Source organism: Chenopodium quinoa, unplaced genomic scaffold (genome assembly GCF_001683475.1).
Source record: "Chenopodium quinoa cultivar QQ74 unplaced genomic scaffold, ASM168347v1, whole genome shotgun sequence".
Classification (NCBI taxonomy): domain Eukaryota; kingdom Viridiplantae; phylum Streptophyta; class Magnoliopsida; order Caryophyllales; family Amaranthaceae; genus Chenopodium; species Chenopodium quinoa.
This window is the reverse complement of record NW_018743448.1, coordinates 978534-1050622: the sequence shown is the minus strand read 5'-3', so window position 1 is coordinate 1050622 and position 72089 is coordinate 978534. Positions and strand designations below refer to the sequence as shown.

At 39.4% G+C, this 72089-nt stretch overlaps 1 protein-coding gene and 1 pseudogene across 2 annotated transcripts; one reads left to right on the top strand and one right to left on the bottom strand.

Annotated features, from left to right (window-relative positions):
* The first annotated feature begins 12231 nt into the window (after positions 1 to 12231).
* LOC110739324 lies at positions 12232 to 54909 on the top strand (annotated as a pseudogene).
* A 6364-nt stretch (positions 54910 to 61273) lies between these two features.
* On the bottom strand, positions 61274 to 65973 carry LOC110739249 (ubiquitin-conjugating enzyme E2 8-like). 2 transcript variants are annotated; one of them, XM_021919712.1, is made up of 5 exons: positions 65739 to 65973; positions 65283 to 65406; positions 63619 to 63746; positions 62144 to 62248; positions 61551 to 61694 (listed from the first exon to the last, which is right to left on the bottom strand). In XM_021919712.1, exons 2-5 carry the CDS (start codon positions 65350 to 65352, stop codon positions 61551 to 61553), a joined length of 447 nt encoding a protein of 148 aa, XP_021775404.1. In that variant the 5' UTR covers positions 65353 to 65406; positions 65739 to 65973. The 2 variants fall into 2 exon arrangements, with proteins under 2 accessions (XP_021775405.1, XP_021775404.1); XM_021919713.1 differs by lacking the exon at positions 65739 to 65973 and having other exon boundaries at positions 61274 to 61694; positions 65283 to 65412.
* Between the last annotated feature and the right edge of the window lie 6116 nt (positions 65974 to 72089).

Genomic DNA, 72089 nt, shown 5'->3' with positions numbered 1-72089 from the left:
ATATATATGAGTTTTAAGTAATTTGTTAATTCACGAATAAGTTTTACGTAATCTGTTAATTGACGAATAAGTTTTACGTAATTTGTTCTAGAAGTTTCTAATTTATCCTATTTTTGAAAAGATAATGGTTAAAGATTTTATTTCGGATAGAACAAGTGTTTTTAATAGATTTAATTCTGATTTAATAAGGATAATTACGGATATTTGACTAACCCAATTTGATTGGAAGTCAGATTACGTACGAATCTTATCTTTCAAAAATCATCGCGCAGTGATGGATTCATCGCATAGCGATAGGAGTATCACGACGCGATGAAACCTGTTTTATTCCGGATGGAATTCTAACTCGTTTTCTGATCTTTTCAGTCGTTTTTCCCTATTAAGGGGGCCGATTTCCTCCGTTTTCATTCACCGACAATCACGTCTATTTCTCTCGCTAAGCTAAAGCTTATTCTTTCTTTCTCCCTCTTGATTTTCTAAACCTCTTTCTAAACCCTTTTTATAAACATACACCATACGTCCTTTGCGAGACCCTAATACACCTAGCCAAGCTCGAAGTTGCCTTCACCCTCGACGTGAAAGGTTTATAGCTCTGAGGGTTTGGTCCCTAATCCATATTTCAATTCTTATTTTATTTTATTAGTTTAATTATTCCTTGCTTTGATATAGAAATCATGCTTAGGATGCTTTTTTAATTCCTAGTATCATGTTAGGATGTGTTTATGATTCCTAGTATCATGTTAGGATGTCTTTATGATTTCTAGTATCATGTTAGGATGCTTAATTAATATTTCTAATATTGTTTTGATTCCTAGTATCATTTTAGGATGCTTAATTAATATTCCTAATATCATGCTTTCTAGTATCATGTTTAGGCTAAAGCTTTGATCTTTATTATTTAGTGACATGCTAGGGTTTGTTATTAATCCGTTTAGTATCATGCCTTGGGGATCTTGCTATTTATTATTATTGATTATTGTGATGATGATATGTTGTGTCATTAATTTTTACATTGCTTGATTGTTTATGATTTATTGTTATTTCTTGATCACGCCCTTTCTTGTAGGTTTAAGGGGAATTTGTACTTGAATCACGCCTAATAAGATAATTAATAATTTGATCTAGGTTTAATATGATTTTAATTCAAATGATCACCAATAATAGATTTATTTGTGCATTAATAATCAACCAACATAGATTAAATATGCTTAGGATTAATATAATGGTTGTATGTTGATCGAAAAGCGCACATGAATATCATAAGAATAAAGTAAAGTCCTATTTAGGGTGGGTTCAATCTCTTTTAGGTTTGATTCGTACTACATCCCCGAATATCCAGTCATGGTTCAGAACCACTATGGAGTTAGCGATCTTTGTGATCGTGAATGGGGTGTAACCGTCACACCCGTGGACGGTTTACAAGTTCCTAAAACTTGTTGGCGACTCTTTTGCTCTAGCTCCCTTCCCTTTGGACGCCACCATGCTTAAGTGCATGATCACAGTGGGGCTTAAAGTTGAGTGTTGAAATATTCCCTACAATAGTCCATATGTATTTTCTAGCCTGAGAACATTTTTAGGGAACTTATTAGTAGAGTATTTGCCCTTTCTTAATCTGAAATTGGCAAAATAGTTTTGAATCTAAATTCTTACATAATTAATTGGTAAAATTGTTGTTTTGAGTTTGGTATGTTGACTTCATTTCTTGAAATACTAGGTTTCTCAACAACTACTAACTCAAGTACAATCTTCTCTATCATTTTATACTAATGATTCAATAATAAAATTAAAAAAAAAAAAAATACTCAAAATTCTTGCATATTGAAATTTATGAAAGAGTTATATATGTTGTGTTTTGCTGATTAGGCATTGTTGCTGTTAGTTGGCTGTAGAAACCCGTTCTCTATTATGTTATATGTTTTATTATTCATATAAGGGGATTGATTTGTCTCTGCTTTGTGTGGTAACTCCACTCCCTCATCTTTAATTCTCTAACAATGAGAAAAATGTTACATACACTTGACACTTGACACATAAATGTGGCGTTCCTAGGTGCTAATAAACTTTTACTGTACTCCATATTTCAAATTATGTCAAGAGGTGAATATGTACTTAGGTAATTTGTAAATGAATTTAATGATGTCTTAATAATTTTTACATACTGATGTAATGCATATTTGATGTGTTGATGTTGGAATGCTTAATTTTGTTTTATTCAATTGGAAGATCTTTACTTGCATAGATAAGAACTTGAGACTACAATACACTATTTGGCAAAAATCATTAATCATCTGAAATAAAATACGTATGTCACATTCTGATTTTGTGCTTTAACAAAAATCAATTATATGTTATTTGCAGGTAATGCATCAAAGTTACAGGCAAGTTGTTCCATCAACTCTAAGGTGTCTAACTCACATTGGAAAAAAGCTTCAAAATGTATTACTGTAAAAGATAGTCTTCTATTTTTTTTTTAAATAAAAACATGTTATAGTAGATATATTATTTGTAATTTTGATTTGTTTATGCATGTGGCTAAAACATCAATTAGATAATTTGATTATAATAGTAAATTAGTATAATGTATGTTAATGGTCGTACTTAACTGTGAACAAATAACTTGATTTTGTTATCATCTTTTATCTTAATATTAGTATATATACCTATATCTTAATGATATAATTATTTCAATATTTATATTTTTTTAATTTACAGAGAATAATCTCAACGATTTTCTATGTCAATGTGCATTCCCGCAAATTTAAATTTTTATACTGCAAAAAAATATATCGACGCCATTAAGTGTCGTAATTCTCCTAAATGACGTCATAATGTGTCAAGATTCTCGGCCCTTAAAAGCATCGCATATTGATACTGGACGCTAAAAAGCGTCGAGGTTCTCGACGCTTATAAGTGTCGGAAATTCTCGACGGACAAATTCTCGACGCTTTACCAAAGTGTTGAGAAATTATTTTTCGACGCTTTTTAGCGTCGAAAATGCAACAAAAAGTGTCGAAAAACAGCGGTATTTGTAGTAGTGATGAACGAACCTACACCAAGTACACATATAAGACATACACCTTACCAGGTACTCATGTCATTATCCATTCCGACCATTCACATAAGAACCTTACCTACCAGGTGCAAAATTATCCATTCAAATACATGACTGCTCAAAAACACATAAGACTTAAACCAGGTGTGCATGATTGTTCAAAAACACAAAATTTCATATATGCAGAGCAAAGTATGAGGTTTGAGAAACTTCTTAAGCTCAAAATAACTGCTACTCTATAAACCAGTCTTTCACAGATGTGTTCATCAGAAATTCTTCGCACGATACTTGAGCATCGGTTGCAACCCTCCGAAACTTAGCATATGGGTTCTGACCTTTTTTACGCTTCACCTGTATTGACAGAATTTTAATAGCATATATAGTAATGTCCAGGTTATAGAATTTACACTATGAACAAAAATATACCGGCAACTTCATAGGGTGGCTTGACCTAGGGGGATCAGTTGGTTGATCCTGACTGACATATCCCTATAATCAAAGCAGAGGTTTATATAATACTAAAGCTAAGAAAAATTACAAAGAAAATAGTTGTTTGAAATGTCACAAAAGGTAATACCTTTGTTGTTTTTAACTTGCTGGTGTTGTACCCTAACTTAGAGAGGGTTTTGTTCCTAGACCCCTTTGGTCGGCCTCAAGGCTTCTTTTTAATTATCAGATCTTCAATTCCATCATTGTTGCAAGTAGAGCTAACGGGCTGAGTGCTTTTGGGGTTAGTTTGGTGTGGTTGAGGTGTGGCACGACACCATAGTTTGGTGTGGTTGCTGGTTGAGGAGGAGTGGATATTGTTGTGGTTGTTGGTTGAGGAGGAGTTTATATCGGTGTGCTGGCTGGTTGAGGAGTACATGAACCAATTTCTGAACTCGGTAATACTAAATTTTCCATCAATTTTGCACGTCGTTCTTTGACATCTCCACGGCGCTTCGAAATTGCTTCGTGGACATCCTCAATTGTACCATCATCTACTGCAGACGCTTCGTCACACAAAGAATCAAGATCAGGAATCAAGGTGTTGTACCATTTGCATTCCTTAGTTTGTGTCGAATCATGGTATGCGACTTTTACACGGGTGTGCCTTTTAAGCACATCTTTCCGCCACCGAACAAGTACATATTTGGGGGGGGGGGGGAATATCTATGACCATATTTTGATCCCACACTCTTATGATGTGCCTACAGAGAATGCCATCCTTCTCGAACTTGCGACAGTCATAACTAGTGTCTTTTGTAACAGGATTGAATGTAACTGAGTAAAACCTTTTGACGTCAGTCAGTTTATCTTCATTTGATCCACTTTTTCTAATCCAAACTCAATCTTCGAGTAGGTACTGAATTGCTTCTTCACTTATAATTTGCTCCACCTCGGGAATGACGTACATCATCCGAGCACATTCTTTTTGGACTTATTGAAATTTGGCATCAGTGTAAATTTTTTTTGAAAATATCTCTCGACTTTAAATCCACTAACAAGCCGCCTGATGTATTTGGAATCCCTATCATCATCATCTATCTCATCAGTCACCCTTTTCTCATTACTTGGCAATATTTTTCAGGGAATTCGTGAAGTTTAGTGTGCCTATTAACAAAACCATCGAAGAACCTGTTTATGCTCTCTACCCTTTGCGTTGTTTTCATCCCCGCCCAAAAGTACTTTTTCATGTAAGCCGACACCCACATGTGCCTCTTTACAAACAACTCTTACAGCCATTCATTATCCTCTAACTCATACAACTCCATTGCTTCACACCACTGTCTTTGGAATTCATCAATAGTGAAGTTGTCGCATATCACATTCTTCAAAGGATTCTTGAAGTTGTTATACCGTGACCAATTATTAAGGGAAAAAAACTGAAACACATCTAACAGATACATTGATGGGGAAAAGGAAACTAATCAGATAGAACCAATGACATATACAATTATATAGATCAGACAAACTCATGACATAAATAATTTAGATAATAGCAAAACATACACTTTGTAAATAATAAATAAGAAAGAACCCATGACATATATATACCAGCAACAAATTTAGTTTGTAAAAAAATTGGCATTACGAAAAAATTAGGCAATTGGTAGGCGACAAACAACTTACATGGCACACTTCCCAAGTTTCTTAGGAAATTTCCTCGAGATATGCCAAATGCACCATCGATGTCGTGTGTTGGGCATAACTTCATCTAATGACTTCCTCATTGCAGGGGCTTAATATGTTAGGATGGCACCTAGAGCTTTGTTGCCCATACAAGACAACCATACATTGTTGGAAAATCCAACGAAATATGTCACAGTCTTCAATTCGCGTGAAACAAGAGCACAACCGAAAAAGGGCGATCAACCATGATGATTAACTCTTAAGAAATTAGCAAACGGGAGCTCGTACTCATTAGTGAGATATGTCGCATCGAAACAAACGACATCTCTAAAATCTTCATAGGCTACTATACTCCGCGCATCAACCCAAAGTACATCCTACAAATGATATTCTTCATCCAACCTATGGGCATGGAAAATTTCTGGTTGTCAGCTTGCATGTAGTCAAAGTATGCCATCATGGCTTTTGCATCTCCACCTTCCATCTTCAAGCGTCTTTCCTTACAGACCTCATGCTGCATATCCTTTACATTAGGCAAGTTTTCATTCTCCGTCCCCAAACATCCACGGATTTGTGACACCGGTACTCCCACCTCAAAATAATTAAGCAATCTCTTACGAACGGTTGACGTCATTTTTTTCATACGATACTCTTTAACTAATTTAGCCATACCTAGGTTGAAAGTATGAGTATGCTCCAACTCCATCGTTTTCAGAACCCAAAGCCCTTCACCATTAACACTACCATAAATCCTAGCTTAGCACTCACATTTTTTTGATTTTCTTTTGCCCTGTGCAAGCTCATCCTCCCCTATATCACCATTCAGATTCCCAACACATCCACCAACTTCCATTAACTTAGCCCTTTTCTTTGCCTCCTGCTTCGCCCTAATATTTGGTGCACCCCAACATTCACACTTCCACTTCTCTCTTACTTACTAGTAAATGCACCTTGAACCTTACTAACTCCAAACCCACATTGCTCTGCATAAAATTTATAGTACACCTCAATTTCCTCCTAACCTTTGAAGAGCATCCCAACTTTTTAAGGTTTAACAGAGGTCATAACAGTGACCTTATTTGTTAAAACAGTTGTTTCAATGGTCTGCATAGTCTGAATTGGGGAAGAGGTCTGCATTGGTGTACCCCTTATATCATTATTTTCCACTGTTGTGTAAGGGAAATATTGTCCAACTGCTTTATATTCATATACTCATCATCATTACCATTACAATCAATTTCCATCAATGTACCTACCTAATCACACCCCCCTATTACCTCTGCATCCCTTCCTAGAAACTCATCCATCTCAGCCAAATCACACCCCCTTCCTAAATTACTCATCCCTCTGCATACCTATCCCAATTTGTGATCCATAAGTTATAACTATCAAATAAAACCAACAACAGATTAACTAACTACAGAGTATAAAATATTAACACCCAGATCACTAATAATTAAGATCATTGCACTATTTATGCCAACCAAATTACACATGTTACACAAAAAAAATGTAGCCCTGTTATAGACACCTAATTGTGTCTCCCTAAACACCAAACCTAGTGATGAATGCCTTTCACATTTTTATTGACGAGTTTGGCAAAGAATCGAAAGGTCGCACAAAGTTTCCCTAAGCCTTGACAATTTTTAACCTTACCCAAAATGTCTTTAAATCCAAAAAGATCCATTTTGTTTCCTTAAACCCAAAAAGATCCATTTCGTGCCTTTTAGCCCAAAAATGTCATTTTCGTGCCTATAACCATAATAACGTCCAATATGATTATTTTGGTCCATTTTCTCAATACAATAATTGTTTGGATAGATGGGGCTCAAAAAGAGCTTTCCAACGATATATTATAAACCCAAATCCGACTTAAAACGAATAAGTTATCGCCAAAATACTAAACCAAACCCAAACCGAGCCTAGGCCCACCTTATTACGACCCAATGATTATATGGAGTCCAAATATTTCATTTAGGCCCCATATGATCATATTCCTAACCCAATTCAGCTAGAATCTTCTAGAAGGTTCTAATTTGTCCTTCCCGAAAAGATAAAGATCAAGAGTTTGAAATTAAATAAAACTCTTTTAATAATCCTTAATTTTCCAGAAGACGCTTAGATATATTTTGAAGAGATAAACCATCATAAAACAAACTCTGTACGAACTTTGCTATCTTATGAACCATCGCGCAGCGACAGGTTCATCGCGCCGCGACAACCCTGTCGCGGCGAGACAAAGAGTTTTATCGCAATCAGAACTTCTGATCTTTTTCCGATCGTTCGACTCTCATTTTTCCCTATAAATAGAGGTCGTTTTCCTCGATTCCATAACACACACACACAAAAAAAAAAAAAAAGCATCAACAACACACAACAAGAATTCGAGAGAGAATTCAATAAACCCAAAATTCCCAAAACCCATGTTCTTAGCCTAAACACATCCTAGATACATCTCAATCATTCACCATACTTCCTTTACGTGATTCGAATACTCCAAGTCATACTCGACATTGTCTTCGACCTCGATGTGAAAGGTTGATATCTGAGGGTTTGGATCTAAATCCATATTTCTATCTCTAATTTAATTCATTATTTACTTTATCGATTTTACTTTCTTGAAGTTTACTAATGTATTATTTTTGTAGCAAGAAAGTCGAAGTATCAAAGTAAGTAATTTAATTACTTTTTGGAATAGAAATCATGTTTAGGATAACGCATTGGTTTTGTTATTTGGTAACATGCTAGGATTGTTATTAATCTGTTTAGTATCATGCCTAGGATCTTACTACTAACGATATTTTCATGATGATGATTATTATGATAATTATTTGTTGCGTGCTTGATTATCAATGATTTGTTGCTATTTCTTGATCATGCCCCTTTTTGCATGTTTAAAGGGAACTTGTAATTGAAATCACGCCTAATAAGATAATTAACATTTGCATTTAGGTTTAACATGATTTTAATTCAAGTGATCACAAGTATTAGATTTAATTGTGCATTAATAATCAACCAACATAGATTAAACAGGTTTAGGATTAATTTGATGCATGTATGTTGATCGAAAAAACGCGTATGAACATCAATAAGGATTAAGTAGAGGCCTATTTTAGGGCAGGTTTGACCTCTTTGAAATTCAAGTTCGTACCATCATCCCCGTATATCCAGTCATGGTCTAGACCACTATGGAGTTAGCAATCTTATTGATAGTGAATGGGGTGTAACCTTCACAATCGTGAACAGTTTACAAGTTCCTAAAACTTGTTGGCGACTCTCTTTATCTAGCTTTTTTCCTAGGATCGCCGGCATGCCTAAAAACATGATCCACGGTAGGGCGAGGAAAAATTCCTACACCTGTCTGAAAATTAGTTACATAAGTGAATAACTTCACTTACTTAACAGAACCACCTAGCTAGGTGCCTATAGAGGAATAATAACAATGAAAATTATTTTATGAACATAGTTCTACAAGGTGCAATTGTGTAATTAATAAATCCAATTACAATAACCAGATAACAGCAAGCATAAATTATCCACGCGTTCAATTACTTAAAAAACCAATTAACAGCACAACAACAGATTATGCACGCCTTACAAACCAATAACATTCATTAAATCAAGAACATTACCATAGTTCTAATGGACTCAGAAAATTGAAACACAAATGAAGCCAACCAAATTAGCAAAAAAATGCAATTACAACAATTTTTAAAGATCTTCATGCATAAGTGGGTAGCAAAACCCTATTACAAATAATACTAACCAAATCTAACAGTTTAAGATAATTTTAAAGTAAAATACGAGATAATTTCATCTAACCTTTAACATGGGCGACCATTAACACCCCACCAAAGGATCGCAAGAAGGGCATATCTAGGGATAAATCCACCCCCACGTAACCTTTTAGATTCAAATAAACGGCAAATCTAGGTGCACCATAAACTTAAAAGTACCATATTTGCATATTTGCGAGTGCAAATGGCGATACTCAAAAGGGGGAAAGAACTCAAGAAAAAGGGAAAAGAATTGAAGAAAGGGGGAAAAGAACAAGAACAACGTGAAGGAGAATTAACGTCTTTACACTGTCAAAATTAATGGAAACGGCGTGAATTAACGACTACTGGGTCCCAATTTTTCATAATATATTATAATACAAAGTGGTCCAACGTGGCATATGAGATAAACAGCCAAAAAAATCACTGAGAGTAACAGCTGGGTGTACTCTGGAATTTATGTATTGTATTTTCTAATGAATAACTTGCTATATGAACTAAATTATGTCATGTTAGGGGAAGTCAATATGCATTCATGCTTATCGAAGTAGGAAATGAGAGTCGTATTTTCTGTTAATCTTAAAATGCATGAGCCTAAAGAGTCAAGGCTTCAACCCTAGCTGCTAGATAGTAAGGAGTTGCAGGCTTTAATACTAATTTGCATCATGTGCTCGTAAAAAATTGCGTGATTTGAGCTACTTTTTTTAATTTAAGATGCCAAAAACAGGTGCAATTATAAAGGCTTGAGCTGTGACAAACTATGTTTGAGTCATTTTAAAGTTATTAGATGAATATATTGCTTTAGGCTCATTGTCTAATGATATATAACTTCACTTGCTTTATCTGATTATTGATCGATGGTGATGTTATACACTTTGGTGTATGTGATTCATAGTTGTTGTTCTTGTTTCTGTTTCTTACATAGGAAATCTTGTAGTATTTGGTTCTGATTAATTATTGTTGAAAATAAAGCGAAATCCATAATTAAAAGTGTAGGGCAAGGCCGTATTAGACAAGCTTAGACCCATGTCGTTAAATGCTTGCCTCAAGCCAATCCAAGCTCAGCCAGTTTTGTTGTGGACCAGCCACCCCTAACCCATCCCTTTAGGCAGATTTATTAGGTCTATGTCATACCAGAAATAAAATACCTTGTTTTTTGTTTTTAGCATCTATGCTTTCAATAGATTTAAGTATATTACACATTAATTTTTAGTCATTAGTGTTAAAAAATTTGCGTTTTGATTTGGTGGTAATATTTCTTTTGTTAAGCACCCAATTCACCTAGGGAAGATGGGTGATACAGATATGGATGTGGATTGTGTAATAAGTGATGAATGCATGCTGGTAAAACCTGTAAGAAATTTAATGAAAATTTGTTTTGTGTCAGTCTATCTATTTGTATATTCTAAATCGTATTTTTTTTTTAACTAATGCTAGTAAAATAATCATATATTGTAGAGGATGTTCCCTTTCTTGCACTAGTGGAAAAAACGCTATTAGCAACTAGCAAAAAGTGACTTTTAGAAACTGCAACATGGGGTTGCTATTGCAAGGGCTGCGATTGGAAATATTATTAGCTATTGGCACTTGCCAGCTGCTAATAGTAATCATTTGTTGCTTGCGTATTTATTGGTCAGTTGCAAATAATTTGCAACTGGCATATCATTAGGTAGGGGTGTGCAAAAAAACAGTAATCATTTTCTGTAACCGTTAACCGCTATAACCGACTCATTTTATAGGTTAATTAACCGTACTGTTAAAAATAAATGGTTACGGTTAACCGAACCGTTAAATATAGTAGTTACGGTTACGATTACACTTTTGAGTAAACTTTATTTGTGAGGAAAAGAGAAGTATAATTAAGTTAACCCTAAAAGAATCTTTATTGATTTGTAATCAACTTATTGGAGCTTATTCTTGTTTATATCAAAATTGTATTAGAGTTGAAACTCTTATATGGGCAAAAAAAGGATTGATTAAAATTTATTTGTTGGTTAGCGGTTAACCGGTAACTGTACCGCTAAGAAATAGTTAACCATTGCGGTTAACTGTTCCTTAACGGTACGGTTACGGTTCGTGTTTATAAGTAACTGGTCTAACGGTCAACCGTACCGTCAAGGCTTAACGGTACAGTTAACTTAATCTGAACAACTCTATTATTAGGCCTGCTGCTAATAATACTTATTTGCAGCTGGCATACAAATATGCTCGCTGCTAATAGTAGTTATTTGCAGCTGGCATATAATTAGGCCGGTTGCAAATAGTATTTTTTTTTTTAATACTTAATAAGGTATTATTCACAACTGGCCAAAAACTAGGCCCGCTGCTAATAGTACGTATTTGGATTGGCATATAATTCGGCCGGTTGCGAATAGTAATTTTTTAAAATATTAAAAAAAAAATTGCAATTTTTTAGCTAAATTGATTTACGAATTATATCATTACAGAAGTTACTATATAACAAAATTTTTGTTAATTTTGCAATATACATTAATTAGAATTTTTTTTACAAAAAATTACAATCCTAACAATCTGTGATATGAACAAAAGAAACATAACAGCAACAACGTCTCGAACGATGGCATTTATGAGAAGCAGCAAATCAAATCGACTAAATTAGCCATGGATTTTCCTGCTAAACATAAAAACAACAATAAGCAAACTAAGAAACAACCTGCTGAATGCTCAAGGATCGAGTTTTAATGAGGGAAATACACATACACACTGATTTTTGCTATGCTATTCAACAACACACCAACAATACATACACCCACAACACATACAATACTAATGTTCACTCTTGAAATTTTTTTTCACTACTATGTTTTATCTAGATTGTGGCCCGAATATTATCTTTGTTTCTTCTGGTCAAAATGTGAGCATAATCTAATTAGTATCACTAAATAATTTTCCCCCATCCCGTGTTTGTTTGAATTTCAGGCCTCAACCTTTTTGTGCATTTGGTTGAATATGATTGTTATTGAAGTGGTATCTCATCAGATGTCTTCCTCATGCTCTTTTTGTCAGTTATCGGACTCCATGTACTTTTAACTTCCACCTCCTATTCGAAATTAAAGATGGTCCTGCTACCTTCAGCACTGCCTCCTTAGTGTTTATTCTAGTCAGGGATTTTCCCCTTATTTTTAATGGAAATTGCATGTTTGCTATGTGTGTATTTTGTTTCTGATCTTACTCTTTTCGCTTTCATGCACATGCTTATATTTTTTGTGAATTGGAATTATATAAGTTTGATTAGTTAGCTTACTATTGATAGGAAAACCTTGGCAAGTTATGATTGGATATGCACATTTAGTCATTAGTCCTACAGGAAGTGGGAAGTCAACATACTGCTCTAGTTTGTATCGACACTATAAAACCATGTGTCGAACAATAAACATCATAAACCTCTTGATCCTGCTGCTGAAAACTTTGACTATCTTGTTGTTGTGGATATCAGGGAACGTATTAACTTGGAGGAGGTTATGGAAGAACTGGGATTGGGTCCTAATGGGGGTTTGATTTACTGCATGGAGGAACTTGAAGATAATCTCAATAACTGGCTTACTGAAAAGATAGATGATTTCTTAGATGATGATTATTTGGTTTTCGGTTGTCCTGGGCAAATCAAACTCTTCTCTCACATTCCAGTTCTTAAAAACTTTGTGGAACACTTGCAACGTAAGAGCTTCAATGTTTGTGTAGTTTATTTTCTTGACTGACAGTTCATGATAGATATTATCAAATTAATCAGTGGTTGCTTGTTGTCTCTCTTAGCAATGGTTTAGCTTGAATTGCCCTACGTTAATATCTAGTCAAAAATGAACCTCGTGAAGAACAAGAAATATCTTGATGATTTCTTCAACCCCGAGCCACAGATGTTACTGTCACAATTAAATCGTCACATGGCTCCACAGTTTTAGAAGTTGAACAAAGCCTTGATTGATCTGGTAGATGAATACAGCATGGTTAGTTTCATCCCTCTTGACTTAAGTGTTAGATTTTGTGAAACTCCTCAGTTTAGAGTGTATTCCATTGATTCATATATATAGGGTTACTGATATACGTGTTTTATACAATGGTTTTCCCCGGTTTTATTGCATGATTTTGTATGGTTTTGAGCTCTACGGAGCTATTTCTTGCTAACAATCTCTTCTTTAGTGTATTCGATTGTTTTAGTAAGCTTTTCAGGAATATGAAGCGTTTCTAGGCAATTGGACGTGTTTTTAGTAGATTCGGAAGAGTTGATAGCCAAGAACTGAAATTTATGTGGAATGCCCGATCGGGCAGGCTTCGCCCGGTCAGACCGGGCGATGAAGAAATCAAGTTATGAGATGCAATTTTGGAAACGTGTTACGCGCGCCCGACCGGGCGAGGTTCGCCCGGTCAGACCGGGCAAAGAAGGAAAACTGTCGTATTTTACGCAGCCTTCCTCCGCCCGATCGGGCGAGGTCCGCCCGGTCAGACCGGGCAAAGCTCAAGAACGCGTATTTTCTTATTTTTCCGAAATATTATCTTTTGGGGGTATAAATACCCTTTTGTAATTAACTTTTAGACAGTTAGTTTTTCATTAGTTTTCTCCTTAAGCCCTAGAAAACTCTCAAGAACCCTAGTTTTATTTTCTTAAGCAATTTCAATCTTTAATCCTAGTTTTATTAATTGTTCCTCAAGAATTCAAGATCATCAATTGAAGTATTTGGTATTTCTTACTTTCCATCTCTTTTATTTATTTTATAGTTCTTTAATTATGTGTTCTCTATTAGATCTTGTTTTTGATTTAATTATGATTTGTGAGTAGTTTCCTTAATCCGGGATCTTGCTAAGCCCGATTATGATTGATGTATAAAGTAGATCTTTAAATTCCCCAATAATAATCCCAATTGACATGCTTAATTGATTGTGTTTATGCCAATACTAGATTAGGGATAATTAGTATTGTTATCATCCCTTTGTTCTTATTGCAACGGAAGTTGGGTATTAACGGGATTAGGTTATTTCAATTAAGGGTTTGAAGATCATCACGGAAGTAGATGATTGAATAATTAGGAATCTAGGCATGGTGTTTAATGTCCCTTATTCGCTTGATTCCACGGAAGTAGGCTTGATAGTTAATTTGGGAAGCCATTGATAACTCGGAAGAGACCTTTGGTATTATTATTAGGGATTGCTTTTCTTCTTGTCAATTGATTTATATATTGGGGGTAGATTTATTAGTTTATCAATCATAATCGTGGTGATGCTTGATCTTGGATGCTTTAGTTTATTGATTAATATTTCCTCTAGTTAATTGTGTTATTTAATAAATTAGTTGATTATTATCATCCATTATTGATTGGTCACGTGCTTAGTGATTAATTGAGTCTGATTAATTGAATGAACCATAGTCTCTTGGGATTCGATCCTTACTTGCCCTACTACACAGTTAGAAGGAATAGTTAGGTTATTTTTGTTAGGTACGCGATAAGCCTATCAAATTTTGGCGCCGTTGCCGGGGACTAACGGTTTTCATCTAATTATTTGTGATTCGTTTTTTTTGCTAAGATTTTGGTTTGTTGCTTTGGCTATTATTAACTTCTTTTTCTCTTATGAGTTGATGATATACATGCCTTGGAGATGGATGATTTATTGTCACGTCTTGCATCTGGCCATTGTTCTTGTTATTATCTTTATCATGAAAACCCTGATTGCCCTTATAGTGAGTATTTTGTTCGAGCTCCGGATGATTTTAGAATCTTTCCATTCATATATGATTATTCTAAAAAACGGTTTGTTCTAAATGAAATTTATTGGAGGATTCATGATGAATATTATCATAATTTGTATAATACGTCGGAGGAAGAATCATTTGTTGAAGAACCGATGGTTAAAGAGTCATTGGTTATAGAATCAGTGGTTGAGGTATCATTGGTTCCAATAGAAGAAGAATCATTAGTTGTAGAACCATTGGTTGAAAAGTCATTGGTTGTAGAACCAATGGTTGAAAATTCTTTTTCCTTTGGTAATGAACTTATTCGTGAGCGTAAAATAATAGAGTCGTTATTGGGTGATGATACAGAACAAGACTACCTCCATGTTCGTTCTATTAATTCTAAATTTTTAGCGGAGGAAGCAGAAGGTTGTGGTGTATCTTCATCTTTTTCTTTTGATTTTTCTTTTTACCTTGAGTTTTCTTTGTGTGCTCCTAATCTTTTCTATGTAAGGATTACTGTGCTTGCAATTGAGCCCTATATAGTGCTTAATGAAATGTTTGCAGGAGCGTATGATAAGTTACTCAAGGCGTTAAGTTCTTCTGATGGAAGGAGAATGGTCAAGCTTAAGACCTTGATAAACTAGCGCTTTACGGGAGGCAACCCGTATTTCATTATTTTTATTTTAGTCTTTTCTAATTTTTGTGTTTTCGTTTGTTTTATTTTAGAGAGGTAAGGAGAGGATATTTTATTCTTGTGGGAGTTTCTATATGTGTAGGTTTTGATCTAGAAAGGTTTCGATTTTAAAGGAGAAGAAAGCTGGATTGTACTCGGGTTCGCTCGGGCAGAGCTCGCCCGATCGGGCGCGCGTACGGATCAGCAAAACTGCTCAAGTTCAACAGGCCGTAACTTTTACGTTTCTTATCGGATTTTTGCGTGTGACCTATCGTTGGAAAGCTCTTCAAGTCTACTTTCCAACACAATTAGAATCACTGCATTATAATTTATACAAAAAAAGTTATGATCAGAATAGTACGCATAACTCAATTTTTATATTTTTCCCACTAACACTTTGTTTCATTCTTGCCCAAATTTGTTCCAAAGAGATGCATTGAAATCCTCGAGGCTTTGGTGACATTGTTGTGGTGATGATGATAAGTAGTAGTCGCCTTGACTACTAGCTTCCCTTTAAGACAATGAGGACATTGTCTGATTTTGGCTTGGGGGAGATTTTTGGATTAAGGTATCTTTCTTTTCTCTCTCTTTTTGTTTTTTGACGTATTCAGTTTAGTTTTATTTCTTTCATAGTCTAGATTTTATTGCTTTCTAGGTTAGATTTTATTGCTTTGAAAAAGAAAAAAAACATACAAAAAATACGATCCAATGAATAATAAATCATGCTTCCCTGTGCCCCATTCATGAAAATTGTTTTAATTCTTGGTATATGATGACGAGTATTGTGGATAGGTTAGCCATGATTTGATGTTTGATTGCTTGGATGTCTTAACATGAGTCAATTTTGCCCAACTACTTGTGAATATAGTGCTTGACTAGTTGATTTGGTTAGGAATGTGTGTTAGTTCCTGGTATGTCAATGAAGTTGAGTATTGGTTTATAACTTTGAGTAACGTTTGCATGACTCATTAATATGCACATTGAGGAGGACGAAGGCATTTGTTCCTCTAGGTGGCCTTCAGACGATATTAGATACATTTGTTCCCTTCTTGCTACCCATGTTGTTGCTTGTGCCCTTTTATTGTTTATTTTGCCACATTACAAGCCTATTTAAGCCCCATTGGTTACTAGTCCCAAGCTTGGCTTGGGGGAGCTAATAGTGAGTGAGGTGAGGGAGTTGTAGTGTGCATGTAATTTGCACAATTTTGGGTGGATTTGAGAAGTTTTTTATTTGTTCTTATTGTTGTGGATTGAAAAAAAATTGAAAATTTATTGTGCAAAGAAAAAAAAATTCCAATGTGAGATAAAAAAAAGAAAAAGAAAGAGCAAAAGAAAAAAAATTGTTTCAATGTTCAAGTGTTCTAATTGAAGGCTGCTCAAGAAAAAAAAAAAAGAGAGTTCAAAGTTTGTTTGTTCACTCAAGTTCTATAATTTTATATTTTGTATATATGAGTGAAATTTTAAGTGTTGGAAATTTTTAATATAATTGGATGTTTGGTGAATTTTTGGTAGAGTTGAGTTGTGTTGGAGATGATTTGGTCATTAATTTATTTTGACCTTGGTTTTATTTATTAGGATTTTGGCTCCCTTAAGCATAGCTTTACTCTTACATTTTCCCAAATATTTCCTACCTTTTACCCTAGCCTTACATTACAAGCTTTGAAGACCTTCTGACCTTTGTGCATAGAGTTGTGTGAATGTGAAATTAGTTGTTTTCCAATGCAAAGAATGATTTGATATATTTCGAGTCGACTGCTAGGTTGAGTGCTTGTTTTCTTAAAACACACGAGTGCGTGAGCTTGGGAGGGCATTGTTCACATTTAAAGGAGTTGGATGGAGAGCGACCGAGTATATCTTTTACTCGCCACATAAATGAGAGTTGAGTGTGTGAACACTAGTCTTGAATTCTATATGCTCTTGTGGTTTGCTCTATTTGACCATTGTCAGACAGGATGAGTAGTTAGATGGATTTGATTGGTTGACTTTGATGCATAACTGTCGAGTTTACCTTTAATCGTATTTATTGATTTGAGTTACTTTTGGGGTGAAGTATTGATTTATTTATTCATTGCTTTGCTTAGGGACAAGCAAAGGTTTAGCTTGGGGAATTTGATATACGTGTTTTATACAATGGTTTTCCCCGGTTTTATTGCATGATTTTGTATGGTTTTGAGCTCTACGGAGCTATTTCTTGCTAACAATCTCTTCTTTAGTGTATTCGATTGTTTTAGTAAGCTTTTCAGGAATATGAAGCGTTTCTAGGCAATTGGACGTGTTTTTAGTAGATTCGGAAGAGTTGATAGCCAAGAACTGAAATTTATGTGGAATGCCCGATCGGGCAGGCTTCGCCCGGTCAGACCGGGCGATGAAGAAATCAAGTTATGAGATGCAATTTTGGAAACGTGTTACGCGCGCCCGACCGGGCGAGGTTCGCCCGGTCAGACCGGGCAAAGAAGGAAAACTGTCGTATTTTACGCAGCCTTCCTCCGCCCGATCGGGCGAGGTCCGCCCGGTCAGACCGGGCAAAGCTCAAGAACGCGTATTTTCTTATTTTTCCGAAATATTATCTTTTGGGGGTATAAATACCCTTTTGTAATTAACTTTTAGACAGTTAGTTTTTCATTAGTTTTCTCCTTAAGCCCTAGAAAACTCTCAAGAACCCTAGTTTTATTTTCTTAAGCAATTTCAATCTTTAATCCTAGTTTTATTAATTGTTCCTCAAGAATTCAAGATCATCAATTGAAGTATTTGGTATTTCTTACTTTCCATCTCTTTTATTTATTTTATAGTTCTTTAATTATGTGTTCTCTATTAGATCTTGTTTTTGATTTAATTATGATTTGTGAGTAGTTTCCTTAATCCGGGATCTTGCTAAGCCCGATTATGATTGATGTATAAAGTAGATCTTTAAATTCCCCAATAATAATCCCAATTGACATGCTTAATTGATTGTGTTTATGCCAATACTAGATTAGGGATAATTAGTATTGTTATCATCCCTTTGTTCTTATTGCAACGGAAGTTGGGTATTAACGGGATTAGGTTATTTCAATTAAGGGTTTGAAGATCATCACGGAAGTAGATGATTGAATAATTAGGAATCTAGGCATGGTGTTTAATGTCCCTTATTCGCTTGATTCCACGGAAGTAGGCTTGATAGTTAATTTGGGAAGCCATTGATAACTCGGAAGAGACCTTTGGTATTATTATTAGGGATTGCTTTTCTTCTTGTCAATTGATTTATATATTGGGGGTAGATTTATTAGTTTATCAATCATAATCGTGGTGATGCTTGATCTTGGATGCTTTAGTTTATTGATTAATATTTCCTCTAGTTAATTGTGTTATTTAATAAATTAGTTGATTATTATCATCCATTATTGATTGGTCACGTGCTTAGTGATTAATTGAGTCTGATTAATTGAATGAACCATAGTCTCTTGGGATTCGATCCTTACTTGCCCTACTACACAGTTAGAAGGAATAGTTAGGTTATTTTTGTTAGGTACGCGATAAGCCTATCAGTTACAAATATGAGTCCTAATCATGTTAGGAAATCTCGAAAGATATTTACAAATATTCACAAACTATATCCTTCTATAACAAAATATCTAGAATATTATTCCTAAATTCTATCACACCCCCGCAGTCATAGAAGGAGGAGGGCGGACGCTAAAACTGGATTTGAAGTCCAAGAATAGTTGTCGCGGTAGGCCTTTCGTGAAGATGTCTGCAAACTGATATCGAGTAAGAACGTGTAGGACCCGTACATGCCCTAACGCCACCTTTTCTCGGACGAATGAATATCCATTTCGACGTGCTTAGTGCGTTGGTGCTGTACGGGATTATGAGATAAATAAATTGCAGTGACATTATCACAATAAACAATGGTAGCATGTCGGAGAGGGCAGTGTAACTCTAAAAGAAGATTACGAAGCTAGCAAGCCTCGGCAAAAACGTTAGCAACGCCCCTGTATTCTGCCTCTGCACTTAATCTAGAGAGACTAGCATGACGCTTAGAAGACTAAGAAATGATATTGTCTCCTAGAAAGCAACAACATCCTGAAGTCGAACGACAAGTGTCAGGATACCCACCCCAATTTGCATTAGTATAAGTGATCAAGTTTATAGGTGATGAAGGATATAAATGTAACCCGTGATCAATGGAGCACTTAATGTAGCGTATGATGATGCATTTCAATGCATCATAATGAGCCTCTCTGGGGTCATGCATGAATAAACAAACCTGCTGAACTGCATAGGCTATATCAGGGAGAGTAAAAGTGAGGTATTGTAAGGCACCTGCAAGATTACGATATGGTGTTTGATCATGAAACTTAGGTCTTGACTCTGCACTAAGCTTGGATTGAGTATCCACTTGAGTCATCGTAGGTTTACAACTGCTCATACCTACGCGCTCTAAGATTTCCTATGCATATTTTTGCTGAGATAAAAACAGATATGATGGAGTACGAGTGACAACAATGCCCGGATATAATTGAGAGGACCTAAATCAGTCATTGGAAATCCTATACGCAAGTGAGTGATGATGCGCTCACGTAAAAGATCTGAGGATGTAATTAACATAATATCATCAACATATAACAAAAAATATGCCATACCATTCCCATGTTGGTAAATGAATAGTGAATTGTCACTCTTAACAATGACAATCCCCATCTGCAAAAGATAGTTAGCAAAACGCTCATACCAAGCCCTTGGAGCCTATTTTAGACCATATAGAACCTTCCAGAGCCTACAAACATAGCCTTAGAACCTCTTGTCAACAAACCTAGGGGTTTGATGCATATAAACACATTCATTCAGATCACCATGTAAAAAGGCAATTCTAACATCAAGTTGGTGAATAGACCACTTCTAAGCCATAGCCAAACTCAACACCGTGCGAATGGTAGCCAGTTTAACAACCAGACTAAAGGTTTCGTCACAATCAACATCTTCAACCTGCGATTTTCCATCACAAACAAGACGAGCTTTGTGTCGTTCAAGATCACCATTAGAATTTAATTTATGACGAAAAAGCCACATACAATTAACAATATTCACCCCCGTGGGCCTAGTAATTGTTGGGTTTTGCGGTGTCCGACACCGCGCGGAAACAAAACCCGATAACCGAATCGCATGTATAATAATTACAACATAAACAAAAGCTTGCAAATAAACAAAACACAAGAGAAGAGAGAGAAAGAATACTCACCCTAGAAGCGTGCTTCGCTCAACCGATGAGCTCAAACTTGAAAGCTTCATGTTCCGCAAGTGCGAAAACCTCTGACGGCTCACATCCTCGCTACCAAACCGTAACTGACCCCTACCCCGTAGTTTAGACAGAGCTAGACCAAAATAACTTAGAGTTTATGAACAAAGGTTTTCTCACTTTTGGAGATCCCTTAGAGTTCACCAACTCAAGTGAATTTCCTAATACCCAATGATGGTATTTATAGGGAAATGTCCCCATGAATTCCCATCATCTTTCAATGTGGGATAGTTGGTAAAAAGGCAAAAGTAAGATTTAATTTAATTCTTAATTAAATTAAAAAGCCATGAACAATAATCAAATGACAAGTGGCATCACACAAGAAAGGGAGTAGGTGGGAAGACCACCTTGGCCTTAGAGAGCAAGGCAAGGGGCTCCCCCACACCTACCCAGTCAGCAAGGGCAGCTGCCCGGCCTTGGGCAGCAAGGCCAACCACGCTGCCAGCCTTCCGCCACAAGGCTAGGCCTGCTGGCCGCTTGCCGCAAGCCCACAACAGCTGTTGCTGGCCCACGCGTACACGCAGGCCCACAGCAGCACCCGCAAGCGCCAGCCTTTCTATTGGCCTTGCTAGGTAGGCCCAGCTAGGCTTGCCTTGATGCGCAGGCTACTAGGCAGCCCCAGCCAGCCCGCAAGCAACGACAAGCCTAGATGGGCCTTCCGATGGTTGCGGTGGTTGGTGGTTTGGTGCTTGCGACCCTTAGTCATTTGCCTTCAATTCGATGCATGGCTAGGGCTCGTGCTATGCTTGTAATATTAGCACAATACGTCATTTGATTATTTTCTCGTCTTTCTCGATTCCTAAAATCGACTCAACGCTCGGCTTCGACGCTCTAAGCTCGGAATCCAACGTCTTAGTTTGTAAAATCTCTATCGGCTCATTTAATCCTTCGGTTTAATTCGTCGCTTCGGTTCGGTTACACGATTGGGTGTGACCCGAAGGGTTCAGTCAAGAGTGTAATATTAATTTTACATTAATATTAATGATCGAAAGTGGCCTCTAGTTAGGCATTCCAATTACTTGACCTCGCTGAATAATTAGCTTTCCTAATTAATTCCGAACCCTGTATCGGAATAATACACTTGTTCTAAGGACACCATTGCTTTCAATCTCCCACTTGTCCTTCCGGACAAATGTGCTGTTTGTGTATAGCCTATTTCCTATGTCACTTTATGTCTCTTCATGAACTATAAGGTAAGATTCATCGTCATCCTTATTACGTCCAGAAGTGTTTCTCGATTTCCGAGTTCAATAGTCAATAAGCAGATGATTTCTAAAATCCATCTAAGCATGGCCATACATTTTCACAGTCTCGCTCTTCGACAGGCCTTGTAAACAACAAAGACATGTTCCCTAATGTTAATAGGGGGACATTCTCAGTCTTGCATTGTTAGCTTCCCTTACTAAGAGGCCCTAGCCGCCCAGTGTTGCCTTTATAATCCCCTTGTACGGCAGACGTTTGACAACATCAAAACAAACTAGTACTCAAACAAGAGAACTTACAATACTCATGGTTGAGGAAAGTGGTTGCGATAGCCATAATGAGTACTATATTTATGACGATTGTTAAATCTCTTAAAGTATTCTCATAGGTCAATCCGGTATAGTTCCAAACCAATACCTGTGTAAATGATTTATGACATTCTTGTTCTTGTAGCATAAGAAACAGTGCTATAAATCATACTACACATTAATCTCGCGTGGTCATTAGTCGTCCAACTTCCAAATGACCTTGATTAGGGATAATTTTGATATGATATTCAACGTTCACTTAATAGGTGTTTCTTTATCCAAGACACTGTCTTGATACCCTATTTTGAATATTCTCAAATCGAATGGACTCATTATTTAATTCTAAACCACAATTAAATAGAAATGGAATAATAATTTGTGAAAAATTAATTACTCCATCAATGAATGGTTTCAACATAGTGTTTTACATTAAAGTCTCCAAAACTTAATTAAAACACATAAGCAGGGAAGACAATTTCCAATATGTCTGATTCCCATTTCCTCAACGGGCTTGTTGTGTTTCACTTGAGGCAAATGTTTAGTGAGTGGATTGGCTAGATTGTCGTCCGTTCCAATCTTACAAATTCTGATTTCACCCTCGGACTTCCATTCCCTTATCATGTGAAATCGCCTCATGACATGTTTGACTTTCTGATGCTCCCTTGGCTCTCTCGCTTGAGCAATAGCCACACTATTATCACAATAGAGGTCTATTGGTCCCTTTATTGAGGGTACAACACCAAGTTCACCAACGAACTTACGAATCCAAATTGCCTCCTTAGCTGCCTCAGAAGGTGCTAAGTATTCGGCTTCAATTGTAGAATCTGCAGTCGTGCTTTGCTTAGCACTCTTCCAACTGAACGCTCCTCCATTTAGATAAAATATGTACCCTGATTGCGACTTGAAGTCTTCTTTGTCAGTCAAGAAGCTTGCGTCGGTATAACCTTCAACAACCAAATCCTTACTCCCACCATAGACCAGATATTTATCCTTGTTCCTTTTCAGGTACTTTAGGATATTCTTTGCCGCAGTCCAATGCGCCTCACCTGGGTCTGATTGGTATCGGCTCATAGCACTCAAGGCATACGATACATCCGGCCTAGTACATATCATGGCATATATGATCGATCCAATAAGCGAAGCATATGGAATCTGACCTCATTCTCTCTCGCTCATCAGGTGTCTTTGGACACTGTTTCTTGCTAAGAGTTATGCAATGAGATATGGGTAGGTGGCCTCTCTTGGCTTCCATCATGTTGAATCGTGCCAATACCTTATCAATATAAGTACTTTGGCTCAATCCAATCATCCTCTTAGATCTATCCCTATAGATCTTGATGCCCAATATGTACCGTGCCTCTCCCAAGTCCTTCATTGAGAAACACTTTCCAAGCCAAGTCTTTACAGACTCCAACATTGGAATGCTGTTTCTAATGAGAAATATGTCATCGACATATAGGATAAGGAATGCGATGTCACTCCCACTGACCTTCTTTTAAACACAAGACTCATCTGGATTCTTGATAAAACCAAACTTGCTAATGGCTTCATTGAATCGCAGATTCCAACTTCTGCTTACCTGCTTTAATCCATAAATGGACTTCTTAAGCTTGCATACCTTCCCAGCATTGCTTGGATCAACAAAACCTTTCGGCTGTGTCATGTACACAGTTTCTTCCAAAATCCATTAAGGAAGGCGATTTTGACGTCCATTTGCCAAATCTCATAATCATAATATGCGGCAATTTCTAGGATAATCCGGACGGATTTAAGCATGGCAACTGGCGAAAAAGTTTCATCATAATCAACCCCGTGAATTTGCTTGCAACCTTTTTCCACCAGTCTAGCTTTGTATACATATACAACTCCATCTTTGTCGGTTTTCAACTTGAAAATCCATTTGCAATAGGTGTGTAACCTTCGAGCAAATCAACCAAGTCCCAGACTTGATTTTCAAACATGGAGTCCATCTCGGATTTCATGGCTTCTTGCCATTTTGCAAAGTCAGGACTCGTCATAGCTTGTTTGTATGTCGCTGGCTCATCTTCATCCATAACTTGGATGTCTTGATTCTCGGTTAAGACAATACTGAGGTATCTGTCTAGTTGAGATCTTGGCCTTTGCAACCTACGCAGGGTAATAGATTGAGCATTTGCTTTGTCATTTTGACTTTGAACATTGTCGGTTTGACTCTGACCATTTTAAACAGTTGCTTCCAAAGAACTTTGATTGTTAGTTTTGTCAGGTTGACTTTGTTGCTCACCTTCTCGAACTTTATCAAGTTCGATTTTCCTCCCACTTGTCATTTTGGAAAGATGCTCCTTTTCCAAAAAGACACCATCTCGAGCAACAAATACTTTGTTCTCAGATTGGTTGTAGAAGTAATACCCCTTTGTTTCTTTTGAATATCCCACAAAGAAACATTTGTCAGATTTTGGTGCAAGCTTGTCAGACATGAGTCTTTTGACATATGCTTCGCAACCCCAAATCTTAAGAAAAGACAACTGTGGAGGTTTCTTCGTCCATAATTCATATGGAGTCTTTTTGACAGAGCGCGGTTCAGTGTAAGTGCCGCGGTTAGAAGTGCGTGTCCCCAGAAAGAGATAGGAAGATCACTAAGACCCATCATTGATCGAACCATGCCTAACAGAGTTCGATTTCTCCTCTCGGACACTCCATTCCATTGTGGAGTTCCGGGAGGTGTCAATTCTAAGAGAATACCATGTTCTTTCAGATGGTCGTCGAATTCGTAGCTCAAATACTTGCCACCTCGATCCGATCGAAGTGCTTTGGATTTCTTGCCAAGCTGATTTTCCACTTCACTCTGAAATTCTTTGAATTTCTCAAAAGGTTTAGATTTATGCGACATAAGGTAGACATAGCCATATCTACTAAAGTCGTCCGTGAATGTGATAAAATAGCGATAACCATTTCTTGTGGTTGTGCTCATTGGTCCACATACATCCGTGTGTATAAGACCCAATAAGTCCCTAGCCCTTTCTCCCAACTTGGAGAATGGCTTCTTTATCATCTTGCCAAGTAGACATCCTTCGTAGTTTTCAAACGACTCTAAGTCGAATGAATCAAGAATCCCTTCATGAAGAAGCTTCTTAATGTGTTTGATGTTAATATGGCTAAGTCGAGAATGCCGCAAGTAGATTTGATTCAACACCACGATCTTAGCCCTTTTGGTTGTATCATTAACATTATAAACCTGTTTGTCTAATGAAAGCACATAAAGACTATTTTTTGAATGTAACACCCTAGAAATTCCTTTCCTTTTAAATACCTATTTTGCCCTTTTTGAAATACGAAATAGGAAAATCTATGACATTACCGCCACCGTGAAAACGGCTAAGGCAAATATCAAAGACACACAGCGGAAGACTTTCTTTAAAACCATTTAAAACAAGTCAAATTAAAAGTTAAACCAAACGAAAGTAAAGTCAAACAAAGTCAACCTACAACTTGGAACCATTGTAGGCCCTTAAAACCCAACAATACTGAAAACCTTTACGTTAGTCTCATGAGCATAATAAAATAAATAATATTCAAAGCAAATAAAACACATCATATTCCTATGGAAACTAAGCATGATTCGCTCTTCACTCATGCCCATCATGAAAATGCTTCATCACCTGAAAAACTTCTCTCTACTTGTCCCCACTACTCGCCATTAGAAATGGGTCGTCGTAGGGCCAAGGTAAAGACAAGGCCAAACAAACATACCACACACAATCAGCAATATTGAGTACATAAGCGTAATAAAACACACTATCATGCTTTCATCCTATCATCACACAACTTACCTTGTTGCACCTGTAAACAAGCATATAAGACATTCAACACTTAACTAGACAAATACCAATGTCCATTTAATTTGATTACGCATCGAACGGGTTTCTCCCTAATCTGCCCTAATAAAGGGGTACTAACACGAGAGCTAACTGTGCCAGTATAAAAGAACCACTCGTAAGTGGTGGAATTCCTGCCCATAATTATACAAAAAAAAAAGGAATATACAGCGTCCTGTACTCCCAGTAGAAGTTATGGTCAAATATAAAGTCGCATAACTCCCCCCATATGTTCATACTCAAGGCATATACGTTCCAAGAGTTTTGGTGCGTAATCTCTTTCACTTTACGTTGCTTTACATATTATTATACTTGGTGATGACTCTCAAACCATAACACAATCAAACATTATAATTCATTCAAGCAATCAAACATACCAATTTAATTCTTGAAAAATTAGTGACCACATAAATTAAATGTTGAATCCTCTTTAAACTACCTCGGTGTTAAATAACACCTTAAGCGCATAAAGCACCACAAATCCTATCCCTCGGTGTTTAGAACACCTTAAGTGCACTTAGGCAGCAAAATATAATTTAATCCTCGTGTACATAGACACTTAAATAGCTCCTTCCTTATGCTTATAGCATCAATAAAAATTATATGAACCATAATTATCAATATTCCAAACTCAATTAAACATTTAGTTTAATTAAACATGCTCTCTATCATGCCAACAATAAAAGTGTGGTTAATAATCAACATGCCAACATAATTAATTCCAATCACCAATTCATCATAAATAATTCATACATCACAAATCATTCACCAACATCAATCATACAACAAATTCCAACCAAAACCTATCATGATACTACTTGGAATTAATTTATCAAAGCCTAGCATGCTTATACATATTCAAATAATTCCCAAGTACGCGAACGTACCTTGAATATGATCTCAAAATCGCCACGACTAAATAAAATCACTCACTTGGAAACCTCCTACAAACCAAAATTATAAAGAGGCGTTAATACCTATTCCACACAAATTTCCAGCAATATACACACTCTTTAAATCACTCATAAACCCTTTAAAATAAGCTAAAATTTAATTTAAAACCCTTACTTTTATTCCCAATTAATGGGTAATTAAAAATCCTTTCAAGAAACTTAATTATAGCTTATATACAAAAATTCTAGCTTTATTAAATCATCTAAAATTGTTGTATTTGTGTTTTAAAGCACTTATTTCAATAATTTAAATCACCCATAACAATTTCCATCAATATACATAAACTTAGAAACCTAAGGTTTATAATTTGGGGCTTTTTAATTCAAAACCAAATCTGAAAATTTATATACATCATACTTAAAATCAAACATCATAAAAATCATCACAAAACCCAAAATCAACAATTAGATCAAGTGTGGATTAAATTAAAAATCAAAAGAAGAATTATTTTTTTATTTTTTGTTTTTACAAAACACACGCATGCACAAAGGGAAAGGGAGGGTGGCTGGCGCCACCTCCCACGGCTGCTACTGCTGCCGGCCCTGTGCTGGCGGCGGCGACCAGTTGTGGTGGTGGTGGCAGCCAGCCACCGTGGTGTGTGTGGTGGTGGTGGTGAAACAATATAAAAATAAAATAAAGGGGAAAAGGAAAAATTAAGGGGAAAGAAAATAAGAGGATAGAGAGAGAATTTACCTTTGGTTATTCTCCACCTTGGGCAAAGTTTGATTTTGCTCATATGATGGGTATTTATATCCTCTCTCAATAACCCTCCTAATTAAAATTCCTTTACAACCCTTAATGATCCATTTTCTATTCAAACTAATATTTTGACTTTTCTTAAATACCATTGACCTTAAAATTTCCTTTTATAAAATAATATGCCCCAAAGTTTCCGAATCATGAAATAAAATATTTTCAAGATTGTTAAATAATTAAAAATAACTTTTAATTAAAATAATTCTTTTTAAATTAATGAAACACCATAAATAATTCATTTCGAATTATTTAAATACTTTAAGAAATACTTATTCAAATTAAAATACGTATAAAATTACGGGGTATTACACTGAATGTGCCGTACCATATAAAACATTATCAAGATAAAATGAACAACTATTGTCTTTTATCCAAAATTCAAAACCCTTGGCGTCCAACGCTGAAATTGAAATAGTGGTTTTGGTAATGTTTGGAACATGATAACAATCTTCAAGTTCTAAAACAAGCCCAGAGGGAAAAGACAAACTTAGTGTCCCAACGGACACTGCCGCAATCTTTACTCCATTGCCGACCCGGAGTTCCACTTCTCCCTTCACTATCCTTCTACTTTTCCTTAGTCCCTGAGCATTGAAACAAAGGTGTGGGCCACATCCGGTATCTAATACCCATGAAGCTTTGCTAGTAAAGTTAAGGTCTATAACATATATACCTGATTCAGAAGTAATGGTGTCGTTCTTCTTATCACTAGGCGAAAAACACAAATGGGCACCGGTTCAAAACCACCATTTCGCACCGGTTCTTGCTGTGAACCGGTGCGAAAAATGGCCCAAAAAAATTAAAAAAAAAAAACTTTTAACACCGGTTTTTGCTGTGAACGGTGCAAAAATGGCCCAAAAAATTTAAAAACAAAATTTTAGCACCGGTTCGGGTTCAAAACCGGTGCTAAAAATACCCCAAAAAAATAAAATAAAAATTATTTTTTTTTGCATTTTTTTCACTTAAATTGATATAGAAACACTAACATATATATATAAAGTTACATATTTTCATTAAAAAAGGCTGTAATATTACAATTTTCGTCCAAAAAAAGTATATAAAATAAAATACAAGGTCACAAACAAATCTGTTTCTAAAGTTGGTTCTGATTGGCGATGATCTTTTGTTAGAGGAGTAAGCTTGGCATGATCAGGCCGGAAGGACTCTTTAATCAATAAAAGATGACCTGCAAGAGGGAAAATAATCCAAAGAGGCAAGTATAGGAAATATAACAACCCCTGGACTGCAGATAACCAATAGGCAACAGGTATGACTACCACTGAACAACAGAACAAGCAAAACAGAAATGAATTAGAAAGCAGAAATTATATCAATGTAATCAGGATACATAAATAAAAAATAAATAAAATGCAAAACGCTGATTATTAAGAAACACCCTGCTCAAAGACTATTGATCATTGAATGGAGCAGACTTCTAAGATGCATTTCTTGGAGCATGCATCTCTCAATTAGAAGATATCCTAAATCCCCCTATGCCTCTATTACTTCCAACTTTAATCTTCTTTACTAAAAGTCAATCAGACAAGCAAAAATAATAAATTCCCTAACACAACTCACCACAAGCAGAAGTTTTCACTGCCCAAAACATTGTTTAAATGCTGTTGGGTTGCCAGTGTACCATCAACACACTAAAGAGTTACTGATATCTTAACAGTCTTCCCCTGCTCCCTATCTACAGATCTTCTTAGAATTTGCAACATAACTCATCTTTTAATAGCCTTTCCTAGTAAGTTGTGTCTACCAAAACATTTTTAAACAACATAGTAATAGACTAATAGTTGAAAATTGACATGCACAAGATAGACAAATAGCCGATTTCTTCAGTAGATTAGGGTTTGTTTAAGGAGAGAGAAGAGAGAGATAAGAAGGAAGAGGGGAAACAGAAAGAAAAAAGAGGGGAAATAGAAAGAAGGAAAAAGGGCTAGAACCAGAGAGCAGAGCAGAACTAGAGATGAGAGAGAAGAAGAGTAGAGCAGAACCAAAGATGAGAACCAGAGAGGGAGAGAATGAAATAGAGAGGCGGATGAGAGAGAGAGAGGGTATGTAAAGGGTTTATAAAATGGAAATTGGCACCGGTAAACCGGTGCTATTTCTTTTTATTTTTTTTGGTTTTTCATTTTCTAAAACAAATAGCATCGGTTAACCGGTGCCATTTGTATTTTTTCCCACCGGTTTTTAATAACCGGTGCTATTTCTTTGGTGCTAATTTCTATTTTTCTACTAGGGGCACCATGACTTGATGCTTTGCAGTCTCCTTTTACCTACAAGAATGAAAAACAAAAAGAATTAGTTACAAAAATTATTATAAAAGCCTAATAAACTATAAATTAAAAAAAAATATATATAACCAACATAGCCCAGCTATAATCAACCTTGCACAAGAAAGAAATGCACATTTGACTCATAAATAGGAACTAAACAATGTAAATTACACGACAAACTGATAAAATAAACACATATAATATGCATCAAAACTTTTGAAGTACAAATTGTGCATAAAACTTCTCAAATAAAGCATGAAAATAATTCCTAATGAGTCCTCTGATTCTAGCAACCTTGACCCTCTTAAGTAGTTAAGCATACACTTCATTTCAATAAATATAGAAAATGAAAGTTGAAAATGCACTGGCAAGGTGAAAAAGATTTTGATCGACCCTAATGTCCTCCTACCCCAAAATTGCACATGAAATACCTCCAAGTTCCTAGTCCACCACCCAGTCTGCGAGGTCGCCAGCTAGAAACAGTTCAAACATATGCACAGGTATAAAGCTGCCAAATTCAAACATATTTACATAGAGCAACCTGTCTAGGTGTAGAGTGTGTGCATTGAACTAGCATGTCCCATAAACTATCAAATTTTCAGTCATGCATAGTACCTGATCAAGTGTGTTTCGCAGCTTACCTTCCAATTCTTCAATAATTTTTCCTCATTGCCTGCTTGCACACTGCTCCCCTCCTCGCCTGCCCCATTACTTGCACACTGCCCCCTCCTCGCCTGCCCCATTACTTGCACACTGCCCCCTCCCCTTGTGGCACACCTGCCCTCTCCCTGCCTACACACCTTTCCCCTGCTTGCACACTTAACTTATCCCCAAACTAAATAGCAACACAAACAGATTCTACACAAAAATATAATCAAAGTAATTACTTTTTACAAAAATCGAATTAAGCTACCATACAAAATTATTAAAATTAAACAACACGAATCTGGGAATGAGCTACCATACGATGTTGAAGCAGAAAAATCGCAAAAATAAAATCCAGACACCACAGCTCAGAATCAATTTCCACAACATTAACACTCTTTTAAAATATGCATGCATTGTCATAAAATGATTTAAAAACATCAAAATCGCATAATTAATTTCATCGGATCATCTAAACCAGCAACAATTTCACAGAAAATTAACACAAAAATCCTTTAACCTAAGAAAATACAAAATTGACACAAAAATCCTAAAAAAGCAAAATAAAATTCACAGAAAAATCAAAAGAATCACCAAAAAAAATTAAAAATAATTACCTGACCTTTAACCTTGAGATTGATATGAGTAGCTTGATCAGAAGCAGGCTTCTTATCTTCATTAAAAGCGTTGTTACCTCCATTGTTGTTGGTATCAGTTTCTCCAGCCATCTTCAACAAATTTCGAACAATGTTACATCAATTAAACCCAAAATTTCAAAGCATTTAACATGAATAATTGGACCAAAAGACCAAAATATAACGCAAAGCTAAATAACCCAGAAACCCTAACCTTGAATTTCTGATTTTTGGTTCAAAATTGATTCGAATTTGTTGTTGTTGAAGACGCACGCACATCGAATTGATTCAAAATAGACGAACCCAGAAACCCTAACCTCCAATATTGTAGAAAGAGAGAAGGAGAAGGAGATCGAAAGAGAGAAGAAAGGAAAGGGAAAGTGGCAGTTATGGAGAAGGATATCGAAGGAGAGAGAAGGATTTTGAGGAAAGTGCTGAGAGAAAGCTCAGAAGCCCCTACAATGGAGAAATTTGAGTACGCTTCAATGGAGGAGAGAGAGAGGAGAGAGAGAGGCAGATGAGAGAGGAGGAAAGATCGAGGAAATGAAAGAGAAAGAAAGAGTATATCCCGGTTTTTTATTTTTTTATTTTACAATAGATTTCGCACTGGTTCAAACCAAACCGGTGCGACTAACTCATTTTTCGCACCGGTTTGGTTAGAACCGGTGGGGAAACTCTTCCCCTCAATCCCGCCTATTTTTTTCGCACCGGTTTTTAAAAATCGGTGCGCATTCTGCGGTGCCTATTTCATTTTTTCTACTAGTGTATCCTCCTTGAACTTGAGGCAATCCCGTTTCCAATGTCCCTTCTTCTTACAATAGAAACATTCGGAATCAAATTTAGAAGACGCTACCTTCTTTTCTTTGTTTCTCTTGGTAGCTTTTGACTTAGGCGGAAAGGTCTTCTTACCTTTCCCCTTGTAGCCCTTCTTCTTGCCCGAGCGCTTGAATGTCTTGCCTTTCTTGACCATAAGCATATCATGCTTCCCCTCATACTTGAGCGTTTGCTTGGCTTGCTTCAAAATTCCATGAAGCTCGGTGAGGGTTTTCTGCATGCTATGCATATTATAATTTATCTTGAACTTGATTAGGGGATTTTTATCCACCAATCACCGACTGACAAGTGGACCAACCAGGTTCCGCCACGTGTCCTTCACGAAGGCCAACAGGAGCCTGCCACGTGTCAATCACAGATACGTCCTCTACGGACCAATTTAGACGCGCCACGTGTCCACCCATGCCAAATGGGAAAACCGGCCATCAAGGCCCAATTCAGTCTAGAGGCCCGATCAGCCCTAGGTTTACCTTAAACCTAGAGAGTTGCACGCTTCTCAAGGCTATAAATACTCAATTAATCCTCATTAATCACACGATCGAATAATCAAGAAATCAAGCAGAGAAGAACAGAGTTATTAACAACCGGCTAATCTCGCTAACGACGCAGATTACCAACACTAAGCACTCTCACCTAGAGAGATCTCATTACTTTAATTTCTGTATTAATTACTCCTTAATCAGGTACTAACTTGATCGTTGGAGGCGGAGCTCTCAGGAGTCTCCGTTATTTTGCAGGTACAGGCGTCCGGTTTCAGTCTCGGAATTGTAACTCTCCCGCAGGACATCAGAAAACCCCGAAACATTTGGCGCCGTCTGTGGGGAGAGTACTTCAGAGATGGCATCCAAGTCTGTACCGACTCCAGAAGAGAGGCGTCCCCTAGACGACCCTCAAGTTCAGTCGGACCATGATACCGAAAGTGAATTTGAAGTTGAAACTCATACAGCTCCAGACGGGACCCTAAGGGCCCGACGTACCCGTCATACCGAAAGGAGGGAACGGGAGCATCTTCAAACAGGAAGCGAGCCAGCAGGCGCACCGCTTGCTCGGCAACAGCCGACTGATGGGTCTGCTCCCATCACAAGGAACGAACTCATGACCTTCATGAGGGACTTCAAGGGAGAGATTCAAGAGTTGATCAACAAAAAACCGCCTGCTTCAGTCAAAGAGCAGTCGGCCAAGAAACCTTCCACTTCACTGAAGAGGAAGCCAGTTCAAGGGCGAGAGGCGACTCCCCATCCTAAATCCAAGAAGCGGGAGCCACCTGCTCTTGATTTCACAAAACTCCGTTATCCTACGGGAAATAGGAAACCGGTTCGTCATATTCAGGCGGATGGGTCAAAGCAAACGTTCACAGATGCTCGGCACCTGCTAGAGCAGAAGAAGAGTGATCGATTATCAGAGTCGGCTTCTACTTCAAATTTTCAGGACAGTTTGCGAAATGCCTCGATAAGGCATACTCAGTCGTACCATGAGAGTCGGTCAGGCGGCACCTCCCGTCAGTCCGGCTTTCATAGTGCCCAGGCGGTACCAAACTTACCATTTGTGCCGCAACAACAGTATTTTATGCAGCCACCTCCATTTGGTGGACCTGCAGCAAAAAACGTCCAACCTGTGGACTGGCAGCTACGGCTGCTTAGACTTGGTGAACAGCCGTCGGCCTTCTCCAAGGAAATTACTGAAGCCGCTCATCCGGCCAAAGTAAAAAATGTTCTAGTAGGCGCCTATGACGGCACTACTAACCCAGAAGACCATCTGATGGCATTCACCAACCTGATGTACCTTCAAGGGTTGGATGATCCCACTTGGTGCAAGTGTTTCCCAGCGACTCTCAAGGGAATTGCACAGCAATGGTTCGGCAACCTGCCGACTGGTTGCGTAAACAACTTCAGGACGCTTGCTTACTTATTTGCCTCCAACTTTGCTATGAACATCCCTGCGAAGAAAACGACCCTTGATTTGGGAACAATTCAGCAGGGCGAGAAGGAGGGGCTTCGTTCTTACATCAGGCGGTTCAACCTGATGAGAATACAGATTCAAGGGTTACCGGATGAGGTAGCTTATACTGACTTTTTTAGAGGTCTCAAAGACGGGTCTACCTTTAAATTTGATTTAGTTCGAAAAAGGGTGGCGACTCTTCAAGAGGCCTTGATTGAAGCAGAAGCCTATATACAGGCGACTGATCTGTGTACGATAAAACAGTCGGACGGGAAGAGGTTCGACAAAAGAGAGGGACGACAGAAACAGTCGTCCAACAAAGATGAGAAAAGAAAAGAGGTCTGGGCGGCTGATTCCTCTAAACAGCCGGCCCAGAAAAAGAAAAAAGAATTCAAACCATACTCCCCAAAGTATGTGTTTAACAAGGATAACCAGTTTATCCTAAAAGAAATAAAGGGACGGCTCTCAATTGAGAAGCCGCTCCCCATGAAGGGTTCTGCGAGCAACCGGAACCAAGACAAAATCTGTGCTTATCATGATGACGTTGGTCATCACACCAATGACTGCATCAGTCTCATGCGGTACCTAGACCGCTTGGCTGATCAAGGTGATCTTGACACTTATGTCAAGAAATCTACGGGGAACACTTCCTCAAAAAAGCAGTCGGCCAAAAAGAATCAGCAGGCCGACAGCTCTGATACAGATGATGCAGTCGTCTACACCATTGCAGGCGGCTTCTCAGGAGGCGGCCCCACTATTAGGGGCAACAAAGATAATATAAGGCGGTTAGATGTAAATTCCGTTCACCAAGAACAGCCGTCCAAATATACATTTCCTGAGATTGTCATCACTGAAGAGGATCTAGGAGGAATAAGGGGGCCGCATGACGACCCTCTCGTTATTGAATGTAAAGTGGCCAACCAGAGAGTTGGCCGAATCCTCATAGATACCGGGAGCTCCTCAGATCTCATCAGCAGCAAATGTCTGTCAAAACTGAAATATCAGACGGACTGCATACATCCGGCCTCCCACCCTTTAATAGGGTTTGGAGGAGGAGTCGTCCACCCACTGGGACGAGTAGATCTACCCATTCGCCTGGGCGAAAAAGGGGAAGGACGACACATGGTAGTCCGGTTCCTAGTAGTAGAGGAACTCTCGGCCTACAACATGATTCTGGGTCGACCAACCCTGAATAATTCCAAGGCTGTTATAATCCCGTCAATTATGCTGCTTAAGTTTGAAAGGGATAATGGAACAGTCGGCTCCCTAAGAGGAGATCAGAGGATTGCCCGAGAGTGCTATCTCTCGGATGTCAAGCCAACTGTTATGGCCACTGGGTCAAGTGGAGAAAAAACAGACCTTGACAACGTCAAGGAGAGTGCGCCTGTTCAAGAAACAGGCGACAAAAAGAGAAAGGCGCCCCAGACTGAGTCCGCAAGAAAAGCAAGAAAATAGCAATCATTGGCAGAGGACCGGCCGGATGAGTTCCGCCCTCAGCCGGCTGGTGAGCATGCGGACCTGATATTAGACGACTCCCGTCCTGACCGAACAGTCAAAGTTGGGACGACTGCTCTGAGAAACCTTGGTGATGACTTTCACAACCTGTTGAAAGAATACAAGGACATCTTTGCATTTGAAGTCCATGAAATGCCAGGCATTAGTCCTGATCTGGCGGTACATAAACTCGCTGTGGATCCGAAAAAGAAGCCGGTACGGCAAAAGAAGCGGAACCATGGCGAAGAAAGAAGTCAGGCGGCAGCCGCCGAAGTTAAAAAATTACTTGATGCAGGGTTCATTCGGCAATGTTACTTCCCAGACTGGGTTGCAAATGTGGTGCTTGTTAAAAAGCCGAATGGCACCTGGCGAATGTGTGTAGACTACACAGACTTAAACAAGGCGTGCCCCAAAGACAGTTACCCTCTGCCTAAAATTGATAATCTGGTCGACTCAACAGCCGGCCATGCCTTGATGAGTTTTATGGACGCTTATTCTGGTTTCCATCAAATTCCTTTATGGAAGAAGGATCAGGAGAAGACGGCCTTCGTCACTGATCAGGGATTATACTGTTACACGGTCATGCCGTTTGGTCTTAAGAATGCCCCGGCTACCTTCCAACGAATGATAAACACAGTGTTCCTTGATCAGATTGGGAGAAACGTCGAGGCATATATTGATGATATGATTGTCAAGACTAAACTTCAGAAAGATCATCTGACGGACCTCCGAGAAACTTTCGCCACACTCAGGCGGCACCATGTCATGCTCAATCCCAAGAAATGTGTATTTGGAGTTGAGTCTGGGAAATTTCTCGGATTCCTTATCAATCAGAGAGGAATAGAGGCGAACCCTGAGAAGGTACAGGCGGTCATAGACATGCAGTCGCCTCGTACCGTCCGAGAAGTTCAGAAGTTAACAGGTTGTCTGGCGGCCTTGGGGAGATTCCTAAGCCGATCAGGCGACAAATGCCTATACTTTTTCCAGGCAATTAAGAAAAAGGCAAGGTTTGAATGGGGGCCGGATGCTGAGGCCGCCTTCCAGAAATTAAAGGTTCACTTGCATTCCTTGCCGAGGCTGGTCAGCCCTTTGCCCAAAGAAGATCTCTACATGTACCTGGCCGTCTCTGATCATGTGTTAAGCGCTGTGCTCCTTGCTGAAAGGGACGGCTGTCAGCTCCCGGTCTACTTTGTCAGTCACGTACTGAAAAATGCCGAGTTGAGGTATCCCCTAGTGGAGAAATTTGGTCTTGCACTCTTCATGGCTGTTAAAAAATTGAAGCCCTACTTTTTGGCACATGCAGTCGTTGTGTATACCGACCAACCAATCAAGCGGCCCCTTACAATCATGGAGTCGTCAGGACGAATGATCAAATGTGCCATAGAAATACAGAGCCTCGAAGTTACTTTCGAGCCTAGAAAAGCAGTGAAGGGGCAAGCCTTTGCTGACTTTATTGTAGAGATGACTCGTCCTCCTGACTCTCAAGTTCCAGACCAAGTCTGGAAGGTATATGTGGACGGAAGCTCTACTTCAAATGGCTGTGGAGCAGGCGTCGTATGTCAATCTCCAGAGGGCGACAGGTTCGAGTATGCTCTACGCTTCAGTTTTCAGGCTTCAAACAATGAGGCAGAATATGAAGCTTTACTAGCCGGGATCCGCATGTGTAAGGCGGCAGGGGCAAGAAAAATAGACGCCTGTTCTGATTCACAATTGATAGTGAGTCAGTACAATGGCGAATACGAAGCAACACATCCGGCCATGATCAAGTATTTACAGGCGGTCCGACAAGCAGTCGGCTCCCTTGAGGATTTCCATCTGATCCAAGTGCCGAGATCAGAAAACAACCAGGCAGATGCACTTTCGAAATTAGCATCATCCGCCTCCTCCGATACTCCTCGAACTGTTTTTTGGGAAGTAATGGAGAAGAGAAGCATCGAGGAAAACCCTATTGGAATCCTAGACAGAAGCTCAACCTGGATGGATTCAATCAGGGCATATCTGACAAACGGTACACTGCCGGATGATCCTCAACAGGCGGCAGCACTGAAAAAACGAGCCTCCTGTTTTGAAATGATACAGGGAGAACTTCACAAGAGGGGGTACCTTCAACCCTTCTTAAAGTGTGTTACTCCTGAAAAGGGACGAGAGATACTAGATGATCTTCACTCTGGTTTCTGTGCTTCCCATATAGGTGGTAGGATGCTTGCTCAAAGGGCAAGGCGGCAGGGCTACTTTTGGCCTACTTTGGAAGCGGATGCAATGGAGATGGTGAAAAAATGTGACAAGTGCCAAAGGTTTGGCAAATTAATTCACCGTCCGGCTACTGACCTCACTACCATTCACAGCCCACTACCGTTTGCTAAGTGGGGCATGGACATTCTGGGTCCATATACGCCTGCTAATGGCGGCAGAAGGTATATACTTGTTGCCGTTGACTACTTCACTAAATGGGTAGAGGCGGAGGCTGTAAAGGGAATCAAGACGAAAGATGTAATTTCATTCATTTGGAAAAACGTCATCACTCGGTTCGGGGTTCCCATGTCTATGGTTTTTGATAATGGTCCCCAATTTGAGACGCCTGTTCTCAAAAGCTGGTTGGGAGACCAAGGAATTGCACATTACTTTGCATCTGTCGGCCGTCCACAAGCAAACGGCCAGGTAGAAGCCTTTAATAAAATCATCTCAGACGGTCTCAAGAAAAAGATTGAACGAGCAGGCGGCCTATGGGCGGATGAACTACCACATGTTCTCTGGGCCATTAGGACGACTGAAAAAGGGGCGACTGGAGAAACCCCATTCCTCCTAACTTATGGTGCAGAAGCTGTTCTTCCAATAGAACACTACGAGCCGACTCTTCGAGTAATGCTATATGACGAAGAGGCAAACTGGGAAGCTATGCGCCTGGCATTAGACTCACTTCCTGAAAAGAGGGGCAATGCTGTTTTGCGCCATGAGATCTATCGCCTGAGAATGACTAGATCATACAACAAAAAAGTACACAGGCGTCCACTCAAAGTAGGGGACTTTGTACTTAGAAAAATGGAAGCAGTTGGTAGGGCTAATGAGTCTGGCAAACTAACTCCCAACTGGGAAGGACCCTACCGAATCTATGAGGAAGTCAGGGACGGTACCTACCGTCTGGAAACACCAGACGGACAACCGTTGCCTCGAACCTGGAATGTAGATAACCTTAAAAAATATTTCTTCTGAATGATGTAAAGTAAAGAGCTACTTAATAAAGTTTGCACTTACTATTCAATTTTGTATTACGAGGGGCATGCCGTCTGTACCTTTACAGTCGGCTACTCTCCATGGAGTTTCACTCTATCTTCAGAGGGGCATGCCGTCTGTACCTTTACAGTCGGCTACTCTCCATTGAGTTTTTCACTCCCTCTTCAGAGGGGCATGCCGTCTGTTCCTTTACAGTCGGCTACTCTCCATCGAGTATTTTACTCACAATACTTAGCTAAAAAGATTAGGGCCTGGCCGATCCTGTGCCTAACAGGCGGCTACCCTTCTTTTACTTAGCACCTACGTTCACCAAGAACTTACCAAGGCCACCGGCCGAATGATCAGACCAGGCGCCAAGCCAACTGATCAAATCTACAAAACTAATTCGACTTGTCCCAACATCATAGCAGGCGTCCGACGGCATCCCTCCGGATGAAATTCGTCGCAGAGAGCAGCTCCCTTTTGGGTGGAACATTGTTCTATAAACTAATTACACGGCACCTATACGACTGTCCCCAAGGGCAACCACGTAGCCGTTTTTGAGACAAGGATAACTCTATCACTAACCAAATCAGTGGTAGCAGTTGACATCTGAGTCAGATGACCGCCTGTATTACTTGGGATAGATGCAGGGGGTACCTATTGAGGTAATAGCCAACAAACATTGGCGAATCAAGGGGTCTAGCCGGCCTACGCCGCCTGGTACCTCTACTTCTCAAACAAAAGTGACGGCGACTGAGTAACTCCAACGTTAACTCATAGTCACTCCTTCAAATTTGGTATGGAATCTAAAAGTTTGAGTCGTCCGCCTGTTTTAAACAAACAAGGGCACTCAAACCCCTATTCCTACTAAGTAACCTATTGAGTTAATAGCCAACAAACATTGGCGAATCAAGGGGTCTAGCCGGCCTACGCCGTCTGGTACCTCTACTACTCAATCTAGATTGCGACAAAGACTAAGTAACTCCTAAGTTAATAGTCACTCAAACTTAGAATGGAGCCTAAAAGGTATGAGTCGTCCACTTGTTTTTAAACAAAGGCTCTCAACCAATACTCTTGCTAGGTTAACAAATTACGAGTTAAAAGCCAACATTGGCAATAAAGGGAAACAACCGGTACCCGCCGCTTGTTTTCCTACTTAATTCCTTGGCGACTAGGTAATTCTATTTACTTGGTCAGACAAATTGAATAAAGAGTTCGAATACCGATTGAATAAATGGCTGACTGATCATCTACCCTGGAAACAGACCACCAGTCGTCCAGGGGCATAGGCGGCATACTTACTATTTGTACCTGTCTTAACGTTCGGCCATACACAACAGTCGGTCTAGGGAACAAATTAAAAATACTTAGACAAATTTGTACCAAAAAAAAAAATTTGATTAAAAATGAGCCGGCCATTAAAGACCAGCAGAATATTCAAAACCCCGGCCCCCTGGCCGGGTAATTACAAAGCAAACGGCACGCAGGCCGTGAAAACTTAAAGCTTAAGAAGGGGGCAGTTCAGTATCAGCAGCTGCCGCCTGGTCAGCACTCTTCTTGCTGGACTCGGCCTTAGCTGCACCCTCTTTTGATGCCTTACCCCCAAGTGGCACAAGCGCCACAACCGGCTCTTCCTCCTCCAACGCCCCGTCCAACGCCTCTTCTTCAGCAGCCGCCAGGATCTGTTGATTATATATTTCCGAACACTGGCGGTACGTTCTTTCCCATGAGGCAAAGTCGGCACTGGGGAACAGTCGTTCCCAGGTCATGCGTTGGATTTGAGCGGAGTCTTCCACCATCTCCCGGACGAGCTCTTGTTTCTCTTGCTCGGCCTTATCCGAGAGCTCTTGGGTAAGACTCTTCTCTTGGTTCACCAGGCGTTCTTTTACGTTGGCCAAAGATTTCTCCATGGCTTCGTAAGAGTGCATTTTTTGGCGAAGAGGTTTCAGCTCGGCCTTAAGGTTGGTGACGGTCCCCTCCAGCTCGTCAACCTTCTTTTGGGCCGCCTCTAACTGAGCCCGAACAGCGGCGGTAGCCTGAGCCTGATAATAAAGAAGATCAATGGTCAGTACTTCATTTTAGGCAATTTGAAACATTGCCTTATCACAGCTGGAGGCGGCCATAGCCTTTGCGGCCTTTACCTCTTTGTTTTTCCGATCAATCGGCTTGCGAAGGCTGTTGACTCGGAGCAGGGCCTAAGTACAAAGAAAAACAGGCGTCAGTTTCCAAATAAAAAGTTAACAGGCGTCAGTTTCCAAATAAAAAGTTAACAGGCGTCCTGGAACTCAAAAGCTCAAAAATATACTAAGTATACCTCAGCAAGGACCCCTGAAATTCCATCGAGGTCAAGGGTGCCGGCACCCCTGACCGCCTCCCTGTCAGATGGAGGAACTACTTTAACCATAGACTTGGCTACCTCAACCAAGTCAAGTCCCTGGGGGCCGGCTGCATTAAGCGAAAGGAAAAAACAAGTTAGACCTAGTCAAGAAGGAAGCAAGGGTGAGTTTTTACAAGTGAGGGTCCATACATCTAGGCGGCCCCGCCTGGGTTTTTGAAGAAGTGGCCGGCTGCTTCTCAGCCGCCACTGTTTTCCTGGAAGACCCAGGAGAGCTTGCAACAGTCGTCCTCCGGGCCTTGGGGTCCGGCTGTTGCGAGGAGGAAGCCCTTGGAGTACCAGACTGAAAACAAAAAGAGTTAGTATATGCATAAGACAACTAAAAGAGGTAGAGTTTTCGAAGCTAACCAAGGGTGCCTCCTTGTTAGGGGAGTCGGCATACGATTGTTTCATGAGCGAGGCCCGCAATATGGCCGCTGCAGTCTTGGATGCTGTTATTTTACTCATGGCGTCAGCTGCAAGAAATAAACAGCAAAGTTAGTATTTTTCCCAAGTAAACAAGGCGTGAAAAAACAGAGTATTTGTCAGGCCGGCTACCTCTAGAGCACCGACTGCTGAGGCCACAGGCGGCCAAAAAGTACTCGTCATAGAGCCACTTGAAGCTCGGGACGCAGTTTAGGGGTACTTGCTCTCGTACCCCTGAAGTAGGGTTCACCCTAGTCTCTACTTTGAAGAGTCCTTTGTCTAGGATCTCTCTTTTAGCCTTTGGGGGAACAGGCGGCATGCTGCGGCCGCCTGCGAGAAGAGGCGGATCCCTATTCCACTTGTTAAAGCGTTTGTTCAGCTCCGTGTCTGAACCCTCGATAATAAGGAAGGTGTTCCGCCAATCCTTCCATTTGTTCGCCTTACCTCTCGTCATGAGGTAGCCCCTATGGCTTGTTAATTGATACCAGCCGGTACCTCCCGACTTAGGGGTCCGGCTGAGATAGTTCATGTGGGCGAAAGCCTCAAAGCTTGGCTCCACCCCGTACATTTCGCACCCGGCCACATAGCCGAGTACGTTTACCCAAGAGTTGGGGGCTAACTGCCATAACCCCAGATCATACCCATCTAAAATCCGCTGAACAGCCGGATGTAATGGGAAGCGCAGTCCAGCTTTGATGGCCGCCACATAGCAGCCAAAGCAGCCGTCACCATAGCTGGTACCAGCCGGCCAGACGACAGTGTCTTCTGGATCCGGCACAAACAGTAAAAATTCCGGGCCCATTTTGTGGTTAGCAATAAAGCTCGCCACGTTGTCTTGCATGGTTGCAATCCGGCCCCGGGGTACCCTGCAGTAGTAGGGGGCGTTTTCCTCTCTGTAAGAGGCGGACGGCTCTGCCCAATTATCCCCCTTCTCAACTGCATGAGAAAGTCTCGCCTCTTGTAGGCGGCTATGTTTTTCTTCTGAGCCTGGAGAACTGTGTCCAGAAGAGCTGGACTCAGACTCGTCCTCTGACGAGTCCGAGGAGGACGACTCCTCCCCTCTCCTAGAGGGGCCCGCCTCCTCTCCCTTAGAAGGAGCAGAAGGAAAATTAGACAGGTCAATGGTAAGATGGGAAGGGAACACCTTGGCCCCTCTCTCAGAACTGTCGGCTTGACAGTCGCCTCGTTCTACATCTGGCGCCTGGTCAGATGTTTCACTAAGGAGCACCCTTTGGGAGGAGCCGTCTGAGTTTGATATCTTAGCAGTCTGTTTCGTTCTGGCCATCACGTTCTGCATAGACACAGATACAGTCGGACTTTGTATAAAGAGCAAAGATGGGTCCAGAAAAGGGCAGGCGGCACTCCTAGTCCTAGATTCAGCCGTCCCCGGTGACCGGCTGATCACTAACTTAGGTCGTGTCGTGTGCTTCCGTGGTGCCATTTCAAAAAATAAAAAGAAAATTAAGAGTAAGAGAACTGAGTTACCTGAACGAGTGACGGTTGATGAAGTCCTGGAAGTTCGGGTCAGTCGGCTTGTCAGAACAGGCGGTAGGCAGAAAAGGTCCGAAATGTCAGAGCAAGTTCAGGGGTCCGAATGTTCTCGCAAAGTTCTCAAATGTGAAAATGACCGAAGTCAGCACTTCCTTTTATAGGCAAAGTGAGAAGGCGAAGGGTCGCTTCCAAATTCAAAATTTGGGCGGGAAAATCTCTCGGCCGTTTGCAAGGTGACACCTGTAACAGGCCGTCGCCTGTCACCGTGCGACACCTGTCACAGGCGACCCGTGACCAGTCACGTGCCACCTGTGAGGGGCAAATGATTAGGGGATTTTTATCCACCAATCACCGACTGACAAGTGGACCAACCAGGTTCCGCCACGTGTCCTTCACGAAGGCCAACAGGAGCCTGCCACGTGTCAATCACAGATACGTCCTCTACGGACCAATTTAGACGCGCCACGTGTCCACCCATGCCAAATGGGAAAACCGGCCATCAAGGCCCAATTCAGTCTAGAGGCCCGATCAGCCCTAGGTTTACCTTAAACCTAGAGAGTTGCACGCTTCTCAAGGCTATAAATACTCAATTAATCCTCATTAATCACACGATCGAATAATCAAGAAATCAAGCAGAGAAGAACAGAGTTATTAACAACCGGCTAATCTCGCTAACGACGCAGATTACCAACACTAAGCACTCTCACCTAGAGAGATCTCATTACTTTAATTTCTGTATTAATTACTCCTTAATCAGGTACTAACTTGATCGTTGGAGGCGGAGCTCTCAGGAGTCTCCGTTATTTTGCAGGTACAGGCGTCCGGTTCCAGTCTCGGAATTGTAACTCTCCCGCAGGACATCAGAAAACCCCGAAACAGAACTGATCATAGCCTTTGTGCAGCGAATAGAGAATAATGTCAATTGTCATCTCGTTCGAGTACCCAGCATCAAGCCTTTCCATGTTATCAAAAAATCCGATCATTTTAAGTACATGTGGGCTGACTGGCTCCCCTTTCTTGAGCTTGCTCTCAAAGATCTGCCTGTGGGTCTCAAACCGCTCAGTTTGAGCCTGCTCTTGGAACATATTCTGAAGTTCAGAAATGATCTTAAAAGTCGTCTCCTTCTCAATGAAAGTCTTTTGGAGATCTGGAGACATTGTGGCCAACATGATGCACTTGATGACATCCCGATTGGCAGCATGCCATCGGTTTAGGGCAGCCTGTGTGACCTCCTCATTAGGAGCATCGAGCATTTCCTCATCAAGGACGTATTCCCTTAACTCTTGCATGAGAACTATTCGCAACTTCCTTTGCCAATCAAGGAAGTTTGTCCCATTCAACTTCTCTTTATCAAGAGTAGAACGAAGTGAAAGCTGGTTGTTGTTGGTGTTAGTTGCAGACATGTTTCTACAATTGAAAGAATTTACAATGAAAAACCATTCATAAAACCAATAAGTTTAAATTTAAAGCATACATGCAACCTTTCAATAAAATCAAAAAGTAGTTAAGCATGCTTTGGCTTGTCTTAACACTTAATATTTTAAGGTAAGCAATCCAATTGCTAATAGCTCTAAGCTACCCTTGGTTTGATAAAACATCACATATGATGCTTTCTTGACGTTTATCTCTATCTCCACGACATCTACGGACTCCTTACTGATATCGTTGAGTTTAACCAAAACTAACGCGTATACCTAGTATACCTTATGTCCCTAGGAAAGTAGTAATGCCTTGCTTTGGCATAGCCCAATACTATTCCCATTAGTCCGGTAAGTGTCATTTTGGAATGGCAAATTTTATCACAATATTATAGGGACTTAGGGTTTCTATGTTTATTTAAGTGAACTAAACTAATCATTCAACATTCGAAATCCTAAAAATGCATCTAATATCGCAATTATATATAAGCAAAATATATAGGGCATAAATAGAGATGCATTTGGCAACTAGCATGACCCCTTGAAACTTGAATATTCAAATCTTCAAGGGCCTTCATTGCATCTTCTTGGCTTCATCTTCTTAGAAACGTCGTCTTTGAGACATCACCACCAATTATGCAACTACTAGAAAAGCTAGGACTAATCTAAATAATTTAAGTACAAAAATAGTTAACGGCACGCAGTTCGTATTTAGATTTACAAAAATACAAAACGGAATGCAGTCCGTATTTACTATCCTAGTCGGGCCCCATTAGTTGCCATTTTGTAAAACCTGCATTAGAATATCTATTCCATTCATCCATTCAATAACATGAATGGCTCATGAATTTTACAAAATAAATCAAGCAACAATGTAAAGCGAGCGCAAAATAGTAACTAACTTAGGTGGTTAATCCGATTAACACGCCTGATTAAAACTAGTCAAAGTTGTTATCCGATTATGTGAATTAACGCAATAATAGCTCAAGCGATTAATGAAGCTCCCACTAAATTCGACATCCAACTTAATTAAAATTAATCTAATTAAAAATAATTAAGTCGGTTAACCTAAAATTTTGCTAAATAATTTTGCAAGTGCCGGGAAAAACCGAGGCCTAGCCTCGTTTTAATTAAAGCAAAACCGCAAAAACCGCAAAATAATAGCCCCTCAACGGCCAAGTGCTTAGCATCCAAGCCTTGAGGCTAGGCTTGATAGGCATTCAAGCCTTACTATCGTGCGTGGGTGCTGCTCACACAGCCACAGCAGCGTGCTAGCACTGGTAGTGTCGCGGCATGCTCAGCATGCTTGCATCTCGCTGGTGCTAGAAGCGTGCTTGCGTGCATGCTTGTGTTGGCCACGCAGCCGCTACTATGCGAGCTAGGCACGGCCTAGCAGTCCCACTCCACGCACCACTCTCGCTCCCTCGCACACACACGCACATGCTTTGGCTTGGCAGCAACATGTGGGCTGCGGCAAGGAGCCTGCTAGCCAAGCCTAGGCACTCGAAGCTTCGGCTTTGATTTTGTGCTTGTTGTGCCTCCGAATTTTGTTCCAAATTTTTTTGTGTGACATAAAAATTAATTCTAAATTGATTTTAGAACTAATATTGAGCAATATTGAAAATAAAACAAGTCCAACTTAATTAAACTCAATTTTAGTGCACAACCCAAAATCAATTCAAGAACCATTCTTTAAATTATTTTTGGCTCACCTTGTTGTAACAAGATTGAGGGCTATTCTCACAATTAATTTAACTAACATAAATTAACCATGAGATTTGACAAAAAAGGTTGGAAAAATAAATAATCATCCAATGAAAAATTTATCCAACACTTACTTATGCACATTTGAATATTGTAATCTTCCAATATGAAGAACAATAATATTTCAAGCACAAGTATGAACATTTAAGATTTTAATCAACTTAAATATGATTAAAACTAAAAATTAGTTCATTATGGATTTTAGCAAGTTAAGATCCAACCAAATAAACAATTAAAGATTGAATCTTTAACATTTTAGGGGCTTCAAAAATACATATTCACCATAAACATTCACACTCCAAGCAATTAATCTGCAAAAATGTGAAATTGCAAATTTATGTGAAAATATGAGCTAACCAAATTAAGCACCAATTATGACTTCATAAACATGCATAATAAGGGTTAAAATTGCAGAAGAATAATGGTATAATCAAACACATAATCCAACAATTGCATGCCATAATTAATCAAGGTATAAAGATTTAAAAAAATTCGTCAAAAACGACAAAACCCTTCGAAAAACCACTTTCTGGGTGGATTTTGGCTTCAGGAAGGCCATTTTTAAATACATAGTGGGTAAAGTCTGATTTAGAACGTCGATTTCACCCAAAATTCACTATTTTTGAGTCAAAATCGGAATTCGTAATCCAAAATTAACAATAATACGATTTTAATCTAATTAAAAACGAGCTCCTAATCTAATTAGGATGCTAAACCAGAAATTTAAATCCATTTTAAATCACCTTAATTAATTTTTTAGTTGTTAAATTTAATGCAAGTGGCTCTTATACCGCTGTTGGGTTTTACGGTGTCCGACACCGCGCGGAAACAAAACTCGATACCAGACCGCATGCATAATAATTACAACATAAACAAAAACATGCAAATAAACAAAACACAAGAGAAGAGAGAGAAGAGAGAGAAAGAATACTCACCCTAGAAGCGTGCTTCGCTCAACTAATGAGCTCCAACTTGAAAGTTTCAAGTTCTGCAAGTGCGAAAACCTCCGACGGCTCACACCCTCGCTACCGAACCGTAACCGGCCCCTACCCCGTAGCTTAGACGAGGCTAGACCAAAATAACTTAGAGTTTACGAACAAAGGTTTTCTCGCTTTTGGAGATCCCTTAGAACTCACCAACTCAAGTGAATTTCCCAATACCCAACTAGTATTTATAGGGAAATGTTCCCATGAATTCCAATCATCTTTAAATGTGGGATAGTTGGTAAAAAGGCAAAAGTAAGATTTAATTTAATTCTAAATTAAATTAAAAAGCCATGAACAATAATCAAATGACAAGTGTCATCACACAAGAAAGGGAGTAGGTGGGAGGACCACCTTGGCCTTGGAGAACAAGGCAAGGGGCTTCCCCACACCTACCCGGTCAGCAAGGGTAGCTGCCCGACCTTGGGCAGCAAGGCCAGCCACGCTGCCAGCCTTGCGCCACAAGGCTAGGCCTGCTGGCCGCTTGCCGCATGATGTGAATCAAGAGGCTAATTCTTTTGAAGGTTCTAATACACTTTTTGAAGGTCCAAATAGCTTCATTACAGGCTGCCAAAGAAGGAAATAAACAAGGAAAGGTTCAATAGCTTAATTGGAAAGAAATAAGCATAATTTCCAAAGAAGAAAAAGTGACACATCCGGCTTCCGGTGGCGATTGCGGTTGTCACGCGCCATTCCAATGGCCACGCGCCATCTCCTTCAAACCACCTTGAACCCAGCTACACCATGGGCTGGCGCGTGTGGCAAGAATCGGGCGTGTGGTTTCTTGACGACGGCAAGAAGAAATGGATGATTTTTCATACCTAGTTTTTTCTAGAGTTTTTGCTTGCAAGTTTTTACCTTTCACTTGAGAGGGTTTTTCTGGTTTAAACACTTAGGATAAGTTTTATTTTCTGTTATTTAGTTGCTATAAACTTCCTAAGGTTATTAGGAATGTTTTTAGTTATTTAGAGTTTGTTTAGGATTAGTTTTCCTATTCTAATTAAAAGTAGTTATTCTATTCTAGTTAGGATGCTTGGAGAACAAGGTTAGGGGTTTGTCCTAATCCTTTTAGGAGTAGAATTAGTTAGTTTTTAGTCTATAAATAGGGTAATTTTTGTGGCTTTAGATAGATAGAAAAATCAGATTGTTTTAATACAAATTGTTAACTTTGCTTAAACTTTTCTTTGCTAGTTTTCAATTCAAGGAGTTGTTTTGATAATTAGAACGTTCAATTCTTAGTTCTAGGAGTATTCTAAGTCTTGATCATCAAAATAATTAGTTCTAGGAGTAGTTTAAGTAGTTTGAGTAGTCTTGAATTCGTTATAGGAGTGGTCGAATTACAAGTCATATCAGGTTCATTGTTCTTAAATTTTCGATTTTCTTAAGGAATTTGGAAGGATTGTGTTACTTGTGTGATTTTAGATTCTTTATTAAGTTAAGGGGTTTAAATCCACCTCACCGCAAGCCCACAGCAGCTGCCGCAGGCCCACGCGCACACGCAAGCCCAACAGCAGCACCAAGGCCATAGCAGTAGCATTCGCAAGCGCCAGCCTTGCTACTGGCCTTGCTAGGCAGGCCCAGCTAGGGCTGCCTTGGTGCGCAGGCTACTAGACCGCCCCAGCCAACTCGCAAGCAACGGCCAGCCTAGCTAGGCCTTGCGATGGTTGCGGTGGCTTGGTGGTTTGGTGCTTCCGGCCCCTAGTCATTTGCCTTTAATCCGATGCATGGCTAGGGCTCGTGCTATGCTTGTAATTTTAGCACGATACGTCATTTCATTATTTTCTCGTCTTTATCGATTCCTAAAATCGACTCGACCCTCGACGCTCGGCTTCGACACTCTAAGCTCGAAATCCGACGTCTTAGTTCGTAAAATCTCTATCGACTCATTTAATCCTTCGGATTAATTCGTCGCTTCGATTCGGTTACACGAGTAGGAGTGACCCGAAGGGTTCAGCCAAGAGCAACCTGTAATATAAATTTTTCATTTAAATTACTAATTGGAAGCGGCCTCCAACTAGGCATTCCAATCACTTGACCTCACTGAATAATTAGCTTTCCTAATTAATTCCAAACCCTCTATCGAAGAGGCGGAGGCGTATATGTGGGTGAGCTGCTTGGTGAGGCAAGTGGGTTGTTTGGCGAAATGGGGGTGCTGGGCTGGTTTGACAAGTGTGTAGGGTGTGAGAAGTTGGTGGGCTATTAAGCCACTGAGTGGGCTGATGGGATTTCAACGGGTGCTGGGTCAGTGGTGTGACATGGCTAGGCTACGCTTGGCCCGCTGGAATACCAGTGCCTGCTAGGCCGTGAGGAAGTAGAGGAGGCTGCGGCCCACCTGTGGCTTGATAAACCGCGCCACAAGCCTCCTGTGGAGGGGCCTGCCTAGTTTATTGCTCGGTATCTTGTAAATAATTTTGATGTTGCAAAATTGGAGATGGATCATTTGAAGCTAAAAACTCATAAACATTCTATTGAAAATTAGTGATATTTTTAAAAGGGATAGCATTTTCATTGAAAGTGACATGGCGAGAAATTATGATTTATGAGTGGTGATATCTATACACCTATATCCCCTATGGTCGGAAGGATAACCTAAGAAAACACAGGGGGTGGACCAAGGTGCAAGCTTGAGTGGGCCAGTGGCAGACAGTTTCGGAAAACAGAGACACCCGAACACCTAAAGATGATTGTAAAAGGGGATCACCCCAAACAAAGCTTGAGCCGGAGTAATTTTATTTAGTGTTTTGGTTGGCAAAATATTTAGAAGATATGATGTCGTTTCTAGAGAATAATGCCAATATGATGGAGGAAGGGAAGCATGAAACACAAGAGTTTGTTTAACATTGTTAATTGTGCAAATCATGCGTTCGGCTTTGCCATTTTGAGATGATGTGTGTGGGAAAGAGAAGTAGAAAACCAATCCATTTTTGACACAAAATAATTTGAACGGGTTATTATCAAACTCACGATCATGATCACTTTGAAAAGAGTTGATAAGGCGTCCAAATTGTGTAAGCATATATTGTCGAAATTAGAAAGGTTTGAAAGGCTTGAGGCTTGTAAACAAGCGATATGTGAAGGATTTATGTCTTCGTCAAGTGCAATTACTAGATATATAATGGATTAAATTCCGGAGATAATTAAGTTCGTCCATTTGGGTCGTCGTGATATCATAGCTAGAGGTACTAACGATCTTTGGGCTAGTAAAATAGGCCAAATCCCAATTGGACGGATCCTATAAGGTCACACAAAGGGCCTAGATCAAGCATAAGAGGACGAGGCCCATGATGGGCCTCATCTCTCTAGGTGACCGGCCATAGACACTACTAGAAAACAGGCCATTTCCGTCGGAATCACCCTAAATTCCGTCGGAAACCCGTTTCCGACAGAATTTCTGTCGGAAGCGGTTGTCGGAAAACGTTTTGTAGGAAAAACGACCTTTTCCCACGGAATTCTTCTGTCGGAAGAGGAATTCCGGCACCGGAAAAGTCTGTCGGAAGTTTCCGGCGGAATACAAATCCGTCGGAAAATGCTTTAATGAAATTAAAAAAAATACGCCGCACCACCACCGGCACGGCGTATCACCACCAACAACCCCTAACTAACCCTAACCCCAACATCAGACCACCACCACCACCCAACGAAACCACTTCTACCCGAAACCACCCAGATCTAGAACCCAGGCCACCCACAACCACCACCCAGACCCAGAAAGACCACTCAGAAACCACCCGAAACCACCCAGAACCACCCAAAACCACCCAACGAAACCACTCCTACAATAAACCACCCAGATCTAGAACCCAGGCCACCCACAACCACCACCCAGACCTACGCCACCAAACCCACGAAACCACCAAAACCCTAACTAACCCTAACCAACGCCACCAAACCCAACGAGACCACCCAGAAACCACGAAACCACCCAAAAATTCACACATCGCCACCCACCACACGCACACACATCACACACGCACACACAACAACTCAAAAACCCAAAATTGAAAAAAAGAAAAAAAACTCATAAACAAAAGCGAAAAATTAAAACATGAAACATACCTTAAATTGAAATGGGTTTCGAATTTCACCACGAAAACGGTTTCACAAGGCCAAATTCGGCCATGAAAAGTCTAGATCTAGACTTTTAATGGTCGAATTTGGCCTAAAAAACCTTTAAAATAATCAAAAAAAATTGTTGACGTTGCGCAGTGGTGGTGGTAGTGGTGGTGTTGGTTGCGTCGTAGTTTGCGCGACAGTGTTGATGTTGTTGACGTTGTTGGTGTGAGATACGGCGGTGGGTTTTGTTGTTGGTGTGAGAAGGAGGGGAAAGAAGAGGAGAGAAGGAGGCGAGAAAGACGAGAGAACATAAGAGGAAAGAGAAGGGGAAATAGAAGAGAAGAGGGAGGAGAAGAGGAGAGAAAAAGAGATTCAGAGAAACTGAGAAAGAGAAGGGGAAAGAGAAGAGAAGAGGAGAGAGAAAAAGAAGGCTGAAAAAATAAAGGGAAAGAGGCGGAAAGAAGGGGAAAGGGGATCCAGTAGTTTTAGGGTTAAAGGGGTTTAATTTTTTTTTTTTTAATTTATATTTCGATGGAAATTCCGTCGGAAAAATCCATTGGAAAGCACATATATTCCGGCGGATTTTATTTCCGTCGGAAATTTCCGACGGAATGGTTGAATTCGTCTGAAATATCCGACGGAACATAAATCCGTTGGAAATTTCGCTTTTTCCGACGGATTTTTTGGTCCGTCGGAATTTGCCTATTTTCTAGTAGTGAGAGGTTGTTTTGGAGGGATTTGGGCTTCCTAACCTAGTCTAATTATCTTAGGATTTTAATTAGACTTGGTGCCTAGGTTTTTAGTGAGAACAGTTTACTGTTAAGTTGAAACCCTAATTAGCAAACACGAAACCAAGCCTCTCAAACTTTCTCTCTAACTCACGACTCTCCCCCCTCTCAGCGCCGATGGTGTGCTCGGTGGTGGTGGTGATCGTGGTGGTGCCGGTTGTCCATTAAAGGTGGTGATCGCAGTTTTCCCCTTCACTCGACCAATCTAGCATTAGTGGATGCTTGATCGAATCCCGTTGACTAAGTAGAGGAGTCATGCTTGGGACTCTATTCTCTCCCTGATTTGTCAATCAATTTGCTACGTGGAAATCACGCTTCAAACGTATATTTATGTGATTTTTGTGTGTTATGCATGCGATCTTGTTTTTAGGTGCGTGTGAATATGATTCATGAAATTCCGCTTATAGTACCTAAAGTCCTACAGTATGGTCCACACATAATGAGTATAATCGTCGAGTAAGACTAAATAGTACTTATGACCTTTATCACGACGAATGGGAGAAGTCCACAAATCAACATGAATAATGTCAAACGCAGAAAAAGTAGTACAATAGAATTTTATTAAGGAAAGCGAACAAGTTTTCCCAACTGACAACCGACACAAGAGTTCGAGTCTTGCTCCTTATTACAATCAATTAAATTTCTATTCCTAAGAAAACTTAAAGTAGGTGCTCCGGAATCTCCTAAGCGGTTGTGCCATGTAGATGGAGACAAGGTTGTGAGAGAAATAGCAAGGCAGTTTGAGGGTGTGTTGGTGACCGGATATAACTCCCCCGTATTATTCCATCTGGTTAGAATTCTCCCCGTTCCAAGGTCCTTCACATGAAAAACCACTAGGATCAAATTCTATGGACACGAAATTATCAGTAGTGAATTTACGAACAAAAATTAAATTCTTGACAATTTGGGGAGCTAAATAAACATCACGAAGGGCAAGAGTTTTTTTATCAATGCTAGAATGACCATAACCCGTAATTGAAATGCGATGACCGTTCCCTACTTGAATATAATTATTAGTGCTTAAATTAAGAGGTTACCGGCATTGTTCGTCATGTGGGATGTAGCTCCGGAGTCCATATACCAAGATGGGTCATAATTTTGAAAACCCATTGTTGAAAAAGTAGTCCCAAGTTTGGTTGGAGTCATTGCCGATCCATACCACGACCCATGAGAGAAGTAAGCTTGCTGTTGGGGCTGCTGGTAAAGGGTAGTGCCTTGGCTTAGTCTGAGATAATATGTCTGCTGGGGTTGTTGGGCGTGATTGTTGTGGGAAGGGGAAGGGAGCCGGAGCCCACTGTGGTGCCCCATGGTGATGAGCTTGCGGACCAGCCCATTGAGGTTGGCCCCATTGTGGCGCACAGGCCTGTTGCTGCTACGGCTGTTGTGGTTGACCTCGGCCACGGCCTTTACCACGTCCTCGACCACAAGGTGAGCCACCACGACCAGCTTGTTGTGCCTGAGATTGTTGGGGTGGTGTGGTGGTCGTTGAAGAAGGTGGTCCATTAGACGTTTGAGCCACAAAAGCGAATGGAGATTCGGTATTATCATTGGCACGTCGTGTTTCTTCAAGCAAGAGGCGTGATCTTGCAGTTTCAAACGAAGGCAACAGCTCCGTTTGTTGAATCATGGCTGCAACTGTATCAAAATCGGTATTCACAAGACCCGAGACTAAGAGAATTACCACTTTTTGCTCCGAGACGGGTTGATCAACATTGGCTAGTTGATCTTTTAAATTCTTAAACTCACGACAATACGAAGAGATGTTTGGAAACTTGGACATATGCAAAGTGTTAAATTGATTTTCAAGTTACACACGGGTAGTCTTGTTATCTTGAAAAATCGCCTTTAGTTTGTCCCAAATTTGTTGAGTCGTATCCCCTTTAGACAGGATTGTTTGTAACAGATCAATCGAAATAGTACCATAGATCCAATTATTGACGACTGAATCGAGTCTTTTCCACATAGCATCAGATAAATTCGACGGCTTATATGTTTTAGGGTCAATGTGATCAAGAACATTGAACTCATGTGTATGACATTCAAATAATTCAGCCCAATTCGAATATTGTACTTTCTCTCGATCAAGAATGAGTGGAATAGCATTTTTGATATTGTTAACACCGAAAGCTGGGTGGAAATCAAACGAGGTGCATCACCGTCATTACCATCTTTACCCATGGTAGCAGAAAGGAATTAGGTGCACTAAATTAATTAAAGCAAGATTGGGGAACAAGGAAAGAAGTTAGTCGCACTAAATGTATTGTTGTTGTGAAAAAATTGGTAGAGTAGGAAAGCAAATTGGGATCAGATGGGCTAAAGAAAACGGAAAAAATAAATAAATTTGCGGAAGCTAGATCGAAAACCTAAAGCTGTGATAACATGTTAAAAGACCAACTCAACCAAAAGCTTAAGCTGATGATTGAGGCCCAAAAATATGTTTTTATACTCTATCACGCCCCTCACATGAGAGCCCATTGGGCTTGAAGTGTGGATGTAGCATGGGCCCCACCATACCCATCGTTTAATATTCCACTTTAAAAGGAGGGGTGAATGAGATTCAAACGCGTGACCTTTGTATCACGTTGGCTCTGATACCATGTTAAATTTTATAAAACTCCTCATATTGGAGTGTATTTTATTGATTCATATATATAGGGTTACAAAGATGAGTCCTAATCACGTTAGGAAATCTCAAAAGATATTTACATTCACAAACTATATCCTTCTATAACAAAATATCTAGAATATTAATCCTATATTCTAACATTAAGAAAAGAGAACAATATCCGGTATGTATTGTCACAGATTGACATGAGCATCCAGTATGGAGAAGATGCAGATGTGAAGGTTAAAGATTTCGATATTGATGTCGATCCTGATGGAGATGAATACCTACAGTTCTCTCTACCCATCCAATTAGTATGACAAAAAATACTCCCTCCTTCCAAGATATTCTGGAACGTTGGACTTTTTTCACTATTTATGTATTAGATTTGACCATAATTTTTTACTAATTTAATAATTACATATTTTAACATAAAATATGTTGTTAAATAGGTATTAATATAAACTTTCATAGTATAATTTTTAAAATAATTAATATTTAATTAAATGAAAATAAAGTCAAATTAGTACATTAGTAAGTATGAAATGTTAACTGTGTCAGATATTGTGGGACGGAGGGGGTAACATAGTATTATAAGTTGGCCTTTTGTAAACCATTTTTATATATCGAGACTTTGGAGTACATTGTTTGATTAGATGCTTCATTTTATTTTTATTTTTACATGTATATTACCATGAGATGCCAATTTCGTTTTATTTATTTATTTATTTATTTATTTATCTATTTATTTATTTTACAAAGAGTACTAATAAAGAAATACTACTTCCGTTAAATGTTATGTGCAACTTTTGCTATTTTGGGATGATCAGGGTTATGTGCAACTCTCTATTTTCTTTCTATTTTTAGTAAACAAAAACCCTCACTACAAGAAAACAGCTGGATTCCGACGGAAAAATTCCGTCGGAAACATAGGAAAATTCGTCGGAATCACGCCTTCCGACAAAATTCCGTCAGAATCAGTATGTCGCAATACCCTTTGTAGGAAATTCGACCTTCAAGGCGTGATTCCGACGGATTTAATTCTGTCGGCGCTGTTTTTGACTTTAATTGAAATTCCGTCGCAATTTTCCGACGAAAATTTCCGTCGGAGTTGGATAGGTTTCCGACGGAATTTTCCGTCATAAGAGGTATATTCCGACGGAAATTTCCGTCGGAAGAGGAATATTCCGACGGAAATTTCCGTCGGAAAAGTCAATAAAAAAATAAAAACAGCCCCCCACTCCCACCTAGACCACCCCCACCCACACCCGCACCCAACGCCACCAGCCTACATCCCCTGCCCCCATACTCATCCCCTACCCCCTACCCCTTAACCGCCGCCACTCCCCACCCCACACCACTAGCCCACGGCCTCACCTACCCCTTAACCGCCACAATTCCGCACCAGCCCCCACCACTCCACCAGCCCAAACCTCAAACCATGACCACCGTTCACCACAAAAAAAAATCAAAAATCTGAATTTATCAGTAAAAATAACCCAAAAAAATTTAAGGAATTAGATAAATATACCCAAAAAATCGAAAACAACGACAATTAAACCATAAAAATAAGAGAAACAAGTTATTCCGAATATCACTAAAAAAAATCAACCACAAAAAATTGAAGGAATTAGATAAATATACAATTATCTCATAAAATTTATAACCTAATATTACAATTACTTAAAAATTAACCATAATCAGAAATTTATTAAAAAAAAAACTAGATCTACAATTAAAACAAGATCTACAATACTTGATGTTGTCGTTGTTGTTGCTGTGCAATTGATGTTGTCGGTGTTGTTGTGGCCGCCTGAGAGTTGTTGCACGGTGGTTGTTGTACGGTGGTGGTTCTACTCTTCTTTGTTGTTGTCGTTGTTGGTTGTGGGTGATGGCGTGGTGGTTGTCATGGTAGAAGAAAGAGGGGAATGAAGAAAATAGAGGAAAAAAGGAGAAGAAAGATGCGGGTAGAGAATAGAGGAATGAAGGAGAAGAAAATAGAGGAAGAAGGAAAAGAAAATACAGGAAAGAAGGAGAGGAAAGAGGGCTGACCGGGAGGAGAGAGAAAAAGAAGAAAGGAAAGAAAGAGGAGAGGAAAGTGGCGGACAAGGAGAGAGAGAAAGAGAAGAGAGGAAAGAAAGAGAAGAGAGGGAAAAAAGAAAAGGGGCGGCTCTCACAAAGAAAAGGGTTAGGGTTTGGTTTATAAAAAATTTCAAAATTTTTTAAAATATATTCCGACGGAAAAATCCGTCGGAAATTACCGACGGATTATTTTTCCGTCGGAAAGAACAAATAGTCTGACGGATTTACGACGGGTTGCTTGAATTCGTCGGAAAAATACGACGGAAAAAAAATCCGTCGGAAATTTGGAATTTTCTGACGGAATTCCGTGTCCGTCTGAACCAGTCCGTCGGAATTCGGCTGTTTTCTTGTAGTGCCTGGAAATTACATATTTACCCTTACTTAAAAATTTTGATTTTCTTAATTTTACCCTTATAGTATTTTAATCACAATAACCTTTTTAATCTAATCTAAAATCATTAACCTAATTCTACCCACCCCATTTACTTATCTCTTCTACCCACTACCCATTCATCTCTTTCTTCAACCTCTCTTCATCTCTTTCACCTTCACCCTCTTTATCTCTTTCAACCTCTTCATCCCTCCTCCCTCAGGAGTCACGACCACCGCCCCTCCCACCACCATTCTCTCTCCTCCTTCACGACCACCTTCCATCCCACCACCGTCTTTCTTCTCCCAATGGCCACGGCCCTTAGCTCCCACCATCACGAACAGTGTTGTCTCTCTCTTCGAATTTTCATCCGGATGCTTTGGGCCTGGAACTTGGTTCTCGAATTTCAGCCGGATCGATGATGTGCTTTCTCTCTCTTCGACCATTGGATGATGTGCGATTAACGGTCCATATCATTTTTTTCGTTTTTTTTTTTCTGGATCTGCTTATTGTTGATTAACGATCCATATCGTTTTTTTTCGACTTTGTACTTTTTTAGTTTTTTTTTGGGTGATTTATGTTTGAATTTTCTGGGTTTTTTTCGATTTTCTGAGTTTTGATTTTCCGGGTCTTGATTTCGATTTTCTAAATTTTTATGTTCTAGGTTTTGATTTCGTATTTCTGGGTTTTGATTTTGATTTTCTGGGTTTTGATTTCAATTTTCTGGGTTTTAATTTTGATTTTCTAGGTATTGATTTCGATTTTCTGAGTTGCTGTTCTTCGTCTGATTTTCTTGGTTTCTACGGTGGTGGGTGGGTATAGGGGGTGGGTGGGGTGGTGGGTGGGTTAGGATTAAGAGGTTTTCTACGGTGGTGGGTGGGTCTGGGTACATGGGTGGTGGGGTGGTCTCAGTTAGGGTTGGGTTTTGGTGGCGTAGGTGGTGGGGTGGTCTGGGTTAGAGGTGGGTCTTGGTGGCGTAGGTGGTGGGGTGGTCTGGGTTAGAGGTGGGTCTTAGTGGCGTAGGTGGTGGGGTGGTCTGGGTTAGAGGTGGGTCTAGGTGGTGGGGTGGTCTGGGTTAGAGGTGGGTGTGGGTGGTGGGGTGGTCTGGGTTAAAGGTGGGTTTGGGTGGTGGGGTGGTCTGGGTTAAAGGTGGGTTTGGGTGGTGGGGTGGTCTGGGTTGGAGGTGGGTATGGGTGGTGGGGTGGTCTGAGATGGAGGTGGTTAGGGCTGGTGGTGGTAGTGGTTACGTGGGGCGGTGTTGGCTGGTCTTTGCCACTTAATTACATTCTCTCTCCACCTTAATTAGATGCCACAAGTTACTTAACTTTCTCTAATCTTTGCCCCTTAACTTTTGCACTAGTTTCCGCAAACTCTCATTCAGTTGCCAGGTGGTTTGGACCTAGTTCAGTTTGTGATTTCAATTTTCAGCTGTCCACTTTGCATTCCAGTGCCAAGTCGTCGGGTCATCCAATTCGCCGTCACAAGTCTATTTTTGGTCGATCCACCAATGAAAAATAGACTTGTGACGGCGAATTGGATGACCCGACGACTTGGCACTGGAATGCAAAGTGGACAGCTGAAAATTGAAATCACAAACTTTTCCCACAAACCCCTGTGAATTCATCCCTCCCATAAGACAATCAACATTAGAAAGGGTGGAAGTCATGCACTCCGAATTGTTGTGCGCCACTGGAGCACCTAAGGACTGCTGCAAAATGGGAACCGGCTGAGACTCTGTTATAGGCACCGTCTGCCGCTCCTCATCACATGACACATTTAGTGAAGGAAAGGTAGAAGACCCTTCTACATTTGGCTTCACATTGTGGGAGACCTCCATCGTAATAGAGGTGATCACCTCCTCCAGATAAGGCTGCAAAACCGGAGCATACATGGACTGGGAAATGGGAGCCAATTGGAACTCTGAAGTGGACACCGCCTGTTGCTCCAATCCACAAGGGAACTTAACTGAAGTAGAAATAAAGGTCTTTGCTTCCCTAGAAGTTACATCTTGGGGGACCTCTGTCTGGATAGAAGTTTAACTCGGACGAACCCGAACTGACATTAACGACATAGACTTAGAATGATAGAACTGAATGACCTTGCCTTGCATAACCTGCTGCAAATTTGAGGAAGAAAGCCGAAGGGATGAACTCGAGCCATGTCGAGAAACAAACTTATGCATACGAGAGTCTTCATGACGAAAAGGTGTTGAAAACTTACAACCCATGCCATTACTAACTGAGTCCGAATGGAAATCACACTCCATATCAACACTCACTGAAATCGGTGGAGAAAACTTACAATCCTTGTCTTACTAACTGAGTCCAATTGGAAATCACACTCCATTCAGCACTCATTGAAACCGGTGGAAATCACACTCACTGAAAACTTACAATCCCTGTCTTTACTAACTAAGTCCGATTGGAAATCACACTCCATATCAGCACTCACTGAAACCGGTGGTGGGAGAATACATTCTTTGTCACCACCAACTTAATTAGGCGATAATACTGGCTCCAAAACAACAGTTGAACTTAAAACACTACACTGAAAATCAGCAATTGGAGCAGCCACTTCCGCAGCACAACAATCCTCTTTGACATGACAACTAGTTACACAATCATCGAGAACTTGGGAAGTCGACTCAACTTAGGTAATAGACTGGACTATTTTACCCTTCAGTTTCTGATCGACCAAAGACTTATCCTGTAACAAACCCTCAACACGGTGCAATTTTGATAACACTTCTATATTATTTGGATCACTTTTGGCAGCCTTAACCAAATCCTTTCTAGCGGAACAAAGTTTGCCCAATCTTGACACACGGAAGCCCTCCTATAGAGCCTTAATGTGACAGGATTCAAACTCTAACACAAAAGAACAAAACCGAATAACAGCAGTAAAATCAAGAAGCTTCAAAGCACAAGCCGCAAGATTGAGATGCAAAGCAAAAGCCAAAGATCGAAACGAAGAAACAGCTTCCAAAGAACACGGCATAGTAAAACACAACAATTTACTAGCCACTCATACTTAGAAAAGGCAAGTTTAAACTTGTCAGCCTTGAAGGAGTTCCCTTACTCCTTGAACTCCGAGGAACGAACTACAACATCACTTGGATTATCCATAGAGGAAAGAAGATGGATAATACTATCATCATTAAAATCATCCGGAAGATGAAAAGAAATGAAAGCAGGAAATATTTCCATAATAAGACCCTAAAGCCAAACTAAGAGTAGAAAAACCTAAACATGAACAACCAACAACCTAGGAAAAGGAAACTACACCTAACTCACCAACTCATCAGGTACGAAAATACCCAAGGGAAACTCAAAACTCTAAAACATTGAACTCAAAATGGAGCTAATTTTATTTTAGTTTCTAACACATAATTTAATTCTTATGCAAACATTCATCTTTTCAAAATGGAGCTACACTCATTTTATGGTTGCTATCAAAGTTATTAAAATCGGGATTTTACTTTGAATCGGAAAGGACTCTCAGAATCGAATCGTAAGATTCTACCGACATGCATAATCAAGAGGTCATATCTAAATTTAATTAAATATATTTAAATTGTGAGTTTGAAACCTAATTATTAATAGGAAATAGTTGTTTACCCATTAAGCAACAAATAGTTGACAATATATATTTATAAATAATTATGTAGGCATGTTTTAAACTTGTAAGGATTTCGTTAGTTAAGAGAAATATGTAAAATTGGATAGAATCGTAAATCGAATCATATAACATACATGAATCGTAAAATCGTAAGATTCTAAGATTTAAATCGGGATTTTAATAACAACGGTTGCTATAATGGATTAGGAAAAAGAATTAGGCAAATAATAGTCAGATCGAAAACACATACCATTTGCTGGTTGGACATTTTTACTATAGAAATTGATCAAACTATTGACACTTTGTATACAGATGTTGTTTGACTTAGATAAGAAATAAGTTAAGGCTGGCAATCCCTGACTCGACCCGAAGTTACTAAGAGAAACCTGAACAACTCGAATTCAACCCAATTTGACCTAAATTTCATATTTTGTAATAATATTCAGTTTTACACTATTTTTGATAGTTTCTAAGCTCAACCCAAAATCTGACCCGAACCCAACCTGCTGACCCGAATTGCCACCCCTAAAAATAGTCATGCATCAGTAGTGAATCATTTATCATGGACAACACCCAAGGTAAGGGTCCAAAGAGTTCGATCCGGGCACGGTTAGTTTGCCAGAATTAAGAATTTACCTCAAATTTATCATCAGCAAATGAAAAGATCATTAGGCTGCCATTAAATTGCTACTAATGACACCTACATAATCCAGTCAATCACAAACATCTTTGGACATAACATTTAACACATACATATTTCACGAAACCAACTAGGTAGTTATAATGCAGTAAATCTTATATAGTATTCACAAAGACAACTCTAAATGCTTTGCACCCCAAATTCAGGCTTGGAAATGAAAAGGATAGAGACAGCTTCTTTAAGGCCACAATTTAACCCATCGCATATTTCTGAGTCCAACTGCGGGAGGTGGCCTCGTATTTTGGTCGATCTGTCTTGTACATATGCGCAATCTCTGGAACGAGGGGATCATCTGGGTTTGGATCAGTCAAAAGTGAACAGATGGACAGAAGAACCTGGCAAATTTTCAAGTTAAAATTAGTCTCACAAAGAACCCAACTAATATTATACTTTTATTAATTAGGTTCCTAAACTAATGCTTAAGAAAGATGTCTCAATGCTTGATGATGGCAAAAAATTTGGGGTAACATGGAAACGAAAGATGGTTGAGCACCTGAGCATCAAGTGGAGCAAGATTGGAAAACTTAAAACTCTCCATTCTAGGTCAGCCATAATAATATAGAAAGGAAATAAAATAACCAAGAATTCTGATCAGTTTCCTTCAATATTGATCCCAAGTTCGAGTTCGAGTTACCTCTCCAAATTCACACCCCAATTATCCAATTTATCAGTGTATACTTTTTACTTTTGCTTTAATTTAGACTCAAAAATTAACAAATAACTCCAACACCAATCATTTGTTAAGTTCAACACAAATAGCACCTAAAGCAGAGATCAAGCAGACCTTGGAAATTGTAAGTGCTGGGCTCCATTGTTCTTTAAGGATATCGAGACATATGCTCCCATTACTGTTGATGTTGGGATGGAAAACTTTTGTCTTGAATGCAACCTGCATTATTGAAACAAATCATATACATATACTGAAGGGAAATCAAAATTAAACAATAATATCAGTTAATTAGATTTCAAAGTTCCTTATAACAGTGAACATCATAGCAGCAGCAAGATAAATACTTGAAAGACAAGAAGTCTACACTGATGTTTAAGCAACGGGGGATTCACACTTTAGATAGTCCTTCAGACCAATAATGGTTGATTTGAACAGCATTTCTAATAATGATATATGTAAACAAACCAAGTACATAACAAGGTCATTGAAGTAGGTGAAAGGTTCCAACTCCCAAAACAACCTTCTAAAGCTAGATTTACTAGCATAACTTCTTATCGTTCACTGACTTGGGCATAAAATTTATGTGAGTCCAAAATACCAAGAGAAATCATTCTCATCTAATGTTATTGATTAACATTTCTTTCAATATTTCAAGAAAATTTCCAGATGATTGAGTACAAGAACATCGGTACAAAATAATCATTGCCGGAAAAAACATAGGTACAGCAGAGCCAGGGAAATCAGTTTGGTTCTAGGTTTCTTTTGACTCCTCACTTTAACATGCTGAACATAACAAATTCCACCACAACAAAATTCATACGATACAGCTGAGAACAACACAAGTCTCAGTTCTGACCATCTTTCAGTAACAAGATGGGATTTACTTAACCACAGTGAAAAGTGGGAAGACAGCACATGTATGCACTATAATTCACATTCTCGCTGGCAAACCATATACTGATCCACTGAGGAGGGCTAAGGAGAAGAAACAGTTGCTTTAGGTAACTGATTCACCTAGTGCACAAGAGACATCATTATGAAACCAGAGACACTCAATTTACACCCCAATGAGGTTCGCATTTGGCAGCACCTAAACCTATCAAGGATGCATTTACTTAGCTTCTAATGCTAAGGCTATACTGCACAGAGCTTTCCAAACCACCTTCTCCAATCCTGCCATACAGTAAGTAAAAAATTGAACCTTTAAACAGCAACCAAAAAAACAAACAGCCCCATCCAGTCTATCTTCTCAGCAGGTCATGTATGTAGATCCATCATCAGATTCGCTTTTCACCCTTTTCATCAACAATAGGTTTATCAATGCCTCTAAGCAGACTCCAGCCAAAAGGCAGGGAATAAATGAAAGTAAATTAATAGCACCAAAGTTCATGGGAGGCAAAGAGAAAGTGAAAGAAAGAGAGGCCATAACAGGATATCATTGAGGTCATGTATATTGTATTTTAGCAAGAAAAATAGAGCTATGCTCCACTGCATACTTACATTACAGAAAGAGAGCATGCAACCCCAGATATTTAGTGCAACAGAGCAAACACTACGAAGAGGGTTATAAATTGGAAGCCCAAATTTACCTTAGGTGGCTTGAATGGATAATCTGGAGGAAAATGAATAGAAACAAGGAATACACCTCCGGCATATGGGCTCTCAGCAGGCCCCATTATTGTTGCTTGCCAATGGAACATGTCTTCACCAACTGGCCCTATAACATTAAAGGAAAATTAAAAAAAGTGAGTCAATGAAAAAGGGAAAAAAGTATTGCATTTGAGCACCTCATGAGATCAAGTAGGTTAGTGATAAGTGCGAAACAAATACAAAATCAAAGGTCCACAGCCACCAAACAAGTATTTAAGCATAGAATAGTTGCATACTTTCTGAACAAAAAGGGTAATTATTAACAAGGACATTTCCTATATTGGATACAGAAAACCATATGGCACTGGAGACCTTTTCTAATACTGGAACAAGAAGTAAAAAAATGACTTTATTTATTTTTAAAAGAAAAAAAAAAAAAAAAAAAAAGATCAAATTTTTAATTAAAAAAAAGTAGATGCAATTCCTCACTCCATCTTCAAGCAACGTAGTAATAAGAATTTATTTTGATTCACACAACACAAGCTACAGTTAGTTCCATTAGACTAATCACAATTCACAAGGACAGCTAAAGCAACAGAAGAGGATGTGAAGAAATGCAATCTGATCCTATATACTCCGTATATGTTAAACCCCGAATTATTTCATAGTAAGAAGTCAAAGTACCCTAACTAACACCTCACTAAAACTAAAGCTCAAGATACATAAATTCAAATCTCCATAAGAAAATTTAAGGTGATGCTGTCTATTAAGGTAGCAAAATTGAAAGAAACCAAATCAAACTTTTTGATTGACCATAACCACAGAATCAAGGAATTCTAAGATCTCTCTTCAAACACATCCTAGATCAATTTTCTTCCTCTGCAACTCTCTCATTGACACCAGCAGGACAATAGAACTAGACAGAAGTTCAGCGATCCTCCCCATAACACTCCATGTCCATTGAAGCACAACAGCCATACCCAAACTAAACCTCCAATCTTCAAAGGTTCAACTCTTTCGACTTCTATCCTCATTGATAAAAATCTAAAAGTTCTATATGTTCTCAAATCCCAATACTTCATCCTCTCTAAAGGTAATACATAGGAAAATAAATTCTATGGTACTATGATGGTAATCAGACCATTGTTTTCACAACAACCCAAAGAAGCCAAATTAGGCAGGCAATCAGGAGCTAAAAACATCAAATTTTACCATCCACGGAAGCTACCATCATAGATCACAGTCCCAAGATAATTATGTACACAGGCTACAGGCTCCAACAGACCCACACAAAATTAAGGTCTCTGCGACTAATTCAGTAACTCCCACCTAAAACGGTACCCCAATTCTAGCAAAGAGCGCGACAAGGAAAAAATAAGCAAACAACAACAAATCAAATCATTCGCATCTTCCCATGAAACGACAGAGGTCGCAAGAACAATACAGCTCAAAAATATTCAGAAGGAATCATTTTCTTCTTTATTTTACAAAATAATCAGAAACTCCGTTTATTTTGTCAGAAAACCCACTAACACCACCATCAACACGCCAAAACCAATATAACAAAAATTAAAAGATAAAATAATAAAAAAAAAATGGCAGATTTTTACAATCAACCCAGTTCAAATATTAAATTTTCTGAGATCATCAAAATTATATTCACCTGCACTGCATGAAGTAGGTGGATCCTTCTGCAGATCCTTAAGCTCCTTCAAGATTCTCTTTGACGCCATTAAAACAGACTTCTATAAACAAAATACAATATATATCTCCACAAAATATTCAACCTGTAAAACGAATTGAAGATAAAAATTAATTCTTTACTTGTTCAATTGCAAGAGTAAAAACTCTAATTAACAAATACCCAAGTAAAAGCTACCCCCAATAAAATTAAAGCTTTAACGATCAAGGATTCAATTAAAAATCCCTGATCCAATTATGCTGGCAAAGAATTTCAATTGCAAAAAACCCAATTACAATTTACCCCCGACAAATTCAAAATCCAATTGATCAGGGCTTCAGTTGAAAATCTATTGAATCGAATTGAAAACCCAAAAATCAGGTTTTTATGACATAATCAATGAATTGAACAAAAGGAGAAAGAAGATTGAAATTAAACCTGGAAAGATGATGAAAGTGAAGTTGAGATCTGAAAATTTTGTGGGTTGATAGGCAGAAACAAAAGGGGTTGACTAGAATTAGAGAGTGAAGATTGCAACCCCAGATGAATTTGGTTATGGAGGATCCGAGTTGAGTTGTAATGCAAATTCGATTTCTCGAGAAAAGGTGGGTGAATTTAGGCCCAATTTATATGACCAACAACTTTTTCAAGTAGCTTAAATCACACGTGAAAACCTTTTTTTTCTTTCTTTTTTCGTTCTTTCTTTTTGGTGTGTACTTATTAATAAAGGGGTGAGGATGGGACGGGTATTCGAACCGTTAGTATTAAAATCACTAAAAGTGATATCCATAAACCGAAACGATAAGTTCGGGTAATAAGATTTTCGAATTGGTCATCGGGTACCTAATAAGATATCCAATAATGAATTAAACTTAATAATGTAGTTATTATGATATCATTTAACACTAATTAATAACAATACCACATGATCTTGACCAAATTATTAATAATGTTACTATCATTGTTATTATAAAGTGATTATGAAGTAAAGTAAGAGTTTAGATTTAAAAAAACAGAGTTAAGTAGAGAAAAAAAAAATGTTTATCGGATCGGATCAGGTAACCGTTAATTTTAAAATGATACTCAATAACCATACCCGATAACAAATGATCGGAACGAGTACCAAAACCGTTATGATTATCGGATCGGGTACCCTAATTTTCGGAACGGTTACGGATTGGGTTTATGGTTTTTCGAGTAGTTTTGCTCAGCCCTACTTATTATAGAGTTATAGTCATAGACAAAAGAGAAGGCTTTATTGTTTGACTTTTACATTATTCATACTCCAAATATTTTCATGAGAAGGTATTAGGTGCGGACTGTCGCACGAAAATTTGCGTGCGACGGGCTTGGCAGATATTTCACTTGTTGGCTGACATGTTTCATGTGTTGGCTGATATAGTTTTTGTGTTGGCTAATAGATTTCTTTTGTTGGCCAATATGTTTTTTTTTTGATATGTTCTTTTTGTTGGCTGCTATCAGACATCAGTTGGCTGATATATTTCTTTAGTTGGTTGATATCTTTATTTTGTTGGCTGATATGTATATTTTAATTGTTGGCTTATATGTTTCATTTTGTTGGCTGATATGTTTATTTTGTTGGCTTACATGTTGCTTTTGTTTGCTGATTTCATCCTTTTGTTGGCTGATATGCTTCATTTATTGGCCGATATGTTCCTTCTGTTGGTTGATAAGTACCTTTTGTTGCTGATATATTCCTCTTGTTGGCTAATATGTATCTTCTGCTGGCTGATATGTTCCTTTTGCATTGTTGGCTGATACGTTTTTATTAATGTATGATACGTTCCTAATGTTGACTAATATCAGACATCAATTGGCTGATATGTTCCTTATTATATTTGTATTTTGATCCACATAATTAACCATTTCATCCAACAAAAATTCATATATATTATACAAAAATATTAAAAAAAATAACACAAAAGTCGACAAAGCGTGCAAAATCACCATTTATGGGATCCCTCTCATACCATGCAGTCTGAAAAGCAATGGGTTTAGAAAAGTGGCCAACTCTTCAGATATAGAAGTAAGTAGGGGTGAAAGTAATCTGGATAAAAACCGAAAACCTAACCAAACCAAACCGAATTAACAATTTGGTACGATTTTGTTAGGTTTTCGGTTTGGATTGGTTTGAGTTTTTGCAAAAATATGGATTTCGGTTCAGTTTCGGTTTGGGGCTTCCAAAAATCGATAACCGGAAATCCAAACCGAAATTTATTAAGCCCAAATATCCAGTCCATTTTCCCTACATATATATACCAAAACCCTAAATTAGTTCCCCTCTTTTCCCTTTCCCTCTTTGCGGCAACCCTAATTCTCCAAATTTTCCCCCTTTTCTCCCTTACCACCTCCCTTAGTCTGGTCACCACCTTCCTCAGTCCGGTCACCGCCTTCCTCAGTCACGTTCACCAACTTCCTCAGTCATGCTCCATCACTCCCTCAGTCACGGTCACCACCTCCGTCAGTCCCTCAGTCACGGTTTCTCACCACCAGTCCACCGCCGCTCGTGTTCGCGCTCCCTCACCACTAGTCCACCACCGCTTGTGTTCGCCCTCACTTCTTGGTTTAAAGTTTTTGTCGATTTTCTTTGATTTTCTTTGATTACTCATTTTCTGCTTCTCTTTTCCGTATTCATTAGTTGTATAATGATAACATTCGATGTCCTGTTCGAATTTGATGAGATACCAATGTTCTGTTCTTACTGGTGAATTCAACACAAATTCAAATTCGGTTTGGTTTGGAGTCATTTTTCAAAACCGAATTATTTCGGTTTGGATTGGATTGGATTGAATCCAAATTTGGTTTGGATTCGGTTTCAAAAATCCAAAACCAAAATAATTCGGTTTGGATTCGGTTTGGTGTAAAATTCAAACAGAATACCGAACTTTCACCCCTAGAAGCAAGCAACCCACCAGATTTGGATAGTTGAAGATTATTATAAATACTTTTCTTTTTTTAAAATAATTTTAAAGAAGTGAGATTTTCCCCCTTTGCTTCATTTTTAGTATAGGAAAATGACATATTTTCCCAAAAAGGCACTTTACCTTGCAGCAGCCGCCCACTCCAACACCCTCAAGCAGCTGCATATTGCAAATAGCCAGAAATCAGCCCCAAATCGAAGACTCTTCGATTATTTAACGCTCCAATTTTGATTCAATTATCAAATTTTGAGGGGTTTTGAGCTTTATTTTCGTCATTGTCATCGTCGTCGTCATCGTCATCGTCATTGGAGTAAGAGTTGTTGGTTGATGCTTTAGCTGCTGTAATATGGTATCTCGTCGCACGAACTATTGGGTACGGGTACAGTTTACTTATATAAATTATATAAATATTATTTTTTTTTTTTAAAAAAAAAGAAAAATTCTCTTTGGTTGTATTTTTAATTTTTCTCTTTTGTAAATTGCGGAAAAAAAAATTATAATCTTTGATTATCATGAATTTTTTTATATTAAGTTAACTATAACATTAATGACATTTTAACTAAATATTCAAATTTTTAGTATAGTTATTTTTTTCACATTGATTTTAGAAATAATTTTTTTAAAAAAAGAGTCACCTCTTCCCCCCACCAGCCAGCCACCTCTCCCCCGCCCCTACCCACGTCAGCGCCCAGCCCCCTCCCTCGCCGGTACGCCGGCCTCCCCACCCCTGTCGTGCCTCTCTTTCCCGCTGAACCACCACTCCCTTCCCCAAAACCCAGCTGCCTTAGCCCCCGAAACCCACTCTCCAAACAATCCCTCAAATCCTCAATCTCTCCTCGGCTCTTCTCCTCCACATCCTTCAATCGACTCGATAACGAAACCAGCTCGATCATGATGCAGCTAATAAATCGTCGCTTCATCCGCTGAATTTTGGCTCGAAATCTCCCCAATTTGAACCTCCAAATTAAAACCCTAATTTCTTCCTCTTGATTTCGCTTTAATGATTCCACAGTTTTCCGATGATCTTCTGCAATTTTGAATGATTCGCTGGTTAATGTCTGCAATTCCTCCTTCAAATTATGATAATTTCTCTATGTTGTAATTAGGGTTTTGAGATGAAGGTCGAAAATCATGGGTTTCTTCAATTTTCGAAGCTTTAAATTGTCCATTTTCTAAGGTGGGCTTCTACAATTTTCTAAGTCAAAACCCGTTTAAGGTGGTTTCGAGCTCGGTTTTAGGGTATGAAGGCGGTGTTTCTGGGTGGGGGAAGGAGAAGGGAATCGAGTTAAGTGAGGACATAGATGGGGGCTGTGTTGGGGTAGAGAAAATGAGGGGGTGGGGTCATCGGCAGGGGAAGGGAGTGAGCTCCGGCGGGATGGGGCACCAGGAAAGGGGCCTGCCGGTAAGGAGGGGTGACTGGTTGGGTATTTTTTTAGGGGGTTGTTAAATACCACCCTCAAATCTCTAACTAACGCCCGCAAATTAAAATATGTTTACGAATTTACCCTCATAGATATAAACAAATAATTTACCTTTACAATCATAATTTTAACCCACCATTTACCAATCCACACCACCTCCTTACCATTTCATCTTGACACTCTCTCTTTAAAAAATTTCTCCCTCTAAACCACCACCACCACCACCATTTACCAACCCACACCACCTCCTTATACTAGCTCAATATAATTTCGCGTGGAAATGCCGAGGGACAAGGGGAAGGCCGTCGCCGTAGACAAGGTCAGTTTTTTTTTTCTTTCTGGAATTGGCGGAAACACCTAATTAATTCGCCAGATCAAGGCTGAAATGCCTAGAAATTTCAATCACCCATACGGTTATTCGAAAGATCTAGGCGTTTCAGCCTAGATCTAGCGAAAAAAGTGGGCGTTTTTGCCTTTTTGTTTTAAAAAAAAAATTCGTATGAAGTTCATTTTATCAAGTATGGCCCATACGGTTATTCGAAAGATCTCATATGTAGCAGGCTGATTTGTTTTTTCCCCCTTCAATTTCATCTAGTTGAAGAACTCCTAGCCTATTTCTTTTTTTTTTTTTTTAATTTGGGGTTTTTGCTATATTAATTTAACCTATAATTCTATTATTTCTTGTGTTGTCAGCAGCATATGAAGAACTTAATGTGAAAACGAACACCTATATATCTTACTTGTTATATGAGTGTGTAATTTTTTTGGCTATTTATTTTCTAATTATGAGTATATTGTTTATAAAGTTTATTTCATTGATATCTCCTATTTTGTTTTTAGAATATTTTAGTTTTAAGTTTGTAATTTTTTAGAATCTTAATGATACATAGAACACATTATAGGTTTTCTTTTGTTTTCAATTGTTTGCATCACCTATTTTGTTTTTATTATTAATATTATAATTTATTTTAAATTTAGAATGTAGTTGAGGGTTCTGGTCCACGGCAAGCTAGATCACGCGGTATTAACGCGTCAATTAGGAGAGATAGGGGGATTAGTATATGGGAAGGTAATTCAGTACCGGAGCGCGACAGGGTAGTGGATGAGCAGGAGGGAGCTGGTGGTTGGCATAATGCTTTGTTGAGGACTCCGGGTTCGGGTTTGAGGTACGAGGGTGATGGACCTAAGGATGATGAAGATGAGGGTGAGGGTGATGCTGAGGAGCAGTCGCCTGTCGTGACGAGAGGTCCTGATGGGAGATTTACGAGTTCCCGACCACCTCAATCTGCAACGTCTTGGCTTGTTCAAGGGCCAATGGACGATGGGCCCGAGGATGGGAGCGTTATTCCTAGTTTCGGGGCCCATGTTGCTCGGTATATTGGGATGGGGAAGATCGACAGTTTTTGCGGTGTCATACTAGAGCTGGTGTGTGTAGAGACTTGACTGACTGGCTAGAGCGATTTACGGTTGCCACTACTACGCGGATACGGCAAACTGGGTTGTCGTACCTGCCTAGCATTATGCACGACCACCTTGATTTTCCGCTGATTTCTGCTTTTGTTGAGAGATGGCAGTCAGACATGAACACATTCCACCTACCTTTTGGTGAGATGACCATCATGTTGCACGACGTACACCACATACTTGGTATTCGGGTTGATGGGGATATGGTTGTCGGTGATCTCCCTAGTGACCAGTATAGGACATTGGTAGGTGGGTTGTTACAGTTGACTCCGGAGGAGCTATAGGTCAAGACTCAGAATGCCATCTACAGGAACGGTGGCGTCCATACTGACTAGATTATTGCTAGGTGTTGTAGTGAGGAGCAGCCGGAGGCGGTTCAGGCCATTGGTTACATGTGGATCCTTTTGGGTAACACGCTCTTTACTGACAAGAGCGGTACCCATACTCACCCTTCTTTTCTCAGTGAGTTGTGTGTGGAGCATAACCTGGAGTGGTTGACGAGATACTCCTAGGGTTCAGCCACACTAGCGTACTTGTATCGTCAGCTTGAGCATGCCACCGAAATGGATGTGATTCTATCGCGGGTTGTCTGACTCTTCTACAGGCTTGGATATAAGAGTACTTTCCATGTTTTCGGCCTCACCAGGGTGTGTTTGTTGGGTTTCGTAGTGTCCGACACTACGCGGAATGAAACCCGCCCAAGACCCGCACACTAATTAATGTAACTAAACATGCAATCACATAATTAAACAACAAAAGAGAGAGAAAGAGAAAAAACAATCTTACCCTCGACGCGTGCTTCGCTCGTTTACGAGCTCTTACTTGAAAGCGCTAGCTTCGGAAGTGCGTAAGCCTCCGACGGCCCGCACCATTGACCCGACCCGAGCGGTCTCTACTTCGAAGGTTAGTCGAGGCTAGACCAACAAAATACTAGAGTATTACGAACTTAAAGGTTTCCTCAC

What these genes read in the sequence shown, in the direction of transcription:
- LOC110739249 (XM_021919712.1), bottom strand. Translation starts at nt 65,352, where the DNA reads ATGGCGTCAAAGAGAATCTTGAAGGAGCTTAAGGATCTGCAGAAGGAT. An exon ending in ACCTACTTCATGCAGTGCAG is followed by an intron (nt 63,747 to 65,282) that starts GTGAATATAATT and finishes TTAATGTTATAG; the next exon opens with GGCCAGTTGGTGAAGACATG. An exon ending in CAGCACTTACAATTTCCAAG is followed by an intron (nt 61,695 to 62,143) that starts GTCTGCTTGATC and finishes AAAATTTGCCAG; the next exon opens with GTTCTTCTGTCCATCTGTTC.